Below are 67,833 nucleotides of genomic sequence, written 5' to 3' on the forward strand. Positions count from 1 at the left end.
GGGGAAAAAAGTATTTAGTCAGCCACCAATTGTGCAAGTTCTCCCACTTAAAAAGATGAGAGAGGCCTGTAATTTTCATCATAGGTACCGTACATGTCAACTATGACAGACAAAATGAGAATTTTTTTTCCAGAAAATCACATTGTAGGATTTTTTATGAATTTATTTGCAAATTATGGTGGAAAATAAGTATTTGGTCAATAACAAAAGTTTCTCAATACTTTGTTATATACCCCTTGTTGGCAATGACACAGGTCAAACGTTTTCTGTAAGTCTTCACAAGGTTTTCACACACTGTTGCTGGTATTTTGGCCCATTCCTCCATGCAGATCTCCTCTAGAGCAGTGATGTTTTGGGGCTGTCCCTGGGCAACACGGACTTTCAACTCCCTCCAAAGATTTTCTATGGGGTTGAGATCTGGAGACTGGCTAGGCCACTCCAGGACCTTGAAATGCTTCTTACGAAGCCACTCCTTCGTTGCCCGAGGTGTGTTTGGGATCATTGTCATGCTAAAAGACCCAGCCACGTTTCATCTTCAATGCCCTTGCTGATGGAAGGAGGTTTTCACTCAAAATCTCACGATACATGGCCCCATTCATTCTTTCCTTTACACGGATCAGTCGTCCTGGTCCCTTTGCAGAAAAACAGCCCCAAAGCATGAAGTTTCCACCCCCATGCTTCACAGTAGGTATGGTGTTCTTTGGATGCAACTCAGCATTCTTTGTCCTCCAAACACGATGAGTTGAGTTTTTGCCAAAAAGTTATATTTTGGTTTCATCTGACCATATGACATTCTCCCAATCCTCTTCTGGATCATCCAAATGCACTCTAGCAAACTTCAGACGGGCCTGGACATGTACTGGCTTAAGCAGGGGGACACGTCTGGCAATGCAGGATTTGAGTCCCTGGCGGAGTAGTGTGTTACTGATGGTAGGCTTTGTTACTTTGGTCCCAGCTCTCTGCAGGTCATTCACTAGGTCCCCCCGTGTGGTTCTGGGATTTTTGCTCACCGTTCTTGTGATCATTTTGACCCCACGGGGTGAGATCTTGCGTGGAGCCCCAGATCGAGGGAGATTATCAGTGGTCTTGTATGTCTTCCATTTCCTAATAATTGCTCCCACAGTTGATTTCTTCAAACCAAGCTGCTTACCTATTGCAGATTCAGTCTTCCCAGCCTGGTGCAGGTCTACAATTTTGTTTCTGGTGTCCTTTGACAGCTCTTTGGTCTTGACCATTGTGGAGTTTGGAGTGTGACTGTTTGAGGTTGTGGACAGGTGTCTTTTATACTGATAACAAGTTCAAACAGGTGCCATTAATACAGGTAACGAGTGGAGGACAGAGGAGCCTCTTAAAGAAGAAGTTACAGGTCTGTGAGAGCCAGAAATCTTGCTTGTTTGTAGGTGACCAAATACTTATTTTCCACCATAATTTGCAAATAAATTCATTAAAAATCCTACAATGTGATTTTCTGGATTTTTTTTTCTCAATTTGTCTGTCATAGTTGACGTGTACCTATGATGAAAATGACAGGCCTCTCTCATTTTTTTAAGTGGGAGAACTTGCACAATTGGTGGCTGACTAAATACTTTTTTTCCCCACTGTAGTTGTGTTGACTGTGATTAAGGCACTGGATTATGAGCTCTCTTGTTTTGAACAAATGAACAAATTAAATAGGCAGTGTCATGGTCTATATACAGTTGAAGTTGGAAGTTTACATTCACCTTAGCCAAATACATTTAAACTCAGTTTTTCGCAATTCCTGACATTTAATCCTATTAATAATCCCCTGTCTTAGGTCAGTTAGGAACACCACTTTATTTTAAGAATGTGAAATGTCAGAATAATAGTAGAGAGAATGATTTATTTCAGCTTTTATTTCTTTCATCACATTCCCAGTGAGTAAGAAGTTTACATACACTCAATTAGTATTTGGTATCATTGCCTTTAAATTGTTTAACTTGGGTCAAACATTTCGGCTAGCCTTCCACAAGCTTCCCACAATAAGTTGGGGGAATTTTTGCCCATTCCTCCTGACAGAGCTGGTGTAACTGAGTCAGGTTTGTAGGCCTCCTTGCTTGCACACACCTTTTCAGTTCTGCCGACACATTTTCTATATGATTGAGATCAGGGCTTTGTGATGGCCACTCCAATACCTTGACTTTGTTGTCCTTAAGCCATTTTGCCACAACTTTGGAAGTATGCTTGAGGTCATTGTCCATTTGGAAGACCCATTTGCGACCAAGCTTTAACTTCCTGACTGATGTCTTGAGATGTTGCTTCAATATATCCACATAATTTTCCTTCCTCATGATGCCATCAATTTTGTGAAGTGCACCAGTCCCTCCTGCAGAAAAGCACCCCCACAGCATGATGCTGTCACCCCCGTTCTTCACGATTGGGATGGTGTTCTTCGGCTTGCAAGTTCCCCCTTTTTCCTCCAAACATAACGATGGTCATTATGGCCAAACAGTTCTATTTTTGTTTCATCAGACCAGAGGACATTTCTCCAAAAAGTACGATCTTTGTCCCCATGTGCAGTTGCAAACCGTAGTCTGGCTTCTTTATGGCGGTTTTGGAGCAGTTGCTTCTTCCTTGCTGAGCGGCCTTTCAGGTTATATCGATATAGGACTCGTTTTACAGTGGATATAGATACTTTTGTACCTGTTTCCTCCAGAATCTTCACAAGGTCCTTTGCTGTTGTTCTGGGATTGATTTGCACTTTTCGCACCAACGTACTTTAATCTCTAGGAGACAGAACGCGTCTCCTTCCTGAGCGGTATGATGGCTGCGTGGTCTCATGGTGTTTATACTTGCGTACTATTGTTTGTACAGATGAATGTGGTACCTTCAGGCGTTTGGAAATTGCTCCCAAGGATGAACCAGACTTGTGGATGTCTACAAAAAAATGTCTGAGGTCTTGGCTGATTTCTTTTGATTTTCCCATGATGTCAAGCAAAGAGGCACTGAGTTTGAAGGTAGGCCTTGAAATACATCCACAGGTACACCTCCAATTGACTCAAATGATGTCAATTAGCCTATCAGAAGCTTCTAAAGCCATGACATCATTTTCTGGAATTTTCCAAGCTGTTTAAAGGCACAGTCAACTTAGTGTACGTAAACTTCTGACCCACTGGAATTGTGATACAGTGGATTATTAGTGAAATAATCTGTCTGTAAACAATTGTTGGGTAAATTACTTGTGTCATGCACAAAGTAGATAGTAGATAGTCGTAACCGACTTGCAAAAACTATAGTTTGTTAACAAGAAATGTGTGGAGTGGTTGAAAAACAAGTTTTAATGACTCCAACCTAAGTGTATGTAAACTTCCGACTTCAACTGTAGCATATAGCCATAGAAGCACAGTGATTTATGCCTCAATACGTAATAAATCCGTAATAAATGCCTTTAATACACCACCACAAAGAAATCGATAATTTTGTTTAAGCAGGCCTTAAAAAACATTATGGTGTCACATAGCTTTTTTATTTATTTTTATGTAGCTGCGAGTAGCTAAATGTAGCAATGAGTGAGGTTCACAGGATGCCAGAAAGGACATAAGATCAGTTGGATAACAAAGCAAGCACTCTATCATGTAGGAACTATCTTCCTTCATGTGCAATCAGTTCAATCATGACCATGTTTATCTCTCAATACCACAAGGTTGACGCAAGTTAAGTTTTGTTTAGAGCTGTAGGTTGGTTATCTTTGAATACAGGTAATCATTCTTAATGTCATTACTTAATGTATTGAGTTTATATACCAATTATGGGGTCAATCTGACTAATGTTAAGATTTGTGAAATATTTTCAGTGTTATTTTCACAATATTTCACATTGTTCGTCTGCATAATTAAATCGAACATTCTTTTGCATGAGACAAAGTCCACTTGATCAATAGTTATTACTCTAGTATCCTATGGTGCCACTGGTGCCAATGACATATATTTTGCCACCAACTGGTCTGGTGCAGCCATCTAAGGTAGCACTGTTCCAAAGACCGCATTGAGGCCCAGCAATATGTGGAGGCCAATCAGATCAGATTTCTTTGCATTATATTAGGCCTACTCGCTCTTACACTAAACAAAGGTAATGTAAATAATAACAGTAGGCTACAACGTACAGTACAATAAAGCAGTACAATATACAGTTCAGTGAAAGAAAATTTAACATAGGCCTACCATTGTTGTCAGACTCACAGCACAAGATAACGGGGCTTGGTGTTGAACATTGAAATGATATCATCATAATCCAATGACTCAGTCAGTTGTCTTTCAAAGGAGAGCAGTGACAAATTGTTCAGGCGGCCTGTGAGCATGGATCATTTACAGTGTAGAATAGACGTTATACAGTGCAGCTGGTGATAGGCAGAGTGGTGATGGCTCTAAGAAGCCTGTTCATGTTCGGAAAAATGTATTTGGAACAGGTGTCAAGCACCTCGATGAGCGATGGATAGGACTAACTCTCATGTACCTTCCGTTTAAGCTGCTGTACAAAAACAATTCCATAGAAATGCCATCATGGGTACTGGATGGCTGTATCGCTGTCATTTAACCAAATGAGTCTGATTGGGGCAGGCTGGCAGCTGCGGCCTTCTTCATTATCCTGTATGAAATCGACTGTTGAGTTCCATAAATTGTATATCCAATATCTTGTTCCATATTGCCTGTAAATCCAGTTGCTCCTAATGGGGGCTGCTTTCCCCACTGTATATGTAACATGCGAGTCCACAAACCTTGCTGGCAGTTTTCTGTTTCAGGAACTGGTAACATCCCAGTTGTGGATATCATTTTTGACCATCAAATCATCTGTAAGCTTAATGATTTTATCGAAATCACCTTTAGAGTTGTCTCTGAATGAACTGAAACTGTCTTTAAGTTTCGATGCAATCAACAATTGATATAGAGTGGGAATGTAGGCCTATTGTGGTGAAATTACTGATACTGTGTGCATGTCAATCTCTCCTGGCTCAAAGTAGAGGAGAGATTGACTGCATCACTACTTGTCTTTGTGAGAGGTATTGATGTGTTGAAAGGACCGAACTGTCTGTTCAAACAGCTAACACACAGCTCAGACACCCATATATACCCCACAAAAAAAAAAAAAAAAAGACATGCCACCAGGGGTCTCTTCACAGTGTTCAAGTCCAGAACAGACTCTGGGAAATGCACAGTACTACATATAGACATGACTACATGGAACTCTCTTCCACATCAAGTAACTCAAGCGAGCAGTAAAATCAGATTTTTTAAAATGGATAAAACAACACCTCACGGCACAACGTAGACTGTGAAGAGACACACGCACAAACACACGTGGTATTGTGGATTTTATATCGATCCCATTTGGGTCCCGCTTTAAATGACGTTCAGCTTATAAAGGCTTCATAAAGCCTTCATAATGTCTTCATAAGCACTACATAAATGTGTTACAAAGTATCTATAACCATATGTCATGCTTTATAAAGGGCTCATAAATGTGGCATAACTGTGTGACATAATCACCCATGTCAAATGTGACATAACCCAGTAGGTCGAATATGATATTAACATGTGCTTTATAATAGGTGACATGTTGGGTTGAAAGATTGGAATACGCTCTGAAGTGATGTCATGTTAGTCACATTACACCTAATCTCGTTCCCAGACACTTCCACCCAAATGTGCGGAAGGTCTGGTAGATCAACGCATCAAACTTGGCCTTGATTAGTTAGGGTTAGGTTTAAAATAATATTTTAAGAAGATAAATTGTGGAAATAGGCAGGGTTTAGCCATAAGTATGACTTTTTTACTGTGTTAATTAGTGACGATGACAAATACTTTACTCAGTAAGGTCACTCCTATATAATTCTATGGTCACTCCCACAAAGGCCAACTTTGAATGGTTGATATCCCAGGCTTATATGTGCTGAGTGTGCAATAGCCTGGGGACGACGTTACACCAAGAAACACTTACCTTGATTAAAGGCCCCCAACCTAAAGAAATTGAAAGTGGCTTTCTTCTGGATCCAAGTTACATGTTCCTCAGTACACAAACAAGCAGACAACAAGAATTAGCCATACCGCGCGGTGTTGGGCCCATCAGGTAATTGACACATTCACCCACTCCCCCGCTGAAAGATCAGCCACAAAATGTTGGCACCATTGTAACAGGTTGTAATCAAGCCCTGGTCCCAGCATGGGAACAGAAGAGGAACACCTGGTGTGGTGGTCTCAGGTTGGACTACTCCAAATCATCTAGGCTCCATCAACCCATTGAAATACCTCTCACACCCTACAGTAACCTGTGGATCATGAGAGAATAATCATAAATCAGCAGAACGTTAATAACCTATTTATTGACACTTTATGTAGTATCCTGTAATACTTAATTTGAAGTGAGACACCTTCAGTCATTCATAACACATCCATAAATGCCTTGTATCATATGACGCTGTACTTACTATAAAGTCAGACACCTTTGGTCATTCATAACACATATATAAAAGCTAAATGATGTAAACACAAATGTATTAACACTTAGGGAATTATCCCTAACAGCTAAAGCAAATAAACATTAAAGACATGTTTAAACCATACATTTCCTTTCACTTGTACATTTTTAAAACAATACAAATACATTGTTTCAAAAAGTCCAGCAATGCAATTACATTGAAGATTGCACAGGGCTGTAAATAGTGTAGCTTGTCCATGAGTTGGTGGACGAATGGTTCTTGCCTCTCTGCCTGCTGGAGGTACTGCATGTTGGTTCCAACCTTAAAAGTAACAACAAAGAAAGTAAGCAGGGCTGTTAGGAAATGCCTTTGTCACACTGTCTGGATAAGGGCAATTCTGTGCTGCACCAGAAACTCTAAATGGGGAGATGGGGAAACTCCATTAGATTCATATTATTATATTCATTTACATTACATTTTACATTTTCCTCTGTCATTTACAAATCTCATGACTTGACTTTGAGACGTGGCTGTATCTAAGGGGATTTTTATTTAGCTGAGGCCGCTAGCTTGGAAAATTTCAGCTATCTAGCAATTGCTGTGAAGTCACCGAAATTATTTGAAATAACAACTGAGGTAGCTACAGTATGTAATCTAACTCAACACAACTACTACAAACTAATTTAAATTACAATAAATAAAGGTTCACTTACTTGTTTTTCGCTGTCCGGTGGCACCACAATTGGGCATTTGATTTGCGAACTCATCACATGATCAGCATCTTGTCATCGACACTAAAAAAGTACTTCCAGGTCACGGAATTTCTGAAATTTCCAAAATAAAAGTCCACCACATAATAATATAAAAGTGTCAACAACCTGTATTTATTAATGATATGAAAAATAATTGTCTAAACATTAACAATGATTCATATTTGTTCAAGTGCCATTTGCATTAAATGTGGGTTTTAAAACATGTTCCAATGTCATATAAATGCTCCCAATGCGAATCACTGTATATGTAATACATATTGGCTTATAGAGCAAAAACTGTTTTGGGTGCCACAGTAAAATTATTGTAGAGAGTTCTCAGTAAGGTCTGTAGAATGTATATATGGTGTCATTTCATGGGGCTCTGAATAATACGAATGTTGCTGGCCTTTTACTCCAGCCATTCCATCATCACGTGCGATTACTGTGCTACAGAAAACCCTCAAGCCAAACAACAGCCAGGGCATGCACACTGAATTAAAGGGCAACTACACTCAAGCATCTAAGTTTCTTCGATTTTTCACAGACCTCAAAAGTCATCCCCTGAAGTGGTTTAAGCATTGTTGTGAACACAGAAAATGAAATGTTGTTTTTCTATTAAAAAATAGTGAAAAAATAAGAAACAAAACTGAGAAAATTGATTTTGGGTGAAGGCAAAACATTTAAACAGATTTTAAAAGGCCTCACCAATGTAATTTGGGGAAAGTTGAGGTCAGGTCCAATATTGACTATGCACCCAAGAGGGAAAGAAGTTGGGTCATCCTAGAAATGTTTAATAGTAATATAATATATAACATTTAGCAGCCGCTTTTATCCAAAGCAACTTACAGCCATGATTTAATACATTTTTACGTATGGGTGGTCCTAGGAATCGAATTTTAAAATGACTTATAAGGCCTTTATTAAGCAGTGCTTATGTCACCCTTTATAAAGCACAGGTTTATGTCATATATGACATAGTGGGTTATGTCACACAGTTATGCCACATTTATGAACCCTTTATAAAGCATGACATACAGTTATAGATGATTTGTAACACATTTATGTATTGTTTATGAAGGCATTTGAAGGCTTTATGAAACCTTTATAAGCTGCATGTAATTTAAAGCGGGACCTAAATGGGGTCATAATAGCATAATAATGTAGTAATGTCTTGTATGATGTATTGTGTAATTTATAATGCAGGCTGTTGTTGTGTTTTGCTGTGATGTAATTGTTTTAACCCTGTTTGGACCCAAGGAAGCGCTGCCTTGGCAGCAGCTAATGGGGATCCAAATAAATATTAAAATATAAATATAAAATAACTTCGCAAATGCTCCAAAGTTATTTTCTTTATGAGGTCTCTTGAGACATTTTTTACAGTGAGCTTTGTTTGGCCATTTTACTTGTTTTTGTTAGCCAGTGCTAGTGAGTTTTAGCTAGCAAGCTAGCTAGCTAACAGTGAGTAGCCTACACAGTGTAGCCTAGCCTACACAGTGATAACTACTGTTTACTGCAGATGGTATCAGTGTGGAATGATACGTGCCAGAACCTGCCCATTATTTTGAAATTGCATGACTTGGACTGAAATAGGTGCCGGTACTCATTTTGGGTGCCGTTTCTGTTTATATTTAGGTGCAGGAACTCCTCAATACTTTTGAGCTAATATTCTATAGGAAGTGCAGGGACTCAAGCAGAATAACATTGGAGGTGCCGGTACGCAGTTCCCGTGAGCTACTGCCCAAGTCAAGTACTGTGTTTAGGTAAAAAAAAAACTAAGAATATCCAGTTTGGAACACTGACAAGGAGAGAATGATAATACTGACTAACTCAATCTGATTGGGTGGGCCTGGGCCCAACCAGACCCATCCGTGCCTACACGCCTGTGTCAATCTCTTTATCTCTGACAATCTCTCTCTCTCTCTCCCTCACAACAACCTCTCCCTCCCTCTCTCTAGGGGCCTATATTCCACGCTGTTCTGAGGAGGGTTACTTTAAGCCAACCCAGTGTCATGGCAATACTGGACAGTGTTGGTGTGTGGACAAATACGGCAACGAGATCGCCGGCTCCAGAAAACAGGGCAACCCCACCTGTGGTAAGGCCCATCAGTCAACACACACACACACACACACAAACACACACACACAACACACAATCATGTACACAAGCACATATAACCAATATTCGTACTCTATGCACCAGAGCTGGCTTCAAATACTATTGTGAGTCATTCCAAATACTTTATCTGTGTTTGATTGAGCTTGCCTGGCTTAATGGACCAATAGAATAGCACCAAAACTGCAGATCTCGCCGATTTGGCATTCCAGGCAGGCTAGAGCAAACGCTCAAAGTATTTTAAAGATTTCACATAGTATTTGAACCCGACATAACATTTCTAACACTTTTCAGCACAAGAGCACACGCAAACACACACACAAACACCCCTCCAGGATTCCTTTTACAATGTGTCTCATCTGTCTCTATGAGTGTGCTCTTTGATACAGGTGTTGCTGTGTGTGTGAGTGTGTTATCTAGGTCTGTGTAATCTGGGGTGCTGGAGGCAGCCAGCTCGCTGAGTCTTTCTTTAAAGATACCACTGAAGCATGTGGGGAATCTCAATGACAAGGTCTCTGTTCTGTTAGAGCCTTTTTATGGCGCAAATGTTTGTGAGTGTCTCCCACAAAACAAATACTCTCCAGGCCTTTTAGAGGAACAGAAGTTGCCTTTGTCATCATGTTGTTGTTGTTGTTGTTTGTGGAGTGTGGTGGGCATTTGTGTGTCCTCCTATCTCTGAAGCGTAGTTCCATTTGACAAAAAGACTAATCTTCTGTGACAATTGCCAGACTGAATGTTGGTGTGGTAAACCCTGCTGCTAATAGAAGATGTGTAATCACCCAGACAGACCTGAGAACAGCCTGGTGAAGCCTGTGAAGTCTAATCTATCTATAGCTGAATGCCTCTGGCTGCCTCTGATTCCCTGCTCATGTATTTGGGATTCAACAGTGTTCCTTTGAAAGGTTTCATGCTTTGAGATCGTGAGCTGGGATAAAGTAGAGCTCAGGCTCACACGGACCACTGGAGGAAGATGCCGTTATTTACACTCATCATGCATTGTGTTGTCGGAATAGCACATCTCAATCAAAGGAAGCTGTATGTGGATTGGTTGTTTGTTTGTTTGTTTGTTTGTCGGTCTGGCTGTCTGTCGGTCGGTCTGTCGGTCAGTCTGTCGGTCTGTCACTCTGTCTGCCTTTCTCAGGCGTATTTTGTCTCTTTCTCTGTCTTTCAGTTTCTGTCTCTCTGCCTGCCTACCTGTCTCTCTCTTTGTTACCCGTCTGTCTGTCTCGGTATCTAACCTGTCTGTCTCTCTGTCTCTGTCTCTAACCTGTCTATTTCCCTGTCTCTGTAGGCCCTATCTAACCTGTCTGTCTCTGTCTGTCCGTGTGTCTAACCTGTCTGTCTCTTTGTCTCTGTGTAGAGGAGGACCAAGAGACCTCGGGGGATTTTGGCAGCGGGGGCGGCGTCCTTCTCCTTGATGACCAGGAGGAGGAGCCACCTCGGAGTGGGAGGAGCCGGCAGAAGCAGAGGCGGGGCCGGATCCATCCCAGAGGGGCCATCGAGGATGACGAGGACGAGGAAGATGACAAAGATGACGAGATTGGCTACGTCTGGTAGCTCCGCCCCCACCTGCTCTCCCATCAACCAACCAGGGACTCCCGTTAACTCTGCACAGACCTGAAGCCATTCCAGCGTCTCCTTCGTCCCACCCCCTACTCCTCAGCATCAGTCCATCTCCAACTGACTTTCCCTTCCTCTTGTTCATAACTTCATTGAAACTTTCTCTTTGTTAATCCTCTCCTACTCGACCTTCATAGAATGTGTCCCCCTCCTACTCTCCTTCAGATAATAGAGACCTATTAAATTCAAACAAAGACTGTCTAGTCTCTTTTAATGTGTTTCCCTCTGCTTCAACTGTCCCCAACTAAGATTGCTCTCTCTTTCTTGCTCTTGCGCCCTGTACCTCGCTCATCTCCCCTTTCTCTCTCTCTATCTGTCTGTGTCTCTGGGAGTCTCGTGTCTGTCTTTGAGGCCAGAGACACATTGGATGTAAATACGTTCACAACAGGAAGGCGAGATTCTGCAGTATGTTCCGTCCCCTGGCCCTTCTGTCAGAGACTGTTCTGTTCTGTGTTCCACTCCTGTCCTCTCTCCTCATGTTCTAGAATACCATATTCTCGGGTTCCAGAATATTCATAGGCTCTTTGCTTGAGAATATTGTTCTTGCTGTTATTGAATGTTCCCGGGTGTCCTAGAATCAGCAAGAGTGATGATGTGTTTTTTTTGCATGTTCCCACTTCTACACCCATGCTGAAGACATGTTTGGGTGGCCAGATATAACTCTTTATGTAACCCAGAGTATACACATTAGTTTGGTTTATTTGGTGACAATGCCCACATTCGCTGCTGCAGTGCTCTCTTCTGTTGCTATCTTAATGCTGTGCAAACCTCCTCTAATGTAGCTTTTAGAAGTTTAAAACGATGTTGAGAGCCACTAACTGAATAGCAACCTCTGTCTTCAGCTTGAAAGTGCAAAGATATTTATTATCTTTCCATTAATTGATAATTAACATTTTAAACATTTTTTAAAGCTAGTTTTGTACTTTGGTTCAGGTGGAGACGAGCACTTTGTCTGTGGAATTTCAGATCAGAGAAATCCCACAAAGAACCCAGTCACCATTATTCTGACCTGTTTCAAACCTCCATAAACCAGCCTGCAGCTTTAGAGACGGACACAAATATATATTTTTTGAATTCTAACGGTTTGCTTTGAAAAAAATTACTAAAAGCAGCGGGAGTTTAAAAATAACGTTTTACCATAATAGTTTTGCTTGTCGTAGAGTTTGATTTCTGTAGCATTTGGTTTGTATTGTTGACCGAAGAAGTGAAATATTCTAGCTATAGCTTCTATTCTAAATGAGTTCCTGTTTTATTTCAGAATATTTCTGGTTGCAGTCAAGTGAGGTCAGTTATCGTAGTGTATCTACCCCACAAACCGAGATGAGATAGTCGTAACCCATAAGGCAGGCTTATGAACAGTTATAAGCGTTACACAGGTACAGTATAAGCACACACACACAATGCTTAGTGGCATTTCACTTTGATAATGACAGGCCTTGGATGATTGGATGCATATATTCACAGGTCTGAGCCGGGCACTATATGCTTCATTGGGCATGTGATGTAGCGTAATGATATATTGCTTTTGCGTGCTTCGGCCAGTGGGAACCAATCTTGAACAGATTTTTGATTAATGTGTCTGTTGTGATTGACACTTTAGTCCATCCAGCACAGACAACAGCTCCACAGAATACACTATTCTACTCTTCAGCAAGTCAGTTGGCACCACTGATGTTTTCCATTTTCTCTGTGAAATAGAATTGTAGTTACAGGCAGGGACACAGCTAATTAGAAAACAGTCTATCACGACCAAACCCTGCTTGCTCCTTTCACGCTGGCGGAATGCGTGAGTGAGTTTTACAGCCGTGGCTCTCCTCTCATTCATCTAATTTCCCTTATTTGGGTTTTATAGCTCGGAGTCGACACCCGTAGAGTCAGCCTTTCATCTCATTCTTCTCCCAGAGGAGCCTGGGAAACCTGGAGACAGGAAGAGGAACTCAGGGGATGAAAGTGATGTTTGGGGCTTTTTTTCTCCTTCCCTCAAATCTCTCTCCCTTTCTCTAATTCCCATCCTCAATTTTTGGTCTCTGTTCTTATTGCTCTCCCTTTTCTCCCTTCTTCTGTCCACTCCTTATCCCTCTCTAATATTTCCCTTTCTCTCATTCTTATATACACTATATCTGTGTATTTACTAAGAACTGATGGGTGATTTCTCCCTCGGTCCCTTCTCGATCGGTTGGTCCTTTCAGATCACAACATTAACTCATCTAGTCACAACTGATCACTGCATCACAGTGACCTCTACCCCTGATATTGATTGGTTGTTTGTTTATCAGGTCAATAGCATGCATGATGACCCTTTTGTGTTTTGTCCCTTTGAATCTTCAACTCTAACCTCTCTGTGTGTATATCAGCCAGAGAGACAATAAACCTCCCGCTAACACAATACGCACACACACCCACACACACACACAGACTGTAACATACGTGTAACGTTATCTCTTGCTGTAGCAGTGTAAGGCCCCTTCTTTTGATTCTGCAATCAACCTGCCCTTGACCTTTGCCCTCTCATCATAACAGACCCTTGCCCTGTCCTGATGTCACTGCTGTCCCTCCCTGGCCTGGCTTGCTTGTGTAGTACATAGCTGAGTAACCCTCCCTCTTTTTGGTCCTAGTCGCTCAAACGTCTACAGAAGCGCAATTACATGCAATCCCTAGGTCCTTTGCTGTTGCTGAACTGTCCTCATACACACACATGCACATACACTCCCCTACGTATTTATTTGGACAGTGAAGCTAAAATGTTTAATTTGGCTCTATACTCCAGCTATTTGGATTTGACATCAAATGTTTTATATGTGGCGACAGTATAGAATGTCACCTTTTATTTGAGGGTATTTTCATACACATCCGTTTTACTGTTTAGAAATGAAAGTATGCTATGTAAATAGTCCCCCCATTTGAAAATGTCATAAGTATTTAGACAAATTCACTTACAGTGTATTACATTTAGTCAAAAGTTAAGTATTTGGTCCCATATTCCTAGCTTGTGACTCCACAGATTTGTTGGATGCATTTGCGGTTTGCTTTGGTTGTGTTTCATATTATGTTGTGCCCAATAGAAATGAATGGTAAATAATGTATTGTGTCATTTTGGAGTCACTTCTATTGTAAATAAGAATAGAATATGTTTCTAAACACTTCTACATAAATGTGTATTCTACCATGATTACGAATAATCATGAATGAATCATTAATTATGATGAGTGAGGAAGTTACATAGGCATGAATATCATACCCCCCCCCCCCCCCCCCACAAAAAAAAAAATGCTAACCTCCCCTGTTATTAGTAATGGAGGATAGCATGTCTTGGGGGTATGATCTTTGTGCATCTGTAGCTTTCTCACTCACCATTATTCACGTTTATTTTGTCCAAATACTTATGACACATTTAAATGGGGGGACTACATACATAAAGTGCATTCATTTTTAAACAGTAAAACCGATATGTATGAAAATACCCATTCTGGTCTGTTGCCGCATATACACTGCTAAAAAAATAAAGGGAACACTAAAATAACACATCCTAGATCTGAATGAATGAAATAATCTTATTAAATACTTTTTTCTTTACATAGTTGAATGTGCTGACAACAAAATAACACAACAATTATCAATGGAAATCACATTTATCAACCCATGGAGGTCTGGATTTGGAGTCACCCTCAAAATTAAAGTGGAAAACCACACTACAGGCTGATCCAACTTTGATGTAATGTCCTTAAAACAAGTCAAAATGAGGCTCAGTAGTGTGTGTGGCCTCCACGTGCCTGTATGACCTCCCTACAACGCCTGGGCATGCTCCTGATGAGGTGGCGGATGGTCTCCTGAGGGATCTCCTCCCAGACCTGGACTAAAGCATCCGCCAACTCCTGGACAATCTGTGGTGCAACGTGGCGTTGGTGGATGGAGCGAGACATGATGTCCCAGATGTGCTCAATTGGATTCAGGTCTGGGGAACGGGCGGGCCAGTCCATAGCATCAATGCCTTCCTCTTGCAGGAACTGCTGACACACTCCAGCCACATGAGGTCTAGCATTGTCTTGCATTAGGAGGAACCCAGGGCCAACCGCACCAGCATATGGTCTCACAAGGGGTCTGAGGATCTCATCTCGGTACCTAATGGCAGTCAGGCTACCTCTGGCAAGCACATGGAGGGCTGTGCGGCCCACCAAAGAAATGCCACCCCACACCATGACTGACCCACTGCCAAACCGGTCATGCTGGAGGATGTTGCAGGCAGCAGAACGTTCTCCACGGCGTCTCCAGACTCTGTCACGTCTGTCACATGTGCTCAGTGTGAACCTGCTTTCATCTGTGAAGAGCACAGGGCGCCAGTGGCGAATTTGCCAATCTTGGTGTTCTCTGGCAAATGCCAAACGTCCTGCACGGTGTTGGGCTGTAAGCACAACCCCCACCTGCGGACGTCGAGCCCTCATACCACCCTCATGGAGTCTGTTTCTGACCGTTTGAGCAGACACATGCACATTTGTGGCCTGCTGGAGGTCATTTTGCAGGGCTCTGGCAGTGCTCCTCCTGCTCCTCCTTGCACAAAGGCGGAGGTAGCAGTCCTGCTGCTGGGTTGTTGCACTCCTACGGCCTCCTCCACGTCTCCTGATGTACTGGCCTGTCTCCTGGTAGCACCTCCATGCTCTGGACACTATGCTGACAGACACAGCAAACCTTCTTGCCACAGCTCGCATTGATGTGCCATCCTGGATGAGCTGCACTACCTGAGCCACTTGTGTGGGTTGTAGACTCCGTCTCATGCTACCACTAGAGTGAAAGCACAGCCAGCATTCAAAAGTGACCAAAACATCAGCCAGGAAGCATAGGAACTGAGAAGTGGTCTGTGGTCACCACCTGCAAAACCAGTCCTTTATTGGGGGTGTCTTGCTAATTGCCTATAATTTCCACCTGTTGTCTATTCCATTTGCACAACAGCATGTGAAATGTATTGTCAATCAGTGTTGCTTCCTACGTGGACAGTTTGATTTCACAGAAGTGTGATTGACTTGGAGTTACATTGTGTTGATTAAGTGTTCCCTTTATTTTTTTGAGCAGTGTATATATATTGCCAAATTGTCCAAATAAATACGTTGGGGAGTGTACACACACACACGGACACATACACACACACAATACAGTTTTACGACAACTCCGCTAGTTCAAACACACATATAAATGGCCATATTTGCAAAAGTCTTCTTTGTTAATTCTATATATTTTTTACTTTGTAAAGAGTTAAAGATGACTAATGTTAAAGGGTAATATATTGCTGTGTGAAGGCACTGTGGCTTTGTCCAGTTGCAGACTGAGGTGTGGAAATCGATTGTCCTTAATGTAGCTAGATTCCAGAAGCTCTTTCCATAGAAGCATAGTGCAGTGAGTTTTTGAGTGTCTTATTTTTCCCCTTCTGAAGTTATAATGGAATGTTGATGTTATGTGCTGAAAATACCTTTATTTTATTGTAACAGTTTGTCTGAATAAATTTAAGTCTGTCCTGTCCTGTACCTTCTCTTTGTGATGGTCTTATTTAAATAATGACATTTTGGCTGGACGCACAAACATACAGTGCCTTCAGAAATTCACACCCCTTGACTTTTACCAAATTTTGTTGTTACAGCCTGAATTTAAAATGGATAAAATTGAGATTTTGTGTCACTGGCCTACACACAATACCCCATAATGTCAAAGTGGAATTATATTTTTAGACATTTTTACTAAATAATAAAAAAACAAAATGAAAAGCAGTAAGAATTTGCTTTTCAAGTCATATAATAAATTGCATGGACTCCCTCTTTGTGCAATAAGAGTGTTAAACATGATTTTTGAATGACTACCTCATCTCTGTACTCCACACATACAATTATCTGTAAGGTCCCTCAGTCGAGCAGTGAATTTCAAACACAGATTCAACCACAAAGACCAGGGAGGTTTTCCAATGCCTCGCAAAGAAGGGTACCTATTGGTAGATGGGTAAAAATAAAACAAGAAGACATTGAATATCCCTTTGAGCATGGTGATTAATTACACTTTGTATTGTTTATCAATACACCCAGTCACTACAAAGATACAGGCGTCCTTCCTAACTCAGTTGCCGGAGAGGAAGGAAACCGCTCAGCGATTTCAACATGAGGTCAATGGTGACTTTAAAACAGTTAAAGTTTAATTGATGTATAAGAGAAAACTGAGGATGGATCAACAACATTGTAGTCAATCCACAATACTAATCTAAATGACAGAGTGAAAAGAAGGAAGCCGAATAATAAAATATTCCAAAACATGCATCCTGTTTGCAATTAGGCACTAAAGTAAAACAGCAGAAAATGTGGCAAAGAAATTAAATGTATGTCCTGAATACAAAGCATTATGTTTGGGGCAAATGATAAAAATGAACAGAATAGAGCTAAGCACAGGCAAAATCCTAGAGGAAAACCTGGTCAATGTCTGCTTTCCAACAGACCCTGGGAGACAAATTCACCTTTCAGCAGGACAATAACCTAAAACACAAGGCCAAATATACACTGTAGTTGCTTACGACATTGAATGTTCCCGAGTGGCCTAGTTACAGTTTTGACTTAAATCTATGGCAAGACTTGAAAATTGCTGTTGTAGTGTCGAGTTAAAGTTGCTAGTTATTGCTGTAAACAAAGGAGTCCGCTTATACTGAACTTTGATCATAAGGTTTATTCATATCACAAGATTTCAGCATAAGTTTACGGATGTCATGACCACCCGGAGAGCAGTAGTTCCCCCAAATTGCAATGTCTGCTCTGCCGTTTTTGTCTCTAGCCTATACTTATAAGATATACAAAAATATGGGTGGCTCCCTCTACTGTCCAATCCCCTGTCTACAACACACAGACGTCTCTGTCCTATGTGGCGTCACACTAAAACCATTCCCTTTGACACTAAATAAACATCCTCTCAAGTTCCACTTAAAACCATTAACAAAGTCATAATCTTAATACACTACACTGTCTAGCAATGATCAACAACCAACTTGACAGAGCTTGAAGAATTTTTAAAAGAAAATGTGCAAATATTGTACAATCCAGATGTGTAAAGCTCTTAGAGACTTACCCAGAAAGACTCACAGCTGTAATCGCTGCCAAAGGTTTCTGTATTTCATTTTCAATAAATGTGGCAAACATTTCTAAAAACATGTTTCACTTTGTCATGGGGTATTGTGTGTAGATGGGGGGTGAGAAATCAATTTTGAATTCAGGCTGTAACACAACATTTGAATTAAGTCAAGGTATATAAATACTTTCTGAAGGCACTGTAAACACACACACACACACACACACACACACACACTTACACACAGACATTCCTGCAGACATACCCAATCACAGCTGCATCGTCAAAATGGGTGTGCGTGTAGGCATACATATGACACGTACTCACTCACTCCCTCACACACTCACGCTTACATGAGCCTCACATTTATTTCTATAACAAGTTTTATAGAGGTTTGGGAGTTGTGTTATTGCATTCTGCAGAGCTTATCCTTCCTCCAAATGCAAATCGCCTATATTGATGTGTCCCAGTGCCATCAGTCAAAGTTAACTCCCCTCATCAGACATGCCTTTGTCTTCATATAATAATATGCTATATTAAATCTATTGATTTGATAATGTCCTTTTTGTACTCAATTTGATTTATGCAGCTGGAGGAAAATCAATTTCTCAGTCTCTTTCCATCTCCATCTTGCGCCATCTCTTCTGTCCTCTCCCTCCTATCATTCTATTTCTCTGAGTCTGTTATGATTGTGGCTTTCTCATAGAAAGGGAGGGAGGGAGGGAGGGAGGGAGGGGGAGAGAACGGGAGGGAGGGAGAAAGGGAGGGAGAAAGGGAGGGGGAGAGAAAGGGAGGGAGGGACGGGGAGAGAAAGGGAGGGAGGGAGGGAGGGGGAGAGAAAGGGAGGGAGGGAGGGAGGGAGGGGAGAGAAAGAAAGGGAGGGAGGGAGGGGGAGAAAGGGAGGGAGGGAGGGAGGGAGGGAGGGAGGGAGGGAGGGGGAGAGAAAGGGAGGGGGGAGGGAGGGAGGGGGAGAGAAAGGGAGAAAGGGAGGGGGAGAGAAAGGGAGGGAGGGAGGGGGAGAGAAAGGGGGGGAGGGAGGGGGAGAGAAAGGGAGGGAGGGAGGGAGGGAGGGAGGGGGGGAGAGAAAGGGAGGGAGGGAGGGGGAGAAAGGGAGGGAGGGAGGGAGGGAGGGAGGGAGGGAGGGAGGGGGAGAGAAAGGGAGGGGGGAGGGGGGGAGGGGGAGAGAAAGGGAGGGAGGGAGGGGGAGAGAAAGGGAGGGGGAGAGAAAGGGAGGGAGGGAGGGGGAGAGAAAGGGGGGGAGGGAGGGGGAGAGAAAGGGAGGGAGGGGGAGAGAAAGGGAGGGAGGGAGGAGGGGGGAGAGAAAGGGAGGGAGGGAGGGAGGGGGAGAGAAAGGGAGGGAGGGGGGAGAAAGGGAGGGAGGGAGGGGGGGAGAAATTTATTTATTTTATTTTATTTTATTTAACCTTTATTTAACCAGGAAGGGCTCATTGAGATTTAAAATCTCTTTTTCAAGAGCGTCCTGGCCAAGATAGGCAGCACCAAGTCATTACAAAAAATTACAGACAGACAACATGAAAGACTACAAGTAATCTAGTAAAAACCATTCATGAATTCACAAGAGTATAACAATATCAAAAACAGCAAATTAAAGACATTGACAGGTCAGGGAATCAGCCTCAAAATCCTTCATCAGAGATTTAAAAACACCAATCGGGACAAGTTCTTCCAGTTTAAAATTATTTTGTAAGGTGTTCCAAGACGATGGCGCAGAGTACATAAAATACCTTTTACCAAATTCAGTTCGGACATTTGGAACAGTTAGCAGGATAAAGTCCAGTGAACGAAGAGAGTACCCACCACATTTCTGAACAATAAAAATGCCCAAATAAAAAGGTAGTAAACCCAAAATGGCTTTGTAAATAAAAGTATACCAGTGACTGAGCCTACGAGTGACTAGAGAAGGCCAGCCAACCCTGGTATACAAAGTACAGTGGTGCGTAAGGGTTTTGCAGTTTAAAATAAATCTCAAAGTACCATGATAAAGAGTGTCAATTGATCTCAAACACAGAAAGGGAGGGAGGGAGTGAGGGGGGGTGTCAGGGCGTGTTGTAGGTGTAGTGTAGGAATCAAACGCAGGACGCAGACTGAATGTTCCAAAAGCTGTATTACTGGCCCAACACAGGCAACAGGACAACTAAGCCCGACAGCAAAACCACGCACGAAGGCGAAAGGTAAACGCGCACTAACAGGTGCGACAAAATGAACCGGTGCACACACAAGTGCAAATGAGCTCCAGCACAGTGGAGAAATACGCTCAACCGAGCAAAACACAACACTGACGGAAACAATCATACACAACACTAGACAAACACAACGAGAAACTTATAGGACACTAATTACGTAAAACAGAAACAGGTGTGGAAACAAACAGACAAAAGCAAACGAACATGAAACATCTATCGGTGGCAGCTAGAATTCCGGAGACGACGAACGCCGAAGCCTGCCCGAACAAGGGAGAGAGGCAGCCTCGGCCGAAACCGTGACAGGGGGGAGTTCAGACCTGGTTAGGGCTGTGATCTGTGGCTGGTGGTGTGGATTGATAAAGCTATGGATAGACACTACACATTAGGCACAGATCTAGGGTCAGCCTACCCTTCTCAAATCCATTTGGGATAACGCACAATACTGACCTTAGATCATTGTCTGAACCTAAAGTCGTCTGGGCCTGGTCTCTTGTTTAGTGAACGTCACAGAAACTGAAACTTTCAAAATATGAGCCATGCCAAGACCAAACCGTCTTATCCAAAACTGTAATACTGCTGCAAACATAACCTATTCTCCCAGGAAGTTCGTTCTCAGAGAACTAATATGCCATGGGCTGGATTGATGCAGATGGTTTGAAATGGCTGAATGCTATTTGTTTCCTACTATTTCCCCTGCAGACTCAAGCCAAACAAAGACACTCCAGAAGCCCCAGGGATGCTTTCAGGATGATAGGAACATATGGTAATGTGTCTGCTTCCCCTGAGGGACTAGACAGCAGGCGTTATCAGTGAGAGGTGTTGACATAGCATCAACCACCAGGCTAGAATTGACAGGGCATGTTGACAGTTGTCAAACCAGCCCCTCATCTAATTGTCATATTCATTAGCTGAGGGGCTTGATTGTTCCTCCTAAATATAACGTATTATTAATTGCTCTCTCTCTTTTTACTCTAATATTAATACTCAGAAATAACAAATCTGCTGTTGCAGTATAGGACGTTGTATTAGGGACGTGCTTGGTTGGTGAATGGTGAAGGTTAACATAGCATAAATGGCCTATTCTATATATTTAACTTCAACCTGCAACGTTAAGCAGTTTGGGCCTCTATATCCCCACTAAGCACACCAAAAGGTTATGTACAAGAGGGTGGACAGTAACTCTCAAGAGCTCCCTCATAGGTGAAAGGTGATTGGCTTTCGCCCCATGTCACTCAGCGGTGGAGGCAGGCATTGTTTCCCTGGATCCCAATTCCCTTTAGGTGTGACCCCTATGAAATCCATCATTAAGATAGACTGCATGTCCCATCTTCCTTAAATTGAGGTTATTGGGTTAATCCAGCGCGTTAATAAACTCTTAATAGCGGTACACAGTGTGGACACTGAGAGGAGCAGCTACCTCCTTTAGTCTCACCACCTCTCATTGATATTTATGACGCTCCCGCTCTCCGTTCCTGATGAATCCACTTGATATTTGGGTGCAGATCCGTAAATCTCCTGTCTGCCTCTGAGGAGGACGGAAAGAGGAGAAAGAGGGAGAGGTAGAGATTGTGACAAGAATGTAGACTCAGAGATTAGATGGAAAGCACACAGCAAAGCTCCGGCTATGGGCGCCCCAAATCTTAGCATATCCTATCAGAAGCAGCAGCAGCACACAAAACAAACTAGCCAGACACTGCCAGATATGCTCACAAACACACACACGGCAGCTTAAGAAGATGTGTCTTTAGCGGGGATGCTAGTTATTGAAGTGCTGACAATTATGATCCCCTCTCTGAATGTGGCGGAGAGAGAGTGAGTCACAGATTAGCATGGGGAAAATAAAACTTCTGCTTAATTCCCTCTGAGGGGTTCAAAGGTTTTCCCTGGCTCTCTGAGAGCTGCATCTTTACACTCCAAATGGGACATGAAGTTGTCGGAGGGAGAAAAAAAACAGCCAAGCATTAATGGGCCCTTTTATATAACGCCAGAGATTATGAGTCAAATAAATATCAAAGTCATTCAAGTTTGATTTGCACAGCTCCATTTACGCAGTCGTTGATCTTAAGAACAACTAGCTCTCACAGTCTCACGTCAGAATTAGACGTTCATCCATGTTTCTCAAACGTCAAATTTCGAAGATGTTGCAAACGTCACATTTTGAAGTATTTAAGGTTATGTTTAGGCATTAACTCCGAATTTTAAGGTTAGGGTTAAGTTTAGGCATTTACTCCGAAATCTTAAGGTTAGGCATTAACTCAGAAATGGTTATGGTCAAAGTTTGGTAAACCTACTTGTGGTCCTCTGTAGCTCAATTTGTAGAGCATGGCGCTTGTAACGCCAGGGTAGTGGGTTCGATCCCCGGGACCACCCGTATGTAAAAAATGTATGCACACATGACTGTAAGTCGCTTTGGATAAAAGTGTCTGCTAAATGGCATATTATTATTATTATAAGGTAACAGAGCTCACTGTTGCCCCTAGTGGCCAGTTTCCACGTCATCTCCCGACGTCCTCAGTCATTGAAGGAACGTCGAATACTGACTTGTATCACGGATGACCTGGCTGCTTAAAAAAGAGGTGGGCCCAGGTTTAATAAACCCCATGCTGATGGCAATTAGACTGAAGCACTAGCTATGGTTTCATCATTTGACACATTGAGTCCTCAGGGGTGTGTGAACTCCACCATTCAATGGGAAATTCTGAGTCAGAGCCATCAATATAGTTCCCCCTAAGCAATGATCCAAGGTCAGTTTTTGTGTTTTGTCCTGCTAATGGATAAGGCCAGGGTCCTTTCACTGGTAGAGCCATCTCTGTCAACTCCAATGACTGTACTGTGTATGTCTGCTCTCACAGTCTCCTGGGAATCGGGACTAAACTGAATCTGACATTAGTGACAGAGCAGGTGTGATGTGTGGTACACCCAAAGCAGCAGCCCTTCCCTTCTGTTCGGGTTGTGTCAAGCACAGTGACGCCCTTGAACACCACAACATCACTCTCTCCTTCCATCCTCTCCCTCCCCCATCCCTCCATCACTCAGCCCCCCTCTAGCAGATTGCCACAGATGGAAAGTGGAGCAGAGTGGACCTGATGGCATCTGTGTGGGGTTGCTCTAGCCCTAACCCTCCCCCACACACACACACCCACACACACACACACACACACACACTCTTTATTTTATTTCTCTGCCTCCTCAATGACCAGTCACAACAACACACACAGACGCCATGGACACATGGTCAGCCAACCTACCTGAAGCTAAGGAGTCACCAGAAATGGAGGTGATATTCCAGTGTCTTCCGGACTTTTAATATCTACTGTACACACAGACAGAACAACATATAGGCTACAGCAGAAATAAATCAGGTCTTATGAGTTTCCATCTCTTACCTGTCGGATGTTGCAGAATGAAATTACTCTGCGATCACTCTGACCCTAGATGATAGAGAATCTGTTGAGTTTGGCAAAATGTAACTTTTCTGACAAGAACACTGAACACGAGGCCGGATGCATTTCCAGATGACAGATTACAGCTCTGATTGCAGACAGATAGTGATGAATTGGTGTTTATATTATACTGACTGCCTAGCAAACTGCTGCGTCATTTAATCTCTGTAATATGGGTATCAGTGCAGAGGGGAAATTGGAATGGAATCTGAGAGTATGTGGAGCATAGAGATCCTATTCAATTACTAGAGGGGCTATGTCATCAACTCTCAAAGTTCCAGAATGGGGTGAAAATGGCAGCCATTGTGCTCAGGGAGAAATCCAAAACCAGTCTAATTGGAATGAATGGCAGAAGAGGCATAGCTGATGCATTTCTTGATTTTACATATGGAGGAAAATAAAAGTTGTGTGACATATCAGAAATTGTGTAATATAAATATTGTCAACCTAAACTATTGTCATATCGTTATAAATACAGTTTATTAGGGTTTCATACCAATTGTCTCCATACAATATATGTAAACAGGCCATAAATGTCTCAATTCGTGTTTTCTTGGAAAGCTGTGTGTTATTACATGATACAATATCAGTACTTTTACAACTTATCTAAGTCCTATCATCAACTGATTTCAGCCATAGATGTGGTAAAGAGGTCAATGGAACTCGACCAAAACAATGGAAATATGCCATGGAAACGCTTGGGGGAAAGATGCTGTTGTGGAAAGAGTGCGCAAAGCTGTCATCAAGGCAAAGGGTGGCTATTTGAAGAATCTTAAATATAAAATATATTTTGATTTGTTTAACACTTTTTTGGTTACTACATGATTCCATATGTGTTATTTCATAGTTTTGATGTCTTCACTATTATTCTACAATGTAGAAAATAGTAAAAATAAAGAAAAACCCTTGAATTAGTAGGTGTGTCCAATTTTGACTGGTACTGTATAACTGTTATAGTACCATAGGTTTTTCTCTAGTGAATCAATGCTGTCATCTAGTGGTGCAAAACTGGGCCTGACTTTGGAAGAAATAATGTAGATTTTGTAGAACTTTCAACTCCACATTGCCTATAGATTTTTTTTTTTTTATTATGCAATTGACCCTTTGGGCATACTCAATATTCTGAAGAGGAAAATAGATGCTTCCATAATTGACAAAATCCATCATTCCACCAAACAAACTTAGGTAATGTGATATTAACCTCCCGAGTGGCGCAGTGGTCTAAGGTACTAGCTGTGCCCCTAGAGATCCTGGTTTGAATCCAGGCTCTGTCGTAGCCGGCCGTGACCGGGAGACCCATGGGGCGGCGCACAATTGGCTCAGCGTCGTCCAGGGTAGGGGAGGGAATGGCCGGCAGGGATGTAGCTCAGTTGGTAGAGCATGGTGTTTGCAACGCCAAGGTTGTGGGTTCCATTCCCATGGGGGGCCAGTATGAAAAATAATGTATGCACTCACTAACTGTAAGTCGCTCTGGATAAGAGCGACTGTAAATCTAAAATGTTATGACTGGTATTTTAATTTCATGACATTGCTTAGCTAACACGGGGGCCCCACCGGGGTGTGTGCTTAGTCCCTTCCTCTGCTCCATGTTCACCCACGACTGAGTTGCCACGCACCAACACCATCATCAAATTTGCTGACGACGCGACGGTGGTATGCTTTTTCACAGGTGACAATGATACAGTCTACAGGGAGGAGGTCAATGACAACAACCTCTCCCTTAACATCAGTAAGACCAAGGTGCTGATCGTGGACTACAGGGAATGGAGAGGGGGGAGGGGTCTTCAAGTCCCTTGGTGTCCAAATCACTAAGGACTTAAAATGGTCCACGCCCACGCACACAGTTGTGACAGTACCTCTTCCCCCTCAGGAGTTTGAAAAGGTTTGGAATGGGTTCTACAGCTGCACCATTGAGATCATCTTGACTGGCTGCATCACCGCTTGGTATGGAAACTGCACCGCCCTCGATCACATGGCGCTACAGAGGGTGGTGCGGACAGCCCAGTACATCCAGGACATCAACGTATTATATCAGGTGGTGTGAAAGGAAGGCCCGGAAGATTGTTAAAGTCTCTAGCCACCCAAGCTATAGACTGTTCTCTTTTCTTCTGCATGGCATGTGGTACCGATGCATCAAGTCTGACACCAACAGGCACCTGAACAGCTTCTATCCCCAACCATAAGACTACTAAATAGCTAACAAAATGGCTACACAGACTATCAGAGTTGACCCTTGTAATTTATTTTCTCTCGATGCACCCTCTCAGGACTCTAAACACTCATGCACACCGACACACACACATAAACACTCACTTAATTTGCTCACACACACATAACAGGTCCCCTGTAGCTCAGTTGGTAGAGCATGGCGCTTGCAACGCCAGGGTTGTGGGTTCGTTTCCCACGGGGGGCCAGTATGAAAAATGTATGCACTCACTAACTGTAAGTCGCTCTGGATAAGAGCGTCTGCTAAATGACTAAAATGTAAATGTAAATAACATTTATACTGACTACAAACATATACAACCAAAAGTATGTAGACACCTGCTCATTCCAAAATCATGGGCATCAATATGGAGTTGTTCCCCCCTTTGCTGCTATAACAGCCTCCACTCTTCTTTGAAGGCTTTCCACTAGATGTTGGAACATTGCTGCAGGGACTTGCTTCCATTCAGCCACAAGAGCATTAGTGGGGTCGGGCACTGATGTTGGACGATTAGGCATGGCTCGCAGTCGGCGTTCCAATTCATCCCAAAGGTGTTCGATGGGGTTGAGGTCAGGGCACTGTGCAGGCTAGTCAAGTTCTTCCACACCGATCTCGACACACCATTTCTGTATGGACCTTGCTTTGTGCATGGGGCATTGTCATGCTGGAACAGGAAAGGGCCTTCCCCAAACTGTTGCCACAAATTTGAAAGCATAGAATTGTCTAGAATCCACCTAACTTTACAGTTGGGGCAGGTAGCGTTCTCCTGCCAGATGGTGAAGCGTGCTTCTTTGCTCCAGAGAATGCGTTTCCACTGCTCCATAGTCCAATAGCGGCGAGCTTTCCACCACTCCAGCCGACGCTTGGCATTGTGCATGGTGATCGTAGGCTTGTGTGCGGCTGCTCGGCCATGGAAACCCATTTCATGAAGCTCCCGACAAACAATTATTGTGCTGAAGTTGCTCCCAGAGGCAGCTTGGAACTCGATAGTGAGTGTTGCAACCAAGGACAGATGATTTTTACGCGCTACGCGCTTCAGCACTCAGCGGTCCCATTCTGTGAGCTTGTGTGGCCTACCACTTCGCGGCTGAGCCATTGTCGCTCCTAGATGTTTCCACTTCACAATAACAGCACTTACAGTTGACCGGGGCAGCTCTAGCAGGGAAGAAATTTGACTTGTTGGAAAGGTGGCATCCTATGACGGCGCCACGTTGAAAGTCACTGAGCTCTTCAGTAAGGCCATTCTACTGCCAATGTTTGTCTATGGAGATTGCATGGCTGTGGGCTTGATTTTATACACCTGTCAGCAACAGTTGTGGCTGAAATAGCCGAATCCACTAATTTGAAGGGGTGTCCACATACTTTTGTATATATAGTGTATCTACCGCTATCATACTCTAGATTGGTTTATAAATTACCAATCAAATCGTAAACAATGTGTAATGGTGAATGGTTGTAAATCGGAGTCCAAAGAGTTGTTCTCAGGTGTTCTGCAAGGTTCTATTTTAGGCCTACTGTTGTTCATTTTGTATATCAACAACATTGGGGATCATATTGAAACAGCGGATGTTCTTTTTTATGCAGATGATACTGTTCTTTATTCAAGTGGTAGTAGTTTATCTTTAGCTTTTGAAAATGCCCAAAGAGCATTTAACACCATACAACAGAATCTGTATGATTTTAAGCTGGTTCTGAATTCGGTTAAAACGAAATGCATGGTATTTTCAAATGGCAGGCATGTTACTAATCATGTTATTGCTACATTGGATGGACATACTATAGAGCAAGTCAAAGTGTACAAATATTTGGGAGTGTGGGTGTATGACAAGCTGAGCTTCACTGTTCATGTGGAGAACTTGATAAGGAAGCTCAAAATGAAAATAGGTTTTTATTACCGGCATAAGGCCTGTTTTTCTCTGGAGGCCAGGAAGGAGCTGGTACGATGTACATCACTGACGGCTTTAGATTTTAGTGATGTTATATACAGTTGAAGTCGGAAGTTTACATACACTTAGGTTGGAGTCATTAAAACTCTTTTTTCAACCACTCCACAAATTATTTGTTAACAAACTATAGTTTTGGCAAGTCAGTTAGGACATCTACTTTGTGCATGACACAAGTAATTTTTCCAACAATTGTTTACAGACAGATTATTTCACTTATAATTCACTGTTTCACAATTCCAGTGGGTCAGAAGTTTACGTACACTAAGTTGACTGTGCCTTTAAACAGCTTGGAAAATTCCAGAAAATGATGTCATGGGGAAAATCAAAAGAAATCAGCCAAGACCTCTGAAAAAAATTGTAGACCTCCACAAGTCTGATTCATCCTTGGGAGCAATTTCCAAACGCCTGAAGGTACCACGTTCATCTGTACAAACAATAGTATGCCAGTATAAACACCATGGGACCACACAGCCGTCATACCGCTCAAGAAGGAGACGCGTTCTGTCTCCTAGAGACGAACGTACTTTGGTGCGAAAAGTTCAAATCAATCCCAGAACAACAGCAAAGGACCTTGTGAAGATGCTGGAGGAAACAGGTACAAAAGTATCTATATCCATAGTAAAACAAGTCCTATATCGACATAACCGCTCAGCAAGGAAGAAGCCACTGCTCCAAAATCGCCATAAAAAAGCCAGACTACGGTTTGCAACTGCACATGGGGACAAAGATCATACTTTTTGGAGAAATGTCCTCTGGTCTGATGAAACAGAAATAGAACTGTTTGGCCATAATGACCATTGTTATGTTTGGAGGAAAAAGGGGGACGCTTGCAAGTCAAAGAACACCATCCCAAATGTGAAGCACGGGGGTGGCAGCATCATGCTGTGGGGGTGCTTTGCTGCAGGAGGGACTGGTGTACTTCACAAAATAGATGGCATCATGAGGAAGGAAAATTATGTGAATATATTGAAGCAACATCTCAAGACATCAGTCAGGAAGTTAAAGCTTGGTCGCAAATGGGTCTTCCAAATGGACAATGACCCCAAGCAGGACAACAAAGTCAAGGTATTGGAGTGGCCATCACAAAGCCCTGACCTCAATCCTATAGAAAATGTGTGGGCAGAACTGAAAAAGCGTGTGCGAGCAAGGAGGCCTCCAAACCTGACTCAGTTACACCAGCTCTGTCAGGAGGAATGGGCCAAAATTCACCCAATTTATTGTAGGAAGCTTGTGGGAGGCTACCCGAAAAGTTTGACCCAAGTTAAAAATGTAAAGGCAATGCTACCAAATACTAATTGAGTGTATGTAAACTTCTGACCCACTGGGAATGTGATGACATAAATAAAATATGAAATAAATAATTCTCTCTACAATTATTCTGACATTTCACATTCTTAAAATAAAGTGGTAATCCTAACTGACCTAAAACAGGGAATTTTTACCAGGATTAAATGTCAGGAATTGTGAAAAACTGAGTTTAAATGTATTTGGCCCTCCTGTAGCTCAGTTGGTAGAGCATGGCGCTTGCAACGCAAGGGTTGTGGGTTCGTTTCCCACGGGGGGCCAGAATGAAAAATGTATGCACTCACTAATTGTAAATCGCTCTGGATAAGAGCGTCTGCTAAAAAAACAAAAAAATTTAACTTCCAACTTCAACTGTATATGCAGGCCTCAACCACTACCCTGAGAGCACTTGATTCAGTACATCATGCGGCCCTCAGGTTCATTACCAATCAAAACCATCATTGTGATCTCTACAGCGTCGTTGGCTGGTCGTCATTGACCTTGCGTAAGCTTAAACACTGGTATACACTTATTTATAAGGCCATATTGGGTAAAATGGCACTTTATCTCTGTTATTTTTTAATCAGGTCAGTAAATAAATATAAATTACGGTCCCATTCTCATTTGCTTTCAACAGTACCAAGAATTAGAACAGGTCATGATAGAAATAGAACTGGAAAAGTGGAAAGGTGGCTGTACTTCGCTCCGCAGGCCATACAAACGCTTCACACCGCGTGGCTGCTGCCACTCTAATCTGGTGGTCCCTGCGCGCACGACCCACGTGGAGTTCCAGGTCTCCGGCAGCCTCTGGAACTGCCGTTCTGCGGCCAACAAGGCAGAGTTCATCTCAGCCTATGCTACCCTCCAGTCCCTCGACTTCTTGGCGCTGACGGAAACATGGATTACATTTACATTTACATTTTAGTCATTTAGCAGACGCTCTTATCCAGAGCGACTTACAGTTAGTGAATACATTTTTTTTTATATGCTGGCCCCCCGTGGGAATCGAACCCACAACCCTAGCGTTGCAAACGCCATGCTCTACCAACTGAGCTACATCCCTGCCGGCCATTCCCTCCCCTACTCTGGACGACGCTGGGCCAATTGTGCGCCGCCCATTACCACAGAAAACACTGCTACTCCTACTGCTCTTTCCTCATCTGATCATGTGTTCTCGCATACCCCGAGAGCATCTGGCACAGGAATCCTCATCTCTCCCAAGTGGACGTTCTCTCTTTTCCCCCTGACCCATCTGTCTATCTCCTCATTTGAATTCTATGCTGTCACAGTCACTAGCCCATTCAAACTTAACATCCTGATCATTTATCGCCCTCCAGGTTCCCTTGGAGAGTTCATCAATGAGCTTGACGCCTTGATAAGTTCCTTTCCTGAGGATGGCTCACCCCTCACAGTTCTGGACCATTTCCGGAGACCTACTCCCTTACCTCACCTCGCTCATCAACTCATCCTTGACCGCTGGCTATGTCCCTTCCGTCTTCAAGAGAGCGAGAGTTGCACCCCTCCTCAAAAAACCTACACTCGATCCCTCCGATGTCAACAACTACAGACCAGTATCCCTTCTTTCTTTTCTCTCCAAAACTATTGAGTGTGCCATCTATAGTCAACTCTCCTGCTATCTCTCTCAGAATGACCTTCTTGATCCAAACCAGTCAGGTTTCAAGACTGTTCATTCAACTGAGACTGCTCTTCTCTGTGTCACGGAGGCTCTCCGCACTGCTAAAGCTAACTCTCTCTCCTCTGCTCTTATCCTTCTAGACCTATCTGCTGCCTTTGATACTGTGAACCATCAGATCCTCCTCTCCACCCTCTCCGAGTTGGGCATCTCCGGCGCTGCTCACTCTTGGATTGCGTCCTACCTGACAGGTCGCTCCTACCAGGTGGCATGGCGAGAATCTGTCTCTGCACCACGTGCTCTCACCACTGGTGTCCCCCAGGGCTCAGTTCTAGGCCCTCTCCTATTCTCTCTATACACCAAGTCTCTTGGCTCTGTCATATCCTCACATGGTCTCTCATATCATTGCTACGCAGATGACACACAATTCATTTTCTCCTTTCACCCTTCTGATAACCAGGTGGCGAATCGCATCTCTGCATGTCTGGCAGACATATCAGTGTGGATGTCGGATCACCACCTCAAGCTGAACCTCGGCAAGACGGAGCTGCTCTTCCTCCCGGGAAAGGACTGCCCGCTCCATGATCTCGCCATCACAGTTGACAACTCCATTGTGTCCTCCTCCCAGAGTGCAAAGAACCTTGGTGTGACCCTGGACAACCCCCTGTCATTCTCCGCTAACATCAAAGCGGTGACCCGATCCTGCAGGTTCATGCTCTACAACATTCGCAGAGTACGACCCTACCTTACACAGAAAGTGGCACAGGTCCTAATCCAGGCACTTGTCATCTCCTGTCTGGATTACTGCAACTCACTGTTGGCTGGGCTCCCTGCCTGTGCCATTAAACCCCTACAACTTATCCAGAACGCTGCAGCCCGTCTGGTGTTCAACCTTCCCAAGTTCTCTCATGTCACCCCGCTCTTCCGCACACTCCACTGGCTTCCGGTTTAAGCTCACATCTACTACAAAACCATGGTGCTTGCCTACAGAGCTGTGAGGGGAACGGCACCTCCTTACCTTCAGGCTCTAATCAGACCCTAAACCCAAACGAGGGCACTATGTTCATCCACCTCTGGCCTGCTAGCCCCCCTACCTCTACGGAAGCACAGTTCCCGCTCAGCCCATTCGCTGCTCTGGCACCCCAATGGTGGAAACAAGCTCCCCCACGACACCAGGACAGCGGAGTCACTGACCACCTTCCGGAGACACTTGAAACCCTACCTCTTTAAGGAATACCTGTAATAGTCTAACAGTCATCCTTCTACACCCCCCCTCCCCCAGTGGTGGTTGTCCCATTGGCTATCCTAAGTTGAATGCACCAATTTGTAAGTCGCTCTGGATAAGAACGTCTGCTAAATGACTTAAATGTTAACTGTAAATAGTTTTAGGTACTCAGCTCAGTGGTCCTGGAATTCTCTCCTGAACATTTTAAAATGTTATGATCTAGTCACGTTGGTGGAGTTTAAACACTTGGTCGATGTAAATATCATAGAAGAGTGTAATTGTCTTCAGGACAGTTTTTTAGTTATGACATTTGTGTTTCTTTACGTAATATGTAATTGTTGTACTGCATGTGTGTCTACAGTTTTGTTCAATGTTGTGTTAGTGTATGTAAGTTGTTTTGTCTGAAACTTTGTGCCCACTGCTGCTGTTGGACCAGGTCTCTCTTGAAAAATAGATTTTATCTCAATGTATAAATAAAGGTAAAACAATTATTTACAAAAATCACTCCAGTATCCCTGCACATTGTAAATATGGTATTGGAACTGACCCGTGTATAGCCTACTTACTTATCTTGTTCTTCTTATTTCTATTTCTCCTGTGATTTTGTTCTACCTTCTGTTATCTTTAGTACTACATTGATATTGATTACTGCATGGTTGGGTTTAGCGCTATCAAGAAAGGCATTTCAAATCAAATCAAATCAAATCAAATTGTATTTGTCACATGCGCCGAATACAACAGGTGTAGACCTAACAGTGAAATGCTTACTTACACGCCCTCAACCAACAATGCAGTTACGTCACATTAAAACGTTTAACTTGAAACTACTGTTTTCCCCCCAATTTTTTTCTCTATCATGGTCACTACAGGAGTTCAGGAGAACTTCAAGTTCTGAGTAATATCAAATAATAATTTTGACTACAAATCCCAAATGAACCATTTTGAGATATCCCCGCCCATTTTCGTATAATATTGAATCGCCCCAATCACCGTATAGATATTCATGATCAACATGGAGTTTTGACCAACCAGAAATCTACCTCAGTGTTTTCTAAGTTTCCGGGAAGAGAGAATAACCGAAATTACCTCCCACATGTGAGCCCCGATCACACCAGGCGAAGCCTGTGTAGTGTAGTAGAGAGGAACCGGCACGAGAGGGAAGTGGGCAACGTAATTTCACCGACGACCGAACTAGAGCGGAAGCTGTAGCGCAGAAACCGGAGTGGCGTTGCCCGAGGCAGGTACGGTATCGTCCTCGTTTTTGTAAATGAAAGGGTTTGGAACCGGTTGACATTTGGAGGTTTTAACGTTTCTTCGAGGAAGAGAGTTGAAACTATGTCGGGTTGCGACGTTAGACAATGAATAGGGTGGACACTAGGGCCTGGGAAGAGTGCGTAGGCCTAGTTTTTCCGCGCACTTTACTGACACAGAAGCGGTGTAGAGTCTTTCCTCCCGGTCGGTCCACCAGTGTGGTCAGGTCCCTCTCGGACACCCGTTTCTAGGTCAGAGAGGTAGCCACACAACTGTCACCCTGGCAACCTAAAATCCGGTCATTGGACCTTTATGAAGTTAGCTAAATCTATCGTTTGTGTTCGTGGGCGATGCAACGTTAGCTAGCTGATGTTCTTCTCTTTCAGGTGCTGAAGCAATTACAGCAGGAAAGATGGCGGACGACCCAAACGCAGCGGACAGGAACGTGGAGATATGGAAAATCAAGAAGTTGATTAAAAGTTTGGAAGCTGCCCGTGGGTAAGTGTTTGAAATGGGCACAAGATACAGGACGTCTCACTGGGTGTCGGAGGGGTGGTGGGAGACGGAGATATGCAGACATGAATGGACAGCTGGATGAGCGAGGCCGAATTTTGGGAGTGGTCCTAGCTAGCCAGTTAGCGTGCTATTAACACAGTCAACATTGTAAATAACGTTAGTTCCTACCAATATTCGATTTTGATCGTATAATTAGTATGATGCCATTCATGTTATTTGTAGCTAGCTCTGTTACTTGTTATGTGTGTTGATGTCCGGGTTAGTTAGCTAGTTAGCTACATGTTGTTAGCTGAAAATGCCGGCTTCTGTGGATGAGGTCTTTAAAACAGTGGGGCTGTTTGTATATCACACTGACGCCTAGGTGCTTGTAGTAACGCGGGTTTACAGTATACACTAGTGTTGTTTTCAATTGTATTGGGTTGCACAAAAACAGTCCGTGGGAAGCCAGAAGTTACGTGCAATTCAATTTCAACTTAGCTACTAACTTACTGTGGCAGTGGGCAGGACGGTTGGTCGTTATGACGGGGGGAGTTTGAGACAAAATCGTATTATTAAACAGACTTTCCAAACGTGGGTCTGTTGTAGACCCACTTCCTCTGCTTACATCATGTCAAAAATAAGTCCCCCACAAGCTATTTCTTTTTTGGCCACATATGGTGCCGCTGGCACAGTAAGTTGAAATGCAATTGTATTTAACTTAGCTTCCCATGGACTGTTTTCTTTGTGCAACCCAGTACAATTGCCGCGTTGCTAAAAGCACCTAGCTGACACCAGTATGTTCCCATATGCTGCGATAGATAAAGCAGTTGATAGCTATGTTGGCTTGCTTTCAAGATACAGCATTGAACATGTCTTGTATTTGGGAGTGGAAGGCTTAAAGCTACAGTATGTTTGAGTAGCAAGCAGCAGGCACTCAACTGCCATTTCCTATTCCTTTGGTGACAATGTGTGTAGTTAGCTAGCGGTCATCCATATTCATTTAGATAAGTAGTTCACAGAGCTAGTTCCGTGGCTTACTCGGCAGTGTGATTAGGCAAATGGGACCGCTTTGCCCCCGAAGTGTTCTTGTTGTCCACTGGCACATAATCCTCTGCTACATACACATACGGTTGACAATTTGGCCTTTATTCACAAACCAGCTACCTGTGGGTATACAGCATCAACGTGTATGGCTCGCCAGTTTGCCTTTGACTGGTAGTGAATGTGGCTCAGTGGGAGTTTAGCACAGTCCTTGGTGTCAAGGACATAACTTGTTGTTCTGTATGGGAACTGTGTGCCCCTCCCCTTTCAGACAGTGGAATCTAGGAAGGTAGTGTTTGGTGACCAGTGGCGTCAACTGTTATAAAGTTGAGGTGTGTGTTACACAAGGGTAGATATGGGTCAGGTAATATTAGAGAATGATTGGAGGGGCTGATGGGTGGAAGATTTGTTTTGATTGTGGAAGCATATTCATTCCTTTCAGAGATTGATATGACTAAGACAGTGTTATTTACACAACCGTGAATATGTGTGTTTATGTAACTATCTGTCCCTCTCTCCTCAGTAATGGAACCAGTATGATCTCGCTGATCATTCCCCCTAAGGACCAGATCTCCAGAGTGGCCAAGATGTTGGCTGATGAGTTTGGCACGGCCTCCAACATCAAGAGCAGGGTCAACAGGCTCTCTGTGCTCGGGGCCATTACCTCTGTACAGCAGAGACTAAAGCTATACAACAAGGGTGAGTGATTTGTGTGCAAATGGAACTGTGTCGTCGTGTGTCTGTACTAGGAGCCTTGACCTCCTCATAGTGGACTCCAAAGCTACAGCAAGGATGTCTCTTTTTCTTGTTAGTTGTGTATATTTCTTAAGGGTCACTGGGTCTTGCCTGTGTTGACTGGTAAGTCCTGTCTCTCTCCTGTAGTGCCCCCTAACGGCCTGGTGGTGTACTGTGGGACTATTGTGACAGACGAGGGCAAAGAGAAGAAAGTCAACATAGACTTTGAGCCTTTTAAACCCATCAACACCTCCCTGTACCTCTGTGACAACAAGTTCCACACTGAGGTAGGAGCTCTACATATGTACATTGCCTTCGGAAAGTATTCAGAGCCCTTGACTTTTTCCACATTTTGTTACGTTACAGCCTTATTCTAAAATAGATTAAAAGTTGTTTTCTCTCATCAATCTACACACAATAACGCATAATGACAAAGCAAAAACAGGTGTTTATAATTTTTTGCTAATTAATAAAATAAACTGATGACATTTACATAAGTATTCAGACCCTTTACTCAATACTTTGTTGAAGCACCTTTGGCAGCGATTACAGCTTAGTCTTCTTGGGTATGACGCTACAAGCTTGACACACCTGTTCTTCTCTGCAGATGCTCTCAATCTCTGTCAGGTTGGATGAGGAGCATCGCTGCACAGCTATTTTCAGGTCTCTCCAGAGATGTTCGATTGGGTTCAAGTCCGGGCTCTGGCTGGGCCACTCAAGGACATTCAGAGACTTGTCGAAGCCACTCCTGCGTTGTCTTTGCTGTGTGCTTAGGTTCGTTGTCCTGTTGGAAGGTGAACCTTCGCCCCAGTCTGAGGTCCTGAGCGCTCTGGAGCAGGTTTTCATCAAGGATCTCTCTGTACTTTGCTCCGTTCATCTTTCCCCCGATCCTGACTAGTCTCCCAGTCCCTGCTGCTGAAAAACATCCCCACAGCATGATGCTGCCACCACCATGCTCACCGTAGGGATGGTGCCAGGTTTACTCCAGACGTGACGCTTGGCATTCAGGCCAAAGCGTTCAATCTTGGTTTCATCAGACCAGAGAATCTTGTTTCTTATGGTCTGAGAGCCTTTAGTTGCCTTTTGGCAAACTCCAAGTGGGCTGTCGTGTGCCTTTTACTGAAGAGTGGCTTCAGTAAAGCCATAAAGGCCTGATTGGTGGAGTGCTGCAGAGGTGGTTGTCCTTCTGGAAGGTTCTCCAATCTCCACAGAGGAACTCTGGAGCTCTGTCAGTGACTATTGGGTTCTTGGTCACCTCCCTGACCAAGGCCCTTCTCCCCCGATTGCTCAGTTTGGCCGGGCGGCCAGCTCTAGGCAGAGTCTTGGTGGTTCCAAACTTCTTCCATTTAAGAATGATGGAGGCCACTGTGTTCTTGGGGACCTTAAATGCTGCAGAAATGCCCAGATCTATGCCTCGACACAATCTGGTCTCGGAGCTCTACGGACAGTTCCTTCGACCTCATGGCTTGGTTTTTGCTCTCACATGCACTGTCAACTGTGGGACCTAATATAGACAGGTGTGTGCCTTTTCAAAATCATGTCCAATCAATTGAATTTACCACAGGTGGACTCCAATCAAGTTGTAGAAACGTCTCAAAGATGATCAATGGAAACAGGATGCACCTGAGCTCATGTTCGAGTCTCATAGCAAAGGGTCTGAATACTTATGTAAATTATTTATTTCTGTTTTTATTTTATTATACATTTGCAAAAATGTCTAACACCCTGTTTTCGCTTTGTAATTATGGGGTATTGTCTGTAGATTGCTGAGGATTAAAAAAAAATCTGTTTTAGAATAAGGCTGTAATGTAACAAAATGTGGAAAAATTCAAGGGGTCTGAATAATTTCTGAAGGCACTGTATGTCTCCGCTATGTGGGTGTTCAATCAATGTCAATCAAATTGTAATGAAATTGCTGTCTTTCTTTCTCCCTCTCTACTCTCTCCCTCCTCCCTCTCTCCAGGCGTTGACGGCCCTGCTGTCTGATGACAGTAAGTTTGGTTTCATAGTGATAGATGGTAGCGGGGCTCTCTTTGGGACACTCCAGGGGAACACCAGAGAGGTGCTGCACAAGTTCACTGTGGACCTGCCCAAAAAACACGGTACGCTCCGCTCATTACGCACACACAGACGGACATAAGAACAAGAACATTCAAGATTTTAAATTAAAACAATTGATCAAAAAAAGGAAATGTATATTATCCCCCATCACTACTTTTTTTATCCATCTAATCTTCTCGCTCTCTCAGGCAGAGGAGGTCAGTCTGCTCTGCGGTTTGCCCGTCTGAGGATGGAGAAGAGACACAACTATGTAAGGAAGGTGGCTGAGACAGCTGTCCAGCTCTATGTGTCCAACGACAAGGTCAACGTGGCCGGAATGGTCCTAGCAGGTTCTGCCGACTTCAAGACTGAGCTCAGCCAGTCCGACATGTTTGACCCTGTAAGTGTGTGTGTTTGAGATTAGCCATGGTTGATGCTGCACCAATCCTCACTGTGATCAGTTAATCCTTTATCGGACTGACGCTTTTGGTGCAATTCCTCTCATGGATTTACTCATTCTTTGTGACAATGCATAGCACTGCACACTAACCCCTGGTTTGTGTGTGTGCGCAGAGGTTACAGGCGAAGATTCTGAAGCTGGTGGACATCTCGTACGGAGGAGAGAACGGCTTCAACCAGGCCATCGAGCTGTCGGCAGAGGTCCTCTCCAACGTCAAGTTCATCCAGGAAAAGAAGCTCATAGGTGTGTGTTTGTGGCACATGTTGAGGTTAGATTTTGGGTTATCCCAGCGAATGTGTGTCTGTGCCTGCGTTTGTTCGGGTTAGTGAAGATTGTGAATGGTAATGATGATGAGTGATGATTGCTACCCTATTTCCATCCCCCAATCACTCATTCTTCTTTTTTATTTGACCCTTTATTCCTCTTCCCTCCCCCATTTTCTTTCTCTCTCTCTCTCTTTTCTCTTCTCTTTTCTTCTCTCTCGCTCTCTCTCTCTCTCTCTCTCTCTCTCGCTGCAGGGCGGTACTTTGATGAGATCAGTCAGGACACAGGGAAGTACTGTTTCGGGGTGGAGGACACACTCAAAGCCCTGGAGATGGGAGCTGTGGAAATCCTCATCGTCTATGAGAACCTAGACACCATGCGCTACATCCTTCGCCTGCACGGGGCCGAGAGCATCGGAACAGAGAACGGTACAAACACTCCCCATGCGTTATACTCTGCTTCAACGGAGCAGAAAATGGTACACACACACTCCCCATGTGCAGTATGTCGTCTTTCTCCATGAAGTAGAACAACTGAGCAGAGAATGCTACATACACACTCACTTTTCATGCACTTTTTCTCATTCCCTGTCTCCATTGGCCTTGTGTTTCAGATGAGAAGACTCTGTATTTAACACCAGAGCAGGAGAAAGACAAGTCCCACTTCACAGACAAGGAGGTAAGCCCTGTTCTCTGTCCCTTGGTGTCATACACAGTTGCCTTGACAAAACGTTATTTTCCTGAACCCATTCGGGTGGTTCAATTTGTTGCTGACTTGTTAACATTTCTTTGCGCTCTCTAACTGTGTCCATTTGGTGTGTGTGCATGTTCAGACTGGGCAGGACCACGAGCTGATTGAGAGCATGCCTCTGCTGGAGTGGTTCGCCAACAACTACAAGAAGTTTGGAGCCACGCTGGAGATTGTCACAGACAAGAGTCAAGAGGGCTCCCAGTTTGTCAAAGGCTTTGGAGGCATCGGGGGTGAGTCCACACTTGTTGTTATAGGGTATTAACATAGGTGTCTCTGTTATGGTCATGTTGTGAAGGTAGTTCACAGCATGAGATCAAATTCATAAGCCTAACATTAGTAATGACACTTCAATCCAGCAGAAGTCTTTGTCTGGATAATTGACTCTCTTTCTCTCTTTCTCAGGATGCTTGCGGTACAGGGTGGATTTCCAGGCCATAGATTACCAGGCAGAGGACGACGAGTTTTTCGATTTAGATGACTACTAGGTAGTAGGGGACTGAATTGGGGAGGAAGAAGAAGAAGAAGAAGAAGAAAAAAAAAAGCGAATGAATGAAGAAATAAGGAAAGTAAAATGACTTATCTTTTGCAGCAAGTGAGAGGGGGAGCCGAATCGACCATATAGACAGACATATACAGTACATTCAATTTTAAATGCATATACATACACTTCCACTAACGCTCACACAGGCTGAAGAGGAGTGAGATTTTCTTTCAATCCATAGAGGGACAAAACCCTTCCTGAATGAATCCCTGCCTTAGAGTGCTGGTTCCTTCCCCTGGTTGGATTGGACTTGACTCAAATATTTTTGTTGGTATATTTTTTTCTCCCCTCCATTTTGAATGAACACAACAGCAAGTTCCCAGCAATCCTCACTCGTTGCCACCCCCCCTCCCCTCGGTCTGATGAAGACTTTGGACTCACTCCTCGCATATAGAAAATATATATTATTTCTTCCCCTCATCCTGTCCTCCCTCCTTCCCCCCTTCAATGCATTTTTTCTTTTGCATTTCATTTTTTTACTGGTTGCTGCTGTTGTATTTTATGAGAGTGGGGATTTTTTTTTTTTTACCAGGGTTTCTGTAGAGAACGGGGGAAGGTATTAAATTTGAACTGCTCAAAACCATTGCTGCTACCTCATCCGCTGTCGTCTACAATCGTGTGGCATGGCTGGCCTTCCCAGAGGGGCTGGCTCTTCCTGCTTCCCCACCAATGAAAGGTTTCTTTGGCCAATAAGCACCAATGAGTGTGGCTGTAGAATGTCTGAATTGTTTCCTGCAATGATCATCATGGTGCATATATTTTATTTGGTGTGGAAAGTAAGGATGCTAAATTCTAATCCATGAGGACCTTAGAGGTAGTTTATCACTGCACTCAGACCACTGGTCAGGTTTCCAAAGTCTCAAATCAACTGCTGTCAAAAAGGTAAGAAGAAAGTGGAATTCAGGAGATAAACACATTCTACACTATTCGTCACAAATATGTGCAAATACATTTGTTCATCTTTGCCTAAAGATCCCTGTTCAAAGAGATGCATGCCTTGATGTCATTTTAGCCATTCTATATCAATTGTCAGTCTTCAAATGATCTGCTGCTTGTTTACTAATGTCCACATACATTTACAGTGTTATATTAGAAGTACTGCAAAATATGTTTTGCTTGCTTGCTCATCATATTCATTTATGTACTATGTTAACATAAGACGCAAGTCATCTCTGAGACTTCTAGAAAGCGTATTGACATTTAGTTTTGATGTGTTTCTCAGAATGGCAACATCATCTTCAAACATTTGCCCTTCTGTTTGGGGAGTCACGGTGGAAAGCTTTGGTAGCACCACAAGCCAATCAATATGGGGCAAGCCAGTTAAGGTACGCCTCTAGCAGAACTCGGCCAGTCGAGAGTGTTTGATTCATGAGTGGGGGCCCCACCCCCACTAAACACAGCCCTACCAAGTTGTGGCTGAGCGAAGCGAATGACGTCTCTGCATTTGCAGGCCGGGGACGCAGTGTTTGGTTTCCATTTTCACAGCTGAGTTTCAGGGTGACTAACAACATGGAGCCGGAGATTGAGGACAAAACGTTGGAATTAATGGTAAGCTTTGGTGACATTGGCCCCCTAGGTCGCTATTGGGAACGAAAAGGAGCCGTAGAGGCTTGAATCGAAGGCCGAACGGGGTACCAACCCGGACCGACGGCCAGGAGAGGTGGAGGAAAAAGGAAAGGGAACTAGAAATAGAGGGAGGGCCTGAAATATTGATATTATTATTTGAGGGTCCTGGTGCAGCGACTGACTAAGTCGTCGAAACCTATTAGGCAAAGTGACAGGGTAGTCCCTTATTTTTGCAATATCCAAATTGAATCCGTAACCTCATGTAAAATAGTCGAAAGCTTTCTGCAAGTCGTACGCTGGAGAAAGCCACGGATTTCGAGGTAGCTTTTCACTGCGGTGACGCTGCGCCACTCGGACCTGTGCGTCATAGCTAGTTAGCTAGCTAACTGGATACAACGTACCAGACTAAGTTAGTTAGATATAGAAATGTATATTAAAGTCAGATAAACAGAATAAAATGTTGCTCACACCCTTCCATGTGAATGTCTAAATGTTCTTCTGGTGTGCGTGCGTGTTCATGTTTATAAAGCTGCGTAGAAGGAAGTGCACAACATTAACTCGTGAGGGGTATTTTCATTGCTAACGCGCTATTATGATAGCTAAGCAACAAATAGTTGGCCACCGTGATGCATCAATAATATAATTTACTTGATTTCGACTGACATAGACAGATTACCTTGGTAACAAACTAACTATGTTGTACTTGGTTTTTCCATATTTCCATTGTTCAATTTACTACGGTAATGTTAGCTAGCTCGCAGCCTCATAGGTAACGTTAGCTAGATTGAACTAGCCAGCTGACCAGTCCAAAAGCCAATGTATCAGATTTTGGGGTGATGGCTAGCTGTTTGCCCAGAGTTCTACCTTGCAAGTTTACTTGTTGTTGGTCTGATGTCGTCTATCAAAAATGATATCTCTCTGTCAAGACTGTCAATTGGCTAACAATATAATAACATTTCAGTGTTGGTAAATAGTAGCTGGAAACACAGTAGATAGCTACAGTAAGCCTGATAATTACAGTAAAATGGTTTGTTAAAAAAGGAACCTATTTGGTTTCAGCCAGCACAAGAGTCCTCAGCCACCATTGTTTGTTTTGGCAAAGTGAAATTCCACATAACCGGACTCGCTCCTCACACCGCAGCAATGATGGCAATATTTTCACACTGAATCAGAAAATAGTAATCTCTAGGTTATTCACCTGTAACTAGCTAATAAATCTGTCAGGACTTCAATAGTTTTCCCTTTTCCTATTAGGTCAGTCATACCCCTCTCTTTAAATCAGTTAAACCATTACTAAGCTCAATGGCAAGCATCATTTGACATTGACTAAACCTATATCAACACAACAACTACCCTGCAAGTAAACTACATTGATCTTGAACTAGGATACATGTAATGTTTCTGTTCTATTTACCCTCTTCCCTTCCCTGTGTACCCTTTCCCCAACCTAGGCTATATTAGATAGCCTACTCGCACTGAATTGACAATGTACACTCATGTTATGTTTGTTCTAGATTATTTTCTGTGTCAGTATATTTTGTCCCTATGTAAATCACTAACCACATCCATAGTGTGAGAATGGAAGAACAGAGGGCGGGGCATTAGCAAAAATCAAAGGGCTGGAAATTGACGAACATGCCCGTTGCGGAATTGCCCCTCCAACTCCTCTTCCTATCCCCACCCACTTCATATATCTAATAATGCTTTTGTGTGTCTGTATAAGTATGTGTTTCTGCGCTCACTGTGCAAATGTGCGTGTAGCTCTAATACTGGTTTTTCCCCTCACTACCCCCCCACCTTCTCTTCTCATCTTCACAAACACTGGTTTGGTTACACATCTCTTCTCAACACCAATCTGTTCTTCACTCTTTCCTATTCTGTTTGGTCATATTTGTCTTCCCTCCACATTCCTCCCATTTCTTCCACTCCTTTTTTGTCTACGTATATTCTACCCCCGTTTTCATCTTCCTCCTGCTGCTCTCATCTATCCTCTATACCTCATCTCCTTTCCTCCCCCCTTCATCTCTCTTTTCCTCACTCTCTTCCCATCTTTCCTCATCCATCCCGGTCTCATGCCTGTTTTCTCTCCTTTCATTCCTCTTCCTATCTCTCTCCCTCTCTCACACAGTGCTCTGTGCCTCGCTCTCTCTGGCTGGGCTGCTCCTCGGTGGCAGAGAGTTTGTGTGCACTCAGGTGCCTGCAGAGCATCCCCTCCACCCGGGCTCACAACCAGGTTCTGCTACTCTCTCCTCTTAATTCTGACCTACCTACCGCCCCAGTCACACCTCCCTCCTCAGACCCTAACCCCACCACACCACGTACTGTGTCCTGCACCCTCCCCTGACCCCCTTGCCTTCTCGTCTCTCCCTCCCAAAAACATGCTCCTCTCTCCAGCCCAGCTTACAGGATATCTGACATATTGGCTCAATTTCATATTAAGCCTCCTAGAAAAGGGTTGATCTCTACAGACAAGCACCGCCTGAAAGATACCTCCCTCTTTCCTGGGTAAAAAATAAATAATGTTTTGGTCAAAGCTGAAGTGACACAAAGACCAAATTGCCATCAAAGACAGCATAATAGGCTAACACATGAATCACAGGAACATGATTGTATCAAGCCTGGCCAAACCTAGCTAGGCCTTGTCAAAGTGAAAGTTAAACTTCAGATAGCTAGACTGTCTCTCCCTGCCCTCGCTACTCTAAGGCTTTGGATTTGTTTTTAAACAAAAAAATAGGCCAAGTTCTGACAAGTTGTCCAGTTCACTTGACAAGAGTTGTCTAGTTAATCTGAATTAGATGAGCAGAGTTGGGGCCACTGGGGTGAAAGGAAGGAGAGGCTACCAGAGCATGTCACCTGGGGAGCAATGCTGGGTTGCCTGGAAGTGTGGTGGACAGGGGATGGTTTAGGACCCCCCCCCCACCCTGCCTGTGTTATGGGGAAAGTGAGGGGCGCCCATGGTATGCTCGCTGGCTGTCTCTGGCTGCCTGTGCCTTGCCTTGCTCTGTCTCTCTATTTGTTCGTCTGTCTGCTCTGTATGGCATTGCTGCATGAACACTAGTGTCGGCATCAGCCTTGACCCCCTGACCTTGTCTGTGTACCTGTCTGACCTGTTACTATTGGTCTGTCAGTCTCCACTGAAGAGCGACTGAAATGATCCAGTGCAATATCCGTTTCATTTTTGCAGATGAGATAGTGGAGATGTGCTACTGTTGGCTATCTGAGGAAATCCCTTATGTTTCTCTTCTACACACCTGGACAGGGTTATCAATAATCTGTGACAGGGTCAGATGACGTGTGGGACACATATATATATATATATATATATATACACACATACGCAGCCCATGCTTGTTATATATATATCTGTGAATGTTTTAATGGGCGAGAGGGTGCCCGTCTGGTTCAACCTTTAACAGTAGTTCTCCCAGCACTCTCCCTCTGTCTGTGGGTGCATCCCAAATTACACCCTATTCCCTATATAGTGCTGTACTTTTGACCCAAAGTAGTGCATAGTTGGGATTAGGGTGCCATTTGAGATGCAAACTGTCTGTTGGAGGGTTGGGTACCATCAGATTACGGTTTCATTACTGCAGGGTTTGTCTAGCAGCCATACCCACATACTGTTTAATTTCCTGTCCAGACTGCACATCACAGGGAGAGGAGATAGAGATCCGCTTACTTACATTATTAGCTAGCCGTGTGTGTGCCATTCTACTCTGCATTCTGCTACCATTTTGCTCATTTGTGTTCATTTACCTTTTAACAGACACCAAATGAGCTCTAACCATTCATTCCCTGTGTTCTTGTCTCTCCATACAGAACACATCAGTCATGGAGTCACAGAACCACGTAGACGACCTCTCGCCAAAGAAGACCACAGTTCTCACCAAGGTGTGTGTGTGTGTGTGTAGGTGGATTATGAGGGTGTGGCATCTGTGTAATATATCTGAGAGATATTAAATGGTAAAATGTGTCAATCGTCCTCGAAGTAGCACTTAATTGTATGGCAATGGGCAATTTGATTCAGTGGGAAGGGAACCCATAGTGCCGTGTGTGTAACTCTGTCCTCTGTCCCAGCTTAGTAACGGTCCTGTGATGACGGGCTCTCGTAAGCGCCCGTCAGAGGGGAACTACGACAAGGAGAAGGAGCACTGCATCGCCCTGTTTGACCAGTGGTCCGAGGCTGACCAGGTGGAGTTTGTAGAACACCTCATCTCCCGCATGTGTCACTACCAACACGGCCACATCAACTCCTACCTCAAACCCATGCTCCAACGAGACTTCATCACAGCACTGCCAGGTAACACACACTCACTTTTTTTTTTACAGACACACTTTCGCACCTGCTCATACACACGTTCACAACTTATTTTGGGTGCTTCCACTAGAGTCCAGCACAGGCATGAATTTTAAGGCCGAGCCCTACCCATGCCTGCGACTGCCAAATTTAAGGCCCAGCCCGGCACGGGCCCAAAATTAGAAATCACTTCCTTCCATTAGCTCCTGGTCTCTCTGTTCTCCCCCTCCCTGCGCAGCATGCGCTCTGCTGCTAATCTGCCTGTGTGAGTATCCATAGCAATGGCTCCACCTTGGGCTGCTCAATGACGAGACGAGAGAGTAGTTAGCTGTTAGCTAACTACTTTTCGTCACTTTAAACTCCGGAACATTATTATTTTCTGTGACCTAATCTCGCCTGTCGACTCTGACAATGTTCTGGTCTAATATTTGACGAGGTTGAAGCACTTCTGACACCAGGTTAGTCAGATATGACTGTAGGCTACTGCGCAGCAGATCACGAGCAAATGGCTCAACTTCAAAGTGTTAGTGATAGCCCAACCCGTACCCTAGTAATTGATGAAAAAAACATCCCTACCCGGCCCCCAACCTGATGTCTAGTGTCGGGTAGCAGAACTCCAGCTTCCACACACTTGCACTCATTCACACACCATGCTTACACACACTTACACCCAATCTCTCTCTTTCTGTCTCTAGCCCAGGGTCTGGACCACATAGCAGAGAACATCCTGTCATTCCTGGACGCACAGTCTCTGTGCTCTGCAGAGCTGGTGTGTAAGGAGTGGCAGAGGGTGATTTCAGAGGGCATGCTCTGGAAGAAACTCATAGAACGCATGGTCCGCACAGACCCCCTCTGGAAAGGCTTGTCAGAGAGGCACCAGTGGTGAGCATGAACACAAACGCTCGTAGTGATACTGGAGACGGAGATACAAGGAATAGGGAAGTTCTGAAGATTGATTTCTCATTGGCTTATTGTTCTGTCCGTCATCTCAGGGAGAAGTATCTGTTCAAGAACCGAACGACAGAGGTCCCGCCCAACTCCTACTACCACTCCCTGTACCCCAAGATCATCCAGGACATAGAAGTGAGACTTTAGCTCTGTCCACAAAAAACCCTCCACCCTTGTTGGTTTCAGCTTGTGGCTACGTCTCAAATGGCACCCTATTTCCTATTTAGTGGACTACGTTTGACCAGGGCTCTATGTAGGGAATAGGGTGCCATTTGGGGGCGCCTTCTGTTGTGTTCTGTATCTATAGACCGTGAGCTTGATTAAAAACGATATTTTTTCCCCATCTGATCGGTTTTTCCTCACTCACATATCTACTCTTTATTTCCTCTCTGTTTTCTTCTCTCCCCCTATTGTCTTCGTGCGTTTCCTCTTCTTGACATGTATCCTCTCTCTCCTTCCCGCTACCTGTCAACCCGCTCTCTGGTCTCTTCACCTCTACCCCCCTCCTCTCCTCTCTCTGTGTGTGTAGACTATCGAGGCTAACTGGCGGTGTGGCAGACACAACCTGCAGAGGATCCAGTGTCGGTCAGAGAACAGTAAAGGAGTCTACTGCCTCCAGTACGACGACGATAAAATCATCAGCGGCCTTAGAGACAACTCCATAAAGGTGTGTGAGTGTACTTATCTTTTTGGACAGGTCTAGATGGATGAATCATGTTATTACAGACCGTATTGCAGGCTATGCCTTTGATGTGAAACAGCAGCTTGTCTGTATCTCAGAAAATACATGAATTAAAGGATGAAAGGAGTCATTTGCCCACCCTTTGTGTGTTCCACTCATCTGTCTGTCCTGGTGAATGAGGGGGAGGAGGGAGGGGGTGGTGAGGATTTGTCTTATTGTTCTAGAGGGAGACTGTCTGTCTGACTGAGGCACTCAGGAAAGGGCCAGCCTGTCCAACCCAGCTCCAGCGCTGTAGTATGCAGAGATCCCTCCACACTGCAGGGAAATGGGGCATGAACAATACTCTGAGACCAGCTTATTCTTACCCTGACCCAAATCTCCTGCTTGATTTCTCTCCCTCCCTCTCGCTTAATCATCTTTCTACTTTCTCTCTCTCTCCCCCCCCCATCTCTTCCTCTATCTCTGTAGATATGGGACAAGCAGTCTCTGGAGTGTCTGAAGATCCTTACAGGTCATACAGGCTCAGTGTTGTGTCTGCAGTATGATGAGAGAGTCATAGTCACTGGTTCCTCTGACTCCACTGTCAGGTATGACACAGTCATCATACACACACTTGGGCTTTGTCCAAATGGCAACCCTATTCCCCATGTATTGCACTATTTTTCACCAAAAGTAGTGCACTACCATACAGTGCATTCGGAAAGTATTCAGACCCCTTGAATTTTCCACATTTTGTTACGTTACAGCCTTATTCTAAAATTGATTGAATAGTTTTTTCCCCCTCATCAATCTACACACAATACCCCATGATGACAAAGCAAAAACTGGTTTTTAAGAATTTTAGCAAATGTATATTACCAAATAAAAGTGGAAATATCACATTTACATAAGTATTCAGACCCTTTACTCAGTACTTTGTTGAAGCACCTTTGGCAGCGATTACAGCCTCGAGTCTGACGCTACAAGCTTGGCACACCTGTACTTAGGGAGTTTCTCCCGTTCTTCTCTGCAGATCCTCTCAAGCTCTGTCTGGTTGGATGGGGAGCGTTGCTGCACAGCTGTTTTCAGGTTTCTCCAGAGATGTTGGATCGTGTTCAAGTCTGGGCTCTGGCTGGGCCACTCAAGGACATTCAGAGACTTGTCCCGAAGCCACTCCTGCGTTGTCTTGGCTGTGTGCTTAGGGTTATTGTCCTGTTGGAAGGTGAACCTTCGCCCCAGTCTGATGTCCTGATTGCTCTGGAGCAGGTTTTCTTCAAGGATCTCTCTGTACTTTGCTCCGTTCATCTTTCCCTCGATCCTGACTAGTCTCCCAGTCCCTGCCGCTGAAAAAAATCCCCACAACATGATGCTGCCACCACCATGCTTCACCGTAAGGATGGTGCCACGTTTCCTCCCGACTTGATGCTTGGCATTCAGGCCAAAGAGTTCAATCTTGGTTTCATCAAACCAGAGAATCTTGTTTCTCATGGTCTGAGAGTCTTTAGGTGTCTTGTAGCAAACTCCAAGCGGGCTGTCATTTGCCTTTTTACTGAGGTCTGGCCACTCTACCATAAAGGCCTAATTGGTGGAGTGCTGCAGAGATGGTTGTCCTTTTGGAAGGTTCTCCCATCTCCACAGAGGAACTCTGGAGCTCTGTCAGTCACCATCGGGTTCTTGGTCACATTCCTGATCAAGGCCCTTCTCCCCCGATTGCTCAGTTTGGCCGGGCAGCCAGCTCTAGGAAGAGTCTTGGTGGTTCCAAACTTCGTCCGTTTTAAGAATGATGGAGGCCACTGTGGGGACCTTCAATGCTGCAGAATTTTTTGTTACTCTTCCCCAGATCTGTGCCTTGACACAATCCTGTCTCTGAGCTCTATGGACAATTTCTTCAACCTCATGGCTTGGTTTTTGCTCTGACATGCGCTGTCATCTGTGGGACCTTATATAGACAGGTGTGTGCCTTTCCAAATCATGTCCAATCAATTGAATTTACCACAGGTGGACCTGCAAGTTGTAGAAACGTCTCAAGGATGATCAATGGAAACAGGATGCACCTGAGCTCAATTTCTAGTCGCATAGCAAAGGGTCTGAATACTTACGTAAATACGTTTTTATTTTTAATACATTTGCAAAAATGTTCAACAACCTGTTTTCGCTTTGTCATTATGGGGTAGATTGCTGAGGAAATTGTTTTATTTAATACATTTTGGAATAAGGCTGTAACGTAACAAAATGTGGAAAAGTTCAAGTGGTCTGAATACTTTCCGAATAGGGTGCCATTTGGGGGACAACCTTACACTGCCATCTATGCCGTTATATTACAGACTAATGCTTTAACCACCCGGTATGTCAGCGTAAAACCCACAGCCAACTATACGGTAGAAATGCGTCTAGAATCCCTAGAATGGACATTGGCATTCTACAAACGTGACTAAAAAGTTGTCTTGGTCAAGATAGCCAACTGTCTCCACATCTATCTGGTATTTACCCAAGACCCACCACAGCCATCTGAACACTTCTGACTGTCACACTATCCAGCCCTAGCTACACACTGAAGAGATTGCTATTTAAATTAAATTGTGACCATTTCTCACCCTCCGATATAAGGCTATCTGTTATATTTCCTATATTTGACTCTGTGAGAGAGTTGTGATAGTCAATATTGTTAGCTTACATTTTCAATGTCACACGATGTCCAAACCTGAGGCAAGAGTGAGTGTGTGTGTGTGTGTGTGTTCGCGCCAACCCATGCCAGTGTCGGCTGCACACAGAAGCTCAACCTTCACACACTCATTACTTCACACTCTCCCTGGGAGGTATCCAAGGAAAATGTGACTTCACTTCCTTAGTGACGGCTTGACGGGCACTTGTTTGTGGCTTTGAGTCTCAGCTTTTCCAGTGTGTGTTCTGAGTGTGTTTGATCCCCTCTCCCTGTCGGACAGTGGAACTCAATAAAAACGCTCTTAACGGCTGGTCCCTAGTGTAGGTTGTGTGTTGACTGGGACTCGGCCCAGTGTCCAGCCTTGGCTGTATCAGTCATCCTTTAATTCAGTTTGCAGAGCTTTCACTAAGTCTCTCTCGTTCTCGCTCTCTCGTTCTCTTTTCACAATATTCCCCTCTCCCTATCATCCCCTCTTTTTCTCCCCCTCCCTTCCCTCTCCTTTTTTATCTACCTCCCCTTGTCCTCTGTCCCTTCCCCTTCCTTCTCTATCGCTCCCCCAGGGTGTGGGACGTAACGTCAGGTGAAGTATTGAACACTCTGATCCATCACAACGAGGCGGTGCTCCACCTGCGCTTCTGTAACGGTCTGATGGTGACGTGTTCTAAGGACCGCTCCATCGCCGTGTGGGACATGGCCTCGCCCACCGACATCAGCCTCCGGCGGGTCCTCGTGGGGCACCGCGCCGCCGTCAACGTGGTCGATTTCGATGACAAATACATTGTGTCGGCGTCGGGGGACCGCACCATCAAGGTGAGAGGTGTGTGTGTGTGTGTGTGTGTGTGTGTGTGTGTCATGGAAAATAAAATGTGGGACTTGTGTATTAGTGGGTATGTGGGTGCACATGAGTATACCTTGTCTCTACAGTAGTTGATATTGGAGTTGTTTCCTATAAATATTGATGTCTGAGTGTCTCCCTCTCTCTCTCTGCTGCCCCCTGTAGGTGTGGAGCACCAGTACGTGTGAGTTTGTGCGCACACTAAACGGACACAAGCGAGGCATCGCCTGCCTGCAGTACAGAGACAGACTGGTGGTCAGCGGCTCCTCAGACAACACCATACGGTAAGAGACTGGCCCTGTCCTAAATCTGACCTGCCTGCTACTGTACTAATCATAGTACATACTATTTAGAACATAATGTTTAGAAATAATGCATGCAGTAATCAAGAAATATCTACATACTACACTGACTCGTACTGAGAATGCGTCAGCAAATGCACAATGGCGTTGTTTCCCGCCATTCGTTCATTTTGGTACAGCACGTCCCCTTATCTGATATCAGCTGCTGTCAATCACACATGGGTCTAGATGAAAAGCAGAAACGAGTATGACGTCCTGGCATTTCGAACATACTATGTTTAAAAAAAAATGCTGCATACAGTGAGGGGAAAAAAGTATTTGATCCCCTGCTGACTTTGTACGTTTTCCCACTGACAAAGACATGATCAGTCTATAATTTTAATGGTAGGTTTATTTGAACAGTGAGAGACAGAATAACAACAAAATCCAGAAAAACGCATGTCAAAAATGTTATAAATTGATTTGCATTTTAATGAGGGAAATAAGTATTTGACCCCCTCTCAATCAGAAAGATTTCTGGCTTCCAGGTGTCTTTTATACAGGTAAAGAGCTGAGATTAGGAGCACACTCTTAAAGGGAGTGCTCCTAATCTCAGCTTGTTACCTGTATAAAAGTTATACATTGATTTGCATTTTAATGAGGGAAATAAGTATTTGACCCCTCTGCAAAACATGACATAGTACTTGGTGGCAAAACCCTTGTTGGCAATCAGAGGTCAGACGTTTCTTGTAGTTGGCCACCAGGATTGCACACATCTCGGGAGGGATTTTGTCCCACTCCTCTTTGCAGATCTTCTCCAAGTCATTAAGGTTTCGAGGCTGACGTTTGGCAACTCTAACCTTCAGCTCCCTCCACAGATTTTCTATGGGATTAAGGTCTGGAGACTGGCTAGGCCACTCCAGGACCTTAATGTGCTTCTTCTTGAGCCACTCCTTTGTTGCCTTGGCTGTGTGTTTTGGGTCATTGTCATGCTGGAATACCCATCCGCGACCCATTTTCAATGCCCTGGCTGAGGGAAGGAGGTTCTCACCCAAGATTTGATGGTACATGGCCCCGTCCATCGTCCCTTTGATGCGGTGAAGTTGTCCTGTCCCCTTAGCAGAAAAACACCCCCAAAGCATAATGTTTCCACCTCCATGTTTGACGGTGGGGATGGTGTTCTTGGGGTCATAGGCAGCATTCCTCCTCCTCCAAACACGGTGAGTTGAGTTGATGCCAAATAGCTCCATTTTGGTCTCATCTGACCACAACACTTTCACCCAGTTCTCCTCTGAATCATTCAGATGTTCATTGGCAAACTTCAGACGGGCCTGTATATGTGCTTTCTTGAGCAGGGGGACCTTGCGGGCGCTGCAGGATTTCAGTCCTTCACGGCGTAGTGTGTTACCAATTGTTTTCTTGATGACTATGGTCCCAGCTGCCTTGAAATCATTGACAAGATCCTCCTGTGTAGTTCTGGGCTGATTCCTCACCGTTCTCATGATCATTGCAACTCCACGAGGTGAGATCTTGCATGGAGCCCCAGGCAGAGGGAGATTGACAGTTCTTTTGTGTTTCTTCCATTTGCGAATAATCGCACCAACTGTTGTCACCTTCTCACCAAGCTGCTTGGCAATGGTCTTGTAGCCCATTCCAGCCTTGTGTAGGTCTACAATCTTGTCCCTGACATCCTTGGAGAGCTCTTTGGTCTTGGCCATGGTGGAGAGTTTGGAATCTGATTGATTGCTTCTGTGGACAGGTGTCTTTTATACAGGTAACAAACTGAGATTAGAAGCACTCCCTTTAAGAGTGTGCTCCTAATCTCAGCTCGTTACCTGTATAAAAGACACCTGGGAGCCAGAAATCTTTCTGATTGAGAGGGGGTCAAATACTTATTTCCCTCATTAAAATGCAAATCAATTTATAACATTTTTGACATGCGTTTTTCTGGATTTTTTTTTTGTTATTCTGTCTCTCACTGTTCAAATAAACCTACCATAAAAAAATTATAGAGTGATAATTTCTTTGTCAGTGGGCAAACGTACAAAATCAGCAGGGGATCAAATACTTTTTTCCCTCACTGTACTATAAAACTTCACATACCCAAAATGCCTACTATTTACAACACAGTACGGGTATTCGCACACGGCCAGTCTGTGATGTCTTGTTTCACTGGGTTTATGGGGCATAGTGGGATGTATGTGTGTCAGATGGATGGATAGATACACACAGAGTGTACAAACCTTTAAGAACACCTTCCTAATATCGAGTTGCACCCCCGTTTTAACTGTTGTGCGCGAAAAACCCCAGCAGTGTTGCGGTTCTTGACACAAACCGGTGCGCCTGGCACCTACTGCCATACCTTGTTCAAAGGCACTTAAATCTTTTGTCAAGCCATGTCTCAATTGTCTCAAGGCTTAAAAATCATTTAACCTGTCTCCTCCCCTTCACCCACACTGATTGAAGTGGATTTAACAAGTGACATCAATAAGGGGTCATAGCTTTCACCTGGATTCACCAGGTCAGTATGTCATGGAAAGAGCAGGTGTTCATATATCCTTCAGAAAGTATTCATACCCCGTTTACTTTTTCCACATTTTGTTGTTACAGCCTGAATTTAAAGTTGATTACATTTAGATATGTTGTCACAGGCCTACACGCAATACCCCATAATGTCTAAGTGGAATTATGTTTTTTGAAATGTTTACAAATTAATTAAAAACTAAAAGCTGAAATGTCTTGAGTCAGTAAGTATTCAACCCCTTTGTTATGGCAAGCCTAAATAAGTGCAGGAGTAAAAATGTGTGTAACCAGTCACATAAGTTGCACTTTGCATTTTTCAACGACTACCTCATCTCTGTACCCCACACATACAATTATCTGTTCGAGCAGTGAATTTCAACCACAAAGACCAGGGAAGTTTTCCAATGCCTTGCAAAGAAGGGCACCGATTGGTAGATGGATTAAAATAAAAAGCAGACATTGAATATCCCTTTGAGCATGGTGAAGTTATTCATTACACTTTGGATGGTGTATCAATACACCCAGTCACTACAAAGATTCAGGCGTCCTTCCTAACTCAGTTGCTGTAGAGGAAGGAAACCGCTCAGGGATTTCACCATGAGGCCAATGGTAGGGCTGTGACGGTAATTGAATAACTGTGTAACTGATGGTTATGGATGAAGACCGCCATGAAAATAAAATAACCGTCAAAACCGTTGAAATAGGCCTACATCAATTTTGGGATTACATTTTTTTACCAACTTTCTTTTCATGTCGATAAACTTTACATAATAGCGGGAGTGTTTACTAAGGATTATAAGCAATTGTTTTGCTGACTTAGTCTGTCAAACTTTCTAGATCTCCTTCTCTTTCCAACTGTCCTTTGATGCTTGAGCAGCTAATCCCTAGATGTGAGGGGTTGTAGAACGCTATAGGCTATGGGACTTCAGTAAAAAAAAACAATGTGATATGTGGACTTTGTTTTATACAATGCATGTTTTCATTGCTTGCTAGTAAATAAATAAATCGGTATTTTTAAAAAGTTTGGATGTGTCTGACTACTCATTAATTATTCAACAGCAGTCGACAAGGTTGTTCTGGTTCTGAGGCTTGTAATGCAGTAATGTTGTGTCAAATGGACAATGCACCAATCCTCTCCAACCTGACATGGTATAATTTGATATCCCCACAAGTAGAATAGTAGCCTAGGCTATACAGCAGTGCACTTTTTTAAATGTATTTTTTATTTTACCTTTATTTAACTAGGCAAGTCAGTTAAGAACAAATTCTTATTTACAATGACGTCCTACACCGGCCAAACCCGGACGACGCTGGGCCAATTGTGCGCTGCCCTATGGGACTCCCAATCACGGCCGGTTGTGATACAGCCTGGAATCGAACCAGGGGGTCTGTAGTGACGCCTCAAGCACTGAGATGCAGTGCCTTAGACCGCTGCGCCACTCGGGAGCCCATGTGGTAGCCTACAGTTTGTAAAACATGCAATTTACCGGTAAGCCCTGTCGTTTGGTTACATTCATTTCTGCATGTATTAAATACTCTCTGAGTGGAAACGTTGTTTGCAGAGTTCACAACCTGCTACTCTTGTGAGAAACAAGTTTTGGTTTATTTCATACCATTTACGTGATCCATGTGAGCAATGAGCATGTGTCTGGTTTCTCTTTCCTGTTAATCTTGACAGGGCGCATGCGCCTGAGCACGCATAGAGGTACCTGGCCTGCTTCTCGCAAATGTCAAATGTAGGATAGTGCCCAGCTGGGCTTCTCAGTATTTTATTTATATTTTTTATATAGTAGTTACTCACAGTTTTTGAAAAATCTTTCCAACACTACCCCTCGATAATCAGCTGATAAATAGGCTACGGACATGTTTCCTAATGTAGCCATTCTGGACTCCATCTCTTTAATGACTCACGCCCTTCATGATTTAATCTTGTAAAAGGCTTATTTTCAGTAGCTTAGGCTACATTATTTCTCTCATTACGGCGTCCTCTCTTTGAAAACGATATGCCTCTGCCATCGAATGACCGCTGCAGTAGGGTCTGTGAAATTATGCAACTATTTCGAGAAAAGTTGGAGAAAACCCGTCGGACTTCGTTTGAATGGTTTTGTGCGTCGAAGTAGGATCTGTATGTATTTCTTTTTTATGCGGAAGAGGACAAGGTAGGCATATCTTTATTTTGACTCTTAATGTTGTGTCAATACGAAAATGCGACAGATCCTCTCCAACCTGGCATTTCTTAATTTGTTGATTTTAATATTTATAACACAGGTGGCTGGTGGCACCTTAATTGGGGAGGATGGCTCATAGTAATGGCTGGAACGGAATAAATGAAATGATATCGTACTCATTCCATTCACTCCATTCCAGCCATTATTATGAGCCGTCTTCCCCTCAGCAGCATTCTGTGATTTATAGGTAATAATAATAATGAAATGCCATGATAATAACGAAGTGTAATGGCTTGTTTCAAATAGGTTTTTATTAAAAAAGCATATCCATGTAAACAAATGTATAAACAGAATTGTGACCTCCCCCTGAACTGTTATGTCGGGGACCGTGTATATTGGCCTGGCCAATTACCGTAACCTCAAATTCCAAGACTGTCAGAGCCCTAGCCAATGGTGACTTTAAAACGGTTACAGAGTTTAATGGCTGTGATAGGAAAAAACTGAGGATGGATCAACAACCTTGTAGTTACTCTACAATACTAACCTAAATGACAGAGTGAAAATAAGGAAGCCTGTACAAAATAAAAAATATTCAGAAACAAGCATCCTGTTTGCTATAAGGCACTAAAGTAAAACTGCAAAAAATGTGGCAAAGAAATTAACTTTATGTCCTGAATACAAAGCGTTATGTTTGGGGCAACTCCAACACAACACATCACTGAGTACCACTTCATATTTTCAAGCATGGTGGTGGCTGCCACATGTTATAGGTATGCTTGTCATCGTCAAGGACTGGAGTTTTTATGATACAAATAAACGGAATGGAGCTAAGCACAGGGAAAATCCTAGAGGAAGACCTTGTCTGCTTTCCACCAGACACAGGGTGATGAATTCACCTTTCAGCAGGACAATAACCTAAAACACAAGGCCAAATCTACACTGGAGTTGCTTACCAAGAAGACTGTGAATGTTCCTGAGTGGCTGAGTTACAGTTTGACTTAAATCTACGATGACCTGAAAATGGTTGTCTAGCAATAATCAAGAACCAATTTGATAGAACTTGAAGACATTTTAAAATAAGAATGGGCAGAGGTTCCACAATCCAGGTGTGGTAAGCTCTTATACATTTACCCAGAAAGACTCACAGCTGCCAAAGGTGCTTCTACAAAGTATTGACTTGGATGTGAATACTTATGTAAATGAGATTTCTGTTTTTCATTTTAATATCTTAGCAAAAAAAATTATATTTCTAAAAACATGTTTTCACTCGTTCATCATGGGGTATTGTGTGTAGATGGGTACGAAAGAAAAAACATCAATTTAGAATTCTGGCTGTAAAACAAAATGTGGAATAAGTCTAGGGGTATGAATATTTTCTGAAGGCACTGTACTAATAGGTGCCGCCCTTTGCGAGGCATTGGAAAACCTCCCTGGTCTTTGTGGTTGAATCTGTGCTTTCACTGCTCGACTGCGGGACCATACAGGTGGTTGTATGTGTGGGGTACAGAGGTAGTCATTCAAAAACTCTTGTTAAACACTATTATAGCACACAGTGACTCCATGCCGCTTATGTGACTTGTTAAGCACATTTTTACTTCTGAACTTTAGGCTTGCCCTAAATAAGGGGTGTGAATACTTTCTGAAGGCATTGTGTGTTTGTGTGAATGTATTTTCTTTCCAGATTATGGGATATTGAGTGTGGAGCGTGTTTGCGAGTGTTGGAAGGTCATGAGGAATTGGTCCGCTGCATTCGCTTTGACAACAAGAGGATTGTCAGTGGTGCATATGACGGGTGAGTAATACTCACTAAGTTTATAGATTATTTTTCCAATACACACACACACTGCTGTTCTCTACTGACCTTGTCTCCTCTCTCTGCAGTAAGATTAAGGTGTGGGACTTGCAAGCTGCCCTGGACCCACGAGCCCCAGCCAGCACCTTGTGTCTGCGCACACTGGTGGTGAGGATCTTTGTGTGTGTTTTAATGTCTGGTCTGTTTTAGGCCGTAGCCTTACGCGGTTGTCATGTTGGTGTGTGTGTTTCAGGAGCACTCGGGGCGCGTGTTCCGGCTGCAGTTTGACGAGTTCCAGATCATCAGCAGCTCCCATGACGACACCATCCTCATCTGGGACTTCCTGAACGTGTCGACCAATGGACAGTCAGAGGGCCGGTCCCCCTCACGCACCTACACCTATATCTCCAGATAGCAGGTAACACAGACACACACGCGCACACACAACTCTGGCTGGGAGTTTCTGACCTGTCTCTGTCCTTCAGGTGGCGACATCCCCTGCAGCGATTCCTGGAGGAGCTGAGATCTGATTGGCTGATGGAGTGTGTGTTGCAGAGAGGAGCTCAACTCGTCCTCTTCTTCCTCATCCTTCTGTCCATACACCCGTTCTGACGAGGGTTTAAGTCTCCCACCACACCCCTGAAACACACACACTGCAACTCAACCCACTGTTGAACACATACACCCCCACTCACGTTCATATTCTATCACTAATTTATGTTCTCCAGTCTACACTAACCCACCACAGTAAAAATGCACATCTTACACCTAACCTTACCAAATCATTTACCTTTTAGAAGTCCTACCTTAAGCTCTAGTTCTTCAGTTCTCACCCACAACCCTACCTAGACACACACATGAGCGTATGGACAGAGAATAACCTTGGAGCTGCAGTGTGGGAGATGCTCTTTATCTCAGCTCTGAGTGAGGAAGGATGAGAGATGGAGTGAGTTAGTTAATGAGTGAGTGAAGGATAAAGAGCCCACTCCATCTATCCTGGTTCCCTCTCTCCTTCTCCCTGGGATGAACACTTGTTCGGAACGCGGAACACACGTGTGTGAACCTGTGAAATGCGGCATAGACTAATAAAAAGACTTGGTGTATTTCTCCGTCACCATGGAAATGGACTTGCATGTTGAGGATGCCGGGATACATCATCCTGGCGATACCTCTGCTCTTTCCTTTTACGCCTGTTTTACTTTCTTAATATTTTTTATTATTTTGTTTTTTATATTTTATTTGACATTTTGTTCTTGGTAAAATTATACTAAGCATTGTTGTTCTCTTTCTCTGTCTGGTATTCTCTCATTGTTTTTGTCATTCTCTCGCTTTTCTCACTAGTTTCCTCTCACCATCTCTTTCTCTATCCATCCATCTTTCTCTGATCATCTGTGTGCTTGCTTTAGTTATGAGAGAAGCTGGAACTCTGAATGCAATTTAGCTGTAAACTGAGTCCTCTTGTCAAAAAATTGTTCTACATTAAAATGATTTTTTTTTAAAGAAAATTATATTGTGAATAAAGTACTTGACAGTGATCGGGTATTGAGCCAACTAAAACGTGAATGACTGTATTTGTCTGTTTGTGTATCCCTTTGTGTCGTTATTGTGTGTGTGTGTGTGTGGCTGCATCATTAAGTGTGCCCAGATGTGTGTTAGCGTCTGGGTCCTTGAAGCTAAGATCTGTATTTGTTGAAACTGCCATGTCCGTTTAGGATATTACAACGACAAGGAAGTTACTTAAAACAACACTGTTCTTTCCCCTCTGACGTCATCGCACGCCCGCTAAAACAGCAGAGAATGTACTGCGTTTTACTTTTCTATTTTTCTCTCAGCATTGTTGGGAAAGACCCGTAAGTAAGCGTGTCACTGTACGTCTACACATGTTTACGAAGCAAGTGACAAAATGTGATTTTGAGGTTTATTTTTATCACGGTACCAGGCACTCTACCCTGTGTACCCTGTTTTATCAACAAAACAATAACAAACACGCTGGGGCGAACAGTGGTGCTGTTTCACAAAATGTGGATACTAGCTTTAATGACCATTTCAACATCTTTGCAAATGGGTAGTATACTTGGTCATCATTAACGTGTCTGTGCGCGTCTAAGGTTTGCCACCTGGTGGCGCTCAAACCCTAGTGTTTTACTGAGCCTGCTATGGTGAAACGCTAGTCCTACCCAAGTAGTTACACCGCTTATATCCCATTATAACGTGTTCTAATACACTACCCACTCGTATGAATAGGATAACCAACCCTGTAGTTTTCCTTAAAGGTACTAGAGATGGGAGTACAGCTTTGATAGATGTGGACCTAAAGTGGCTGCTGCGTTATTTTTTTTGTACCAGGTTGTACCATAGAGCTTGTTGCATCCCAAATGGCACACTCTTCCCTATGGTCCCTGGTCAAAAGTAGTGCACTGTATAGGGAATAGGGTTCCATTCATGACTGGGATAGCTGAGACTCTTGGGTAGAGTTAGGGAGTAAATGTACTGTAGAAACAGGCTCCATACCAGTAGCCTTTGTCCTTCACCTATGGATGGGTGGGTTGAACTTTTTTATTTTAAGTTGTGTGTGTTGGAGGGGGAAGAGGAGAGTGCTCGTGTTGTGGGATATGGTAGAGTACTGTGTATAGCACTGAGTGTGAATAACTGGTGTCATATGGATGGGCGGCAGGTAGTTTAGTGGTTAAGAGTGTTGTGCCGGTAACCGAAAGGGCGCTGGTTCTAATCCCCGAGCCGACTAGGTGAAAAATCTGCCGACGTGCCCTTGAGCAAGGCACTTAACCCTAATTGCTCCTGTAAGTCGCTCTGGATAAGAGCGTCTGCTAAATGACTCAAATGTATTGTGTGTGGGATGGTGTGGAATTGGTCTGTGTGTGTGTGTGACTGTGCACTTGTTTTCCTACATATCAGGACCCCAATGTCCTGAAAAGTCAACATTTTTGGAAGGTCAGGACTTTTTTCAGGTCCTGATTTTTTATAGATGCTATTTTAAGTTTAAGGGTTAGGTTTTGGGGTTAGGGGTTAGAAAAAATATAGATAATTAACAGTCACATTTTTACACTCAAAAGTTCTGAAATTTCAAAAAAACAAAGCTGTGTGTGAGACCGTTTTGAGTGTGTGGAGTATGGGTGTGTGTGCTTCCTCTGGGTCTGCCGGATTTTGGCCCATAATTCCTGGAGCTCTCAGGTCACCGCTCCATTCTCACTCACATATTTGGCATTCTTTCCCCGACATGATTACCATACACCTTCTACTCTGGGTTTGGCTCCGCAGAATATTTCCATAATTCCGAGTGGAACTGCAGCGACGTTCCATAACCCCCCCCCCTCCCACAGTTCAGATTCCCCCCTCTCATGCTCCTACCTTCCTTGGAATCCTTGGGTACGGACCTTTTTCCCCCCTGAGTCAGCTGTTTGTGTCTGCCGATGTGATTGTGTCATTTGGCAGCGACATCTCTATAAAGACCTCCCGGGGGGATGGGGAAGTAGGTAGTGCGTAAGAGACGTGCTGCATCTCAATAGTCCAAGTTTGGTAGTTCCCTTTCCCTTATTCCTTTCCTTCATCAGATGTGAGTAACCCGCCAGTAGGCAGCCACCATATTGCTTAGTTTTACCTATCCTGTTTTTACAGTTCAGTGCAGATGAAGGAAAAGGAGGATTCTTTACAAAAGCAGGGATGGCCAAAACCAACTGGAGACACTCCACTCTAGAATAATTTAGTAAAGCGGGGACCTCCTGGCGAGAGCCAAAAGAGGTAACAAAAGTTAGTGAGGCAGAGAAGCGTGGTGGATGCCCTATGCTCCCAAGGGGGCCAAGAGGATTTAATACAGTAAGTCAAGATTACATTTATTGTGATGCAACCATGTTGAAGTCGCATGGTAGTGCCCTGATAGAATCGTGTGTTGGGATGGTGGTGGAGGGTTGTTGGTGGGGTGAAGGGGGTCAGGTGTCAGCCTATGTCTGTAATTGAGAGCAAGAATGAGAAAAATAATACTACTGCTTTGCAGAAGCCTACTGTTATTTTCCACAATGCTTTCAGATCAGTGGTCAGGCATATAAGTAGGGTAAGAAATGAAGGTTTTGTTAAGCTAATTTGGCCCTACAAGACCCATAACATAATATATTTCCAAAAAAGGAAACATGGCTGCCCAAAAGAAACCTGGCAAGGAACCGTGGACAAGGAGATGAAGGACTGGCCTGTCATGGAAACAATCCCCAAAATGGTAGAAGATCAGCAGCGGTCGCACTCTCTTGTGGAAGCCTTATGTTCCACATAGTTAAGTAAGTAAATATTGTCATGTTATGATGATGATGAAGGGGTTGTTTACCTGTGTATCAGTGGAGGCTGCTGACGGGAGGACGGCTCCTAATAATGGCTGGAACAGAGCGAATGGAATGGCATCAGATGTATTTAATACCGTTCCACTTATACCTCTCCAGCCATTACCACCAGCCCATCCTCCCCAATTAAAGTACCACCAACCTCCTGTGCTGTGTATAGATGCTTTATGACACAGGAGACAAGTTTCTGTAAGCAGGTTTACTGACTTGAGAAAGACTGCTGCACACAGAGCTGAAATAAATAAAAGAAATAATTTTATAATAATAACAACAATTATAGTAACAATCATAAAAAGATCGCTTATTTAGTTTTTTTTGTCATCTTTATATAACTTTTAATAAATTGTTCCCTTTAATATTTTGTGTATAAGACTTTGGTGTTCCACTGAATGTTCTGGTAGCAGCATTCTGTATCCATGGTATCGCACAGGAGTGTCATCCCCTGGGTCGTTTCTATAGCAACGCATATATGAAGAGAAGGCACCCTTCCCCCACACGCCCGTCATCACCCTCTGATCCTATAAGAAGAGGGTATTCTGTCCTGGCAGTGGGACTTGGGGAGGTGTCATGTCACTGATCTCCAGTTGTCTTTGGTGGTCGTTAGATTTGGTTTGTTTTTGGTTCAGCTTGGTTTGTACATTCCAGTTCTTAAAGCTTCCGTCACTTCAGTGAGTTGCTGGGGGAGGTTACCTAGGGATAATTTAGGCCTCTAGTCCCTCTCCAGATTCCCCCCAAATGGTCTTTGGTGCCCATACACTCACATACTGTACATACATTCACATTCTTTCAATTCATTCATTCACCCCAAGTTTCACAGATTCTCCTCACCTAGGGGGTGAGACAGAGAGAAGTGCGTCAAAGCAGTCCATCCATTTCCTGTGTTCCTCTTGCTGTTTGTCCACCTGTTGCTCCACAGTTTCTCTCATGACACCACTGTCCCATAGACCTCCTGTCTGTCCATCTGTCTGTCTCTCCTCTCTGTTTTTTGGTCCATTAGTGGATATCATCCAGTGAGTCCTGGACAGTGTCAGATAGTTGTACTGGTCCAAGCCTGTGAGTAAGGTTGGGGCTATCACAGTGTAGCTAGCTTAGCTACATTTTAGCCCTTAAAAGGAGTTTAAACCCGCAGTTTCGAGAACACACTGAACTCATTCTTGTTTAACAGAGCAATAGCGTTTACCTTAAAGCATGGCTGCTTGCTAAACCAACAAAGTGACCGGTTTTTGTTTGTCTATTCTAAACTAGAGCTTAACTGGCCAATGCTAAGTGACAGTGCAATAGCACCATTATGTTCAAGCTTGGAGGTTGGAGGGAAACAAGGCCTCCACAAGTTGGAAAGCCTGGTCATCATTTAGCTAGCTTTCACAGGCCTTGTCATAGTTTCTGGGCCTTGCAGGGGAGTGGGCCAGGTCGATGGGCTAGTTGTGATAACAGGGTTATAAGCTAGTGGCCTTCAGTCAATGGACAGAGATAGTGGAGCCTGGGGCAGTGACAGCTAGTAGGGCCAAGTGTCAAGTTAGTGGATGTACTGTGGCACTAGCACAGTTAGTAAACCTACCAATCAGGGTCTAGAGGAGGGTACATGTTATCCCAGTAGTGGGAAGCGTTAGGTGGGGTCAGGAGTGTGGGTGTAGCACTGGCCCATTATCGATTAGCTTCAGGTACAGGTGCAGTGGATGTTAGTCGGGTCCAATGGCGCTAATTAGCCACTTAGCCAATTAGCATGTATTAAAGTCCAGAGGAAGGGTCAATGTTATCCCATTAGCGGTTACTGAATAAGCAGGTACAGGTGGCAATGGGCAGTGGATGGATGGTAGCCGTTAGCATTAGCTGCTAGCGGGTCCCGGTGGCACGGACCCTCTTGCTCCTCTTGTTGACCGTTGTGAAGCGGAAGGGCGTGGTTTCAGGGTACTCCCCGGGTGGGAAGCGTTTCATAAAGTGGACGTCCTGCTGGTTGGGCAGCGTGTGGGGGCCGCGGCGAGGGCGCCCCCGCTTGGTGAAGCCAACGTACCAGCCGGCGTAACGTGCCGACATCAACGCGGTGTAGTGGTTCTCCAGAACCTTCTCCACGAACACGCAGTCTTCACTTTTATTACTGGCCTTCTGAGAGAACAGAGACACAAATACACACACACAGAGAGACAGGAGGAAAGAAGAGACAGATCAGCAATCCATGTGAACTCATTCAATCTGAACAAAAAAAGGAATGCTCAGGAATGCTCAGGAATGCTCAGGAATGCTTCCAAACAGTACTTTTTTGGTATATTGTTGTGATTCATGCCATAAGCCTATGATGCTGTAATTGTTTGAGAACATGAGAAAACAGAAGAGGTCTCACCTTTCCCACCAGCTTGCCGCGGCGGTTCATGCACAGGTAGAAGTTGGTCTCTTTGCCACGGATTCTCACCTGGCTACCAAAGGTGTCGGCCTCCACTACGAGCTGGGCTTGTGAAGGGACAGACAGAGGGACAGACAGACGTTAGAGCCACAGACAGATAGAGCACCAAAAACAAAGGGACAGAAAATAAGGGAGGAGGAGGGATAAAACTCGACAGAGTGACAGATATAGCCTACATTAAACTGACAGGTCAATTACAGACAGATGTCGAAGCGAGGACAGACAGACATTTGGGTGAGCAGATGGTTGGTTGTCAAAGAAGCCTGTTTAAAGACTTCTTACAGGAGACTGGTCACCACAAATGGGGCTCGTAAAAAAAGATACAGGAAGACATAAGGACAGCCGACACAGAGCGAGGCTACAAAAGAAGAAGAAGAAGAAGACTAGCAAACATTGCGGGAGGGATTGTTGTTTTAAGAGTGTGTGGTGTGAGTGTGTGTTCATCATGGCGTTGTGAAGCTGATTCAGTGTGTATTATAGTGCTGCTTCCCTTCTCTTCTAATAACACTGCCCTGACTCCATGTCTTTAGAGAGTGCTTGTGCCTGTTTTTAAAAGAAATGCCTAAAATGGTTCCTACATGACCTTAGTCAACAAAGGGGTCACAAGAAATCAATACCCTTCTCTCTCCCTCTTCTTCCCTTAACTCTCCCCTCCTCTCTCTCTCCCCCTCTACATGTTTGCACCTTCACCCCTCCCCTATTTTCTCTGTTCTCCCCCCTCTTTCTCTGTTCTTTTATCTCTCACAATGCTTTACTGCCATTGCCTGATGGTGTTAACCACAGTCTTTTTTCTTTTGAGAACCATTTGTCAAGAACAGATCTGCTCCTGGAGCAGTAGTAACGCTGGTGTTGAAGTGGTATGTTTGTGAAGAGCATGGTTGTGAATGGGAGAGCTGGTAACATGAACCCCATTCATCTACACAGAGGAATATGAACACCAGCGTTAATGCTGGGCTTCTTTCCTAAATTGATCCTCTGTGGTTTAAGAATGGGTTAGGCATAATTACAGACAGAGAGAGAAAGGGGAAGGGAGGGAGGAGTGGGGGAGGGATGGATGAGGGAGGGAGGGGAGGGGAGGGGAGGCAGCCTGCTGTTTTAAACCCAGAGAAGACAACTGGGAGGATGAAAAATCAATGGATAGATCGATGGGGGAGATGAGTTTCTAACACTGCCTAACACTCTACCTGCCAGGCTTCTCCCCCTCTCTCCTGCTTTCTCTCTCTTTCTCTCTTTCTCTGTGTGTCTCTCTGGTGAATCATTGAGTCAGCAGTCAGTCGATGAGGTCTTTGTGCTCCTGAGACAAGCCCACTGCCAAGGCTTGAGGAGTATGTGTGTGTGCTTGTGTGCCTGCATGCCTGTCTCCGTGTGTGTGTGTGTCTTACCATATTTGTCTCCGTCCTCTCCGCGGGCGCTGATGCGTCTCCCCAGCACCTGGACGTGTTTGCCGCTGGTGCGGCTGTAGAGCTGGTAGACCCGGTGGTGCCGCCGGCTCATAGCGTCTCTCACCCGGGTCTGGTTCTCCACGTGCACGCTGAAGTTAACCCCATCCACACCAAACACCTGCTGCACACACAGGACACACAGGAACCAATAAGACTACTACTGCTGCTGCTACTACTACTACTACTACTACTACTACTACTACTACTACTACTACTACTACATGTTCTATCCTCCACTCCCTCCATCCTTGGGGGAAGGATATGAGATCACGATGAATGGCAACATGACACAAAATCTAAAGGTCCTGAATGCCTTTGTCTACATGCATTTACTGACATACACACATATACATACCAACATGTACTCATATACACACATCTAGCTTCTCACCTGCAATGGATTGCACATCACCAGCAACATCTGGATACATCTGGAAAGAGAAAATAGGTTCAATATATCTCCGAGCCAATGATTCCTCTCCTTCCATTTGTCTGGTCCCTTCCACATCACTGAGTCCTATCCTTGGGTAACCAAAGAGAGCTTCTGGCGGGACTCCCACTCCCTCAGACATTACAATTTTTACATTTTAGTCATTTAGTGAGTGCATACATTTTCATATTTTTTCATACTACATGAGACAGCCAGTCACTGGTTCCCAAACCTTGTCACCCTTATTCTGATATCAGAAGAACCACCAGCCTTGACCCTTGACCTAAGAAGAGGTGTCTATCAACAGACATTCTGTAGGTGTCTATCAACAGACATTCTGTAGGTGTCTATCAACAGACATTCTGTAGGTGTCTATCAACAGACATTATGTAGGTGTCTATCAACAGACATTCTGTTGGTGTCTATCAACAGACATTCTGTAGGTGTCTATCAACATACATTCTGTAGGTGTCTAGCAACAGACATTCTGTAGGTGTCTATCAACATACATTCTGTAGGTGTCTATCAACAGACATTCTGTTGGTGTCTATCAACAGACATTCTGTTGGTGTCTAGCAACAGACATTCTGTAGGTGTCTATCAACAGACATTCTGTTGGTGTCTAACAACAAACATTCTGTTTTTATTTTATCTTAAAAGTAAAGGTTACTTGTGTTTAGCTTTTCCTTATCTATATTGTGATTGTTACCTGTCTTGTTACCTGTCTTGTTAACTGTCTTGTTCATTGTTCTGTCATTATGTTGTGTATTTTGAAAGGAAGCGGCATCATCTGAGATTTTAATCAGTAACCTTCAGCTGATTGGATCATTGGAGCTTCCATTCAACCCATTGAGGTTCCATAGGCTCTTATCACTCCAGAGAATTGTAGGTTACTGTGTATGTACCCCTCTTCCCTGTTCAATCCCCTAGTCCAATAGGACTTACAACAACCATCCCACACCCCCATTCCACCCAATTGGATTCCAATTGTCCAGATCCAGACACTAGATGTGATTCACTGTGCTTCTGGGAGCCTCAGACTCCATCTTACCTTATCTCTAACACCCCCCCCCCCCCCCCCCCCCCTTTCTTTCCTCTCTCTCCTTCTCTCTCTCTCTCTGGCGATGGGGGGGTTAGTTACAGGACGGGGTGGTGTGTAGTTGGCTCGGCGACATGCGAGACAGACAAACAGACAGACGTCCAGGGTCAGTCGGGGACAACACCCAGAGCCTACATGTTTTCCTCCAGCAGATGCTCCATCAGAGCAGCCGGGAAACACAGCCAGGGAAACACAGCCAGGGAAACATAGCCAGGGAAACCCTCTGACTGACTGACTGACTGACACCTCTCCCACTCAACCACCTCTTGACCCCTACATGACTGTACTGTGCCATTGTGGAAGTAGCCATAATATCACTTGACCGTGTGTGTGTGCGTGCTGTGGAGAAGAACATGCTCTCTCTCTCTCTCTCTCTCTTTCTCTCTCTCTCTCTCTCTCTCTCTCTCTCTCTCTCTCTCTCTCTCTCTCTCTCTCTCTCTCTCTCTCTCTCTCTCTCTCTCTCTCTCTCTCTCTCTGTCTCTCTGTCTCTCTGTCTGTGTGTGTGTGTGTGTTCTACACTACAGCATGGAGAGGCAAGTTTGTTGAGTGAAGTGTTGCCAAATGCAGTACATACCTGTTTCTCTCTTCTCTCCTATCTGTTCTCTCTCTTCGTCCTTCTCACATATCTCTAGGTCTACCACTCTCCCTTTCTCCCTTCCTCTGTCCTATCTCTCTCTCACTCTCTCCCCTCCCTCCCTCTCTCTCCTCTCCCATGCTCAGTGTTTAGGGATGGAGGAGACTCCCCCACACACTGTCATGGCCTCACACACACAGATGTGCATATGTGCGCTGGGTGTGTGTATGTGTGTGTGCACGCGGGGAGCAGGCAGCTGACAGCTGGACTAAAGAAAAGGCTGATGCACTGCAGG

The 67,833-nt window shown here is 44.0% G+C and overlaps 3 protein-coding genes and 1 pseudogene across 6 annotated transcripts in view; 3 read left to right on the forward strand and 1 right to left on the reverse strand.

Moving 5' to 3' along the window:
- Positions 1-10,852, forward strand: part of LOC311117571 (testican-1-like) — a gene marked incomplete at both ends in the record, with an annotated part of 14,899 nt that extends 4,047 nt beyond the window's left edge. The window contains 2 exons of the mRNA XM_084192503.1: positions 9,138-9,275; positions 10,656-10,852. Coding sequence (XP_084048629.1) covers positions 9,138-9,275; positions 10,656-10,852 — 335 coding nt within the window. The remainder of the gene's footprint in view (positions 1-9,137; positions 9,276-10,655) is intronic.
- A 22,198-nt stretch (positions 10,853-33,050) lies between these two features.
- Positions 33,051-40,116, forward strand: LOC311117570 (eukaryotic peptide chain release factor subunit 1-like). 3 transcript variants are annotated; one of them, XM_084192501.1, is made up of 11 exons: positions 33,051-33,183; positions 33,580-33,691; positions 35,253-35,428; positions 35,612-35,751; positions 37,428-37,566; positions 37,714-37,904; positions 38,078-38,207; positions 38,483-38,656; positions 38,842-38,906; positions 39,061-39,208; positions 39,381-40,116. In XM_084192501.1, exons 2-11 carry the CDS (start codon positions 33,606-33,608, stop codon positions 39,461-39,463), a joined length of 1,332 nt encoding a protein of 443 aa, XP_084048627.1. In that variant the 5' UTR covers positions 33,051-33,183; positions 33,580-33,605; the 3' UTR covers positions 39,464-40,116. The 3 variants fall into 3 exon arrangements, with proteins under 3 accessions (XP_084048627.1, XP_084048626.1, XP_084048628.1); XM_084192500.1 differs by having other exon boundaries at positions 33,167-33,453; XM_084192502.1 differs by lacking the exon at positions 33,051-33,183 and adding an exon at positions 33,186-33,444.
- A 746-nt stretch (positions 40,117-40,862) lies between these two features.
- Positions 40,863-58,811, forward strand: LOC311117569 (F-box and WD repeat domain-containing 11-B-like; annotated as a pseudogene). Its single transcript has 13 exons — positions 40,863-41,067; positions 44,905-44,976; positions 45,163-45,385; positions 46,078-46,264; positions 46,375-46,465; positions 46,860-46,997; positions 47,481-47,599; positions 50,214-50,463; positions 50,654-50,772; positions 57,142-57,252; positions 57,342-57,420; positions 57,506-57,670; positions 57,738-58,811. The product of its transcript is annotated as an F-box and WD repeat domain-containing 11-B-like (transcript).
- A 4,617-nt stretch (positions 58,812-63,428) lies between these two features.
- Positions 63,429-65,866, reverse strand: LOC311117568 (fibroblast growth factor 18-like; the record flags this gene model as incomplete). Its single annotated transcript, XM_084192499.1, has 4 exons — positions 63,429-63,698; positions 63,934-64,040; positions 65,376-65,556; positions 65,827-65,866. Coding segments are annotated over 4 exons (598 nt in total), but the record flags the coding sequence as incomplete, so codon positions are not given.
- Between the last annotated feature and the right edge of the window lie 1,967 nt (positions 65,867-67,833).

The sequence above is a fragment of the Coregonus lavaretus genome (assembly GCF_964263955.1).
Source record: "Coregonus lavaretus genome assembly, contig: HAP1_SCAFFOLD_2540, whole genome shotgun sequence".
Taxonomy (NCBI): domain Eukaryota; kingdom Metazoa; phylum Chordata; class Actinopteri; order Salmoniformes; family Salmonidae; genus Coregonus; species Coregonus lavaretus.

What these genes read in the sequence shown, in the direction of transcription:
- LOC311117570 (XM_084192501.1), top strand. Translation starts at nt 33,606, where the DNA reads ATGGCGGACGACCCAAACGCAGCGGACAGGAACGTGGAGATATGGAAA. An exon ending in ACTAAAGCTATACAACAAGG is followed by an intron (nt 35,429 to 35,611) that starts GTGAGTGATTTG and finishes TCTCTCCTGTAG; the next exon opens with TGCCCCCTAACGGCCTGGTG. An exon ending in CCAGGAAAAGAAGCTCATAG is followed by an intron (nt 38,208 to 38,482) that starts GTGTGTGTTTGT and finishes CTCTCGCTGCAG; the next exon opens with GGCGGTACTTTGATGAGATC.